This window comes from Etheostoma spectabile, chromosome 11 (genome assembly GCF_008692095.1).
Source record: "Etheostoma spectabile isolate EspeVRDwgs_2016 chromosome 11, UIUC_Espe_1.0, whole genome shotgun sequence".
Taxonomy (NCBI): domain Eukaryota; kingdom Metazoa; phylum Chordata; class Actinopteri; order Perciformes; family Percidae; genus Etheostoma; species Etheostoma spectabile.
The window spans coordinates 13940188-14000525 of record NC_045743.1 but is presented as its reverse complement, the minus strand read 5'-3'; the positions used below and the strand labels follow the sequence as shown (position 1 = coordinate 14000525).

The window sequence follows — 60338 nt, the reverse complement described above, 5'->3', positions numbered from 1 at the left end:
AAAGCAGCAAACAAAACAAACAGGATCAACGGAGATAGATTCCATCCGACCTAAAAAATAACAGCGTGTTTCTAACAGTTGCGTGACCAGAGACATAACAAATCCCGGGTTGACACACTCACCTATAGGATTGTTAGGAACACCTGTTCGATTTCTACCAGTGTTGACAATGTGACAATGACAACAAAAAGGAAAAGCAAGAGATTACCTTTGAGTACAGACAAGTACGGACAGAAGTGTCAATAAACGCTTTAAAAAATGAATTATCCAATCAAAATTGGGAAAAGATGAAGAAAACATTGATAAAAGCATATGACATATTCTTACGGGTGCATAAAGTGTTGTATGGTGAAACAAATTGTCCATTTAAACAAATAAATAGAAAACATAAATATTCAGATAGAACATGTTTAACAAAGAGATAACAAAATGCCTGCAAAAAATGTACTATATAATATACATCGTAAAAAAATCAAAGCTGTAGAAACACAGTACAAGAAATATAAGAATAAGCTAACAAATTCTGTGAGAATTTTGTAGGAAAGAATATTAGAGCCATTTTTTAGATTAATTAATTAATAAAAACAAGGTTTATGGAATATATTAAATAGTGTTATTGGTAATGGTTCTAAACAAGTTCATTATTAACATTACTTTATTAATAATGATATGATTATTGATCATATGGATGATGTAGTAAATGGCTTCAAAAATTACTTTGTAAATGTTGGACCAAAACTGGCAGAAACAATCCCGGTGACTTCTGATGAGAAGAATGATTATTTCCTTGATAATAATCCTGACTCAGTGGAAGAGAGGGAAATTATAGAGATTGTTCATGCATGTAAAAACAAAATTTCAACTGACTCTAATGATATTGACATGAGAATAGTTTTTAAAAGGAATTGAAGGAATTCCAAAACCCATAAAGCATATCTGCAACTTATCATTTCAAATTGGTAATTTCCCAAGTAAAATAAATATTGCAAAAGTCATACCGCTGTACAAACTGGAGACAAGTACCACTTCACAAATTACACGCCTGTTTCCTTGCTTCCTCAATTTTCCAAAATCTTAGAAAAACTCTTTTTTTTGGCAGGCTTAACAAATTCATCAATAAACAAATCTTACCAAATGAGAGTCAATGCGGATTCAGACCCAACAGATCTACATCTTTGAGCTGGGATCTTTATTGATGTCAAGAAAGAATTCACTATAGTAAATCATGAGAGATTAATCAGTAATTTAAATGGTATGGTATCGGAGGGGGGGAGGGGGGGGGGAGGGGGGGGGGTGTTTGAACAGGCTGAGAAGCTATCTACGTAACAGGCAACAGTTTGTGAAGAGGGTAAAAACATGTTGTCTTGTTTGGACATTACTTGCGGTGTCCCTCAGGGAGCAATGAAGGGCCAAATTCGTTTCATCCTCTACATAAATTACTTATGTAAAACATCAAAATTTCTTAAATTTGTCTTATTTGCAACATCTTTAACTTTACTTTATTTAACTTTACTTTATCTGTAACTTTAAAATTCCAGCGGTGCAAATGAATTATTATTGACTTTTGATAAAACAATCAACAGGCTCATTTCTCAGCTTGGCTACTGCTAATCAGAGTAAACCTCAAGTTCTATTCTTAACTTGTAGTTTTTCTCAATCTTTTTTGGCACATTTACTGAAACAAACTTACAACTGTCAAAACTCAAAGTACAATCCTCACAACACGTGGTACATTCAGCACATCACTCTGTGACCTGCAAAAAGCGATTATTCAATCAAAATAATTAATTCCTGTTTCAAATGTGAATAAATCCATCAATGAAGAAATCATTGTCATCGAAACAAAAGGGTCCTAGTCATTGCTTAGACCAAAACAATCAAAATTCAAAGACATCAGACATCTTGTATAAAATAATATATACTGTGTGTGTGTATGTATGTGTATGTATCTATCTATCTATCTCTCTATCTATCTATCTATCTATCTATCTATCTATCTATCTATATATATATATATATATATATATATATATATTAGATTATATATATATTATATGCAAAGACATCTTGTCAAATGACAGTGTAGTCTACTCTGAAAGTGTGATAGTTACCCACTAATGTCCATTTGCTAACACTTTATATTTAGGCAGCTGAATGTTATTGATGTCAGCCATAGCACACACTATACTTTCTCATTATATGTACACACCAGCCGACCACAAATACACAAAGGAAGCTTGAACAAAAAAAGGATGTACAACAGCAAAATTATCAGGAAATATAGTACAATATGTGCAAGAAAAAGGAAAATATGCTGCAAATGTATCAACATCATGGGTCATCCAATCTCTCCTCTCTGTCTGGCCACAACATTTTGACATCACACCTGATAACCACTTTGCAGTGCAACAAGGGAAAAACATTTTGGTATGACCTGTAACCTGCTTGAGTTGGTTGAGCACAATATCAGACTTTGGCAACTCTGCTAGTGCTAGTGTCAAAAATTACACCAACAATAAACCGTGTGTTCAAAAACTTTTCATCGACATCACAGCTGATATTCTCCATTGCAATGAGGGAAAAATGTTTGCATGACTCAGCCACCCCCAACAACAATCTGCTGTATGTCGAGTAATCACCTTTTGCAGGTCACATAGTGTGCTGAATGTACCACGTGGTGTGAGAATTGTACTTAGAGTTTTGACAATTGTAAGTTTTTTTCCAGTAAATGTGCCAAATCAAAAACTCTACTATAAAGTTGGTGTGCTGCAACAGCAGACATGCAGGCAAACTTCTGCATGTATTTATAGCTTTGGCCACTAGAGGTCGGTATCAAACCAGTGTGTAATTGTGTGAGGATTGCTTTGTGAAGTTTTTTTTTTGTTGGCAAAAAATATGTGGGGTTGTGGAGTTACAGTTTTTCTCAATCGATTTGGCACAATCGTCAAATGACTATTTATAATGACTTTAGGTCAGTTGTTCACATGACTATAGACATTTATCATCGCTTTGGCACAAAATGCAGAGTAAGCCTTGCAGATTAAAATAGTTTGCATTCAACTGCTATTGACTCATAGTAATCTTAAATGCAACTAATACACATGAGTTGTGTATATCCCTACCTGCAAAACAGAGCAACCAACAATCACAATAACCTGTCACACATATATGAGACACATACTAGTTATGTGTTGTTGTTTTTTGTAAACGTTTTCCGATGAATACATTTAGGAGAATAAAACAATTTCCTCACAATTTAGAGTAACCAAATGCAAACATGACTGGTGAGCATATCTCAGCAGATTGTTGTAGGGGGTGGCAGCGTTTTTTCCTCCTTGCACTGAAGATATGCAGGTGGGATGTTGATAAAATGCTGTTGGCTAGATAGAAACGAGAGATTGGATGAAACATGTGCTTGATAAATTTGCAGGTTTTTTTTGCAAGACCTTTTTTTCTGTAGCTTCCTGTGTATTTGTGGTTGGCTGGTGTGTACATATAATGAGAAAGTATAGTGTGCGCCATGGCTGACAATGCAGCACCCTAATTATACAATGTTAGCAAATGGACATTATGGGTAACTATCACACTTTCAGAGTAGACTACACTGTCATTTGACAATATGTCTTTGCATTTGTATATATACAGTGTGTGTGTGGTGTTGTGTGTGGTGTGTGTGTGTGTTGTGTGTGTGGTGTGTTGTGTATTATATATATAAATATATATATATATATATATATAATCTTATAGTATAAATAGCATTTCAGTATATTTATAGTATTTTTTTTCTGTACAAGTTTCCCTTTATTTAGTATTTGTGGTTGCCTGGTGTGCATATATAATGAGAAATAAATATTAGTGTGTGCCATGGCTAAAATTAATACTAAATACAATGTTACTGCAATTAGACAATTTTACATAGTGGATAACTATCACACTTTCAGAGTACACTGTCATTTGACAAGATCTCGTTGCATTTTGATTGTTTTGATGACAATGATTCATTCATTAATGGATTTATTTACATTTGAAATATGACTTATTTATTTTGATTGAGTAATCATCTTTTGCAGGTCACAGTGATGTACTGAATGTACCACGTGGTGTGAGGATTGTACTTAAAGTTTTGACATTTGTACGTTTGTTTCAGTAAATGTGCCAAATTGATAGAGAGAAACTCTTCTTGCTGGACATAGTGCTCGAGGCTGCATTAGCTGCTACTAGGATAACACACTTGAATCTTCCACTCTCAGCAGTTGAGATGCATTGTGGGCAATGTAGGCTCCAGAAAAAGAATGCATTGAATACGAAGAGGGAGATATCTCTGTTTCTGCTGCATCAATTGTAACATTTCACTGTCCATTTTGAGTCCCGGAATGTTGAAGGTGTATTTCTAAGTGTAATTCTAAATTGGTGGAGTACTCTTGTGAGTTTTTATTTCAAGGGTTGTTGTAGTCAATCAGAAAAGTCACCATTTGTGTACTTCTAGAGTATGCTGCAATTTCTACAGATGTGTGGCAGAATACAAAAACAAAGACAATCTGTTGTTTAATGCTGGTACATTTATTTATTTACATTTGTATGCTCGACTTTCATCAAGTAACAGATGTTTGTCAGGTAAACAGCATCACTACTATTGTCAGAGTAATGCACAGAATCCCTTGTTCTTGTATGATTAAAGCTTCAGTCAAATTCCTTGTATGTGCAAAAATACCTCGCCAATAAACCTGATTCTGAAGACAGTGCAAGCAATAAAGTATTGAGTTATAGTTAACATTAAGGATTGTGTGACTTGTGTTGTTCACTTATTGGCCTAGGTCCTGCTAAGCAGAATCACAATGTTGCCTTTGTGTCATTGACAATGGCTACAAAGTCATGTGTCCTGCCCATGAATGAAAAGTGTTTCCACTGGCATGCCTTAAGGTTAAAGTGGTCAGTAGACTTGACTTTGTAACGGGGTCCTTTACAAAGGGCTCCCTAAAAATCAATCAGACAGCTGCAGCTGATTCAGAACGCTGCTGCTCGAGTCCTCACTAAGACACAGACTGATCACATCACTCCAGTTCTCAAGTCTTTACAACTGGCTTCCTGTGTTCTCAAATAATTGATTCAAGTACTTTTGCTATTTATAAATCCCTTAACGGTTTAGGGCCAAATATATTTCTGATCTGCTACTACACTATGACCCCCCCAGACCTCTCAGGTCATCTGGGACAGGTCTACTTTCTGTCCCCAGAGTCAGAACTAAACAGGGAGAAGCAGCTTTCATTTCTATGCTCCACATATCCGGAATAAACTCCCAGAAACCTGCAGATCCGCTGCTACTCTCAGTTCTTTTAAATCAGGGGTCTCAAACTCAACTTACTTGGGGGCCGCTGGAAGTAGAGTCTGGGTTTGGCTGGGCCGCATCAAGTATTAAAAAAAACCCCCTCTATTTCCTCCAAACAGGGCGCGGAACTGCTGGTGATTTAAGCCCCTAGATCTGATATGGTTGGTGAATTTCACAACAACAGACATCACATTGTCAAACCTCAGACATTTGCCGCAAAGAGTACTTAGCTAGCTTGACAACCGTTACGCCGCTGTCAGGAGACTACTACGGTAGCCCATAAGTGACATGCGCAATGAGAAAAAGTTTCAGAACGCGCGGGCCGCACTAACACTTAACTTTGATGTCAAGTAGGGGGCCACAAAATATCATCCCGCGGGCCGCAATTGGCCCCCGGGCCGCGAGTTTGAGACCCATGTTTTAAATCAAGGCTGAAGACCTTCCTTTTTGATGCTGCCTTTCTTTAAATTAATGCTCATTTCTTTCTTATGCTGCACTGTAACTTTTATTCTTTTGCTTCATGTGTCCTAATGTTTCTATTTTGTTTTTAACTGTCTATTCATGTGTCTTATTGATTTTTAATGCTTATGACTTTTAACTGTTTTTACTTGTTTTATCTGTTTTAATGATTTTGTGTAAAGCACTTTGAATTGCCCTGTTGCTGAAATGTGCTATACAAATAAAGCTGCCTTGCCTTGCCAAGTGACAGCGATTATTTATTATTTAATAATAAATGCCATGTACAGGTTGACAGAACAAGCTGAACCCAAGGTATACTTACTCTGAGATTGGGATGATCAACAGCTGTTCAAGGTCATACATTTACTATTTAAGCTCAACATGCACAAGAGTTCACCTCCGAAGACAAACCACAAGGATCACCGCATTACAAACCTTAACCATTTTATTCAAACTGTACACGTACAACAGGGTTATCTCATTTAAAAAACAAGTAAAAAAAAAAAAAAGAAAAGACAAAAATGAGTATCCCCATAAATACAATATGCCTTTACAAAACAGAGTCTGTGTTTACTTGGTAGGTTGCATATCTTCCAATAAAAAAGAAAACCACACATATTCCTTCTGAAAACTTCGCACAAGACAAAAAGTCTGGTATCACTGACACTGGCAATTACGTCATACCTCATTTGGTTAAAATATGGACAAGAGATATGTGTAGTGGAGTGTTGACCTGCTTCCTAACTCAATCCTACACACTAATTGTATCCAAGGTTTGAGGTATGTGGTGCATTCACATGGGAACTGTGGCACTTCTCGTAGACAAACTGCTTTAAGAGTATACTATGAGGATTGGTACTTGGTGTATATGCTCTACTATTAGTATGTGTGGATTCAAGACACAGCTTTAGAGATTAAAATGCATTAGAACACAAGTCTTTAAGGTAATTAGTTTACCCCCATTGTTGCAGGGTGTTTCCATTCATCATTTACATGGTATGTATGTAAAGAAAATGTGCTATTTGACAAGTAACAAAAACCTTCTGGCAAACATATGCTGCCTTGCAGCTGACTCACTTAAAATAGCATGCTTTTCTGCTCAGGTTGCCCCCCCCAAGATCTCTTACCGGTTTCATTATTTAGTCAGAGAAATAAACTGTGGGTTACTCATTCAATTCTGTGTATTAGATGCAACAGAGGATTAGCAATGGGACAAAATCACTGGTTACCAATAATGAGGACACTGTTTTTCTAAACACTGTTATTCTAAATGTAGTGTTTTCTTACTTGAATGGAGTGTAAATAAATTAACAGTACTGAAAAAAAACTTTAGGGTTGGGACACTAGGCAATGTGATTGTTTAAATTTTAAGAACTTTTATTAATAAATTAGTGTCTTGTCTCAAGTGATTCTGTCCCAGATTAAACAATCCACGTCTGCTGAACACTGCACTGTCTCCACTGCTGTCTAACCAAATAAAAAAGGATTCCACAAGATGACCTTTGACCTCATTTCTGGTGTTTCAGAGATTTAAAACAAACACAAGTCCTGCTTCCAGACTCAGGGAAAATAAATGCAGTTTCTGTGTTTTTAAGGCTTCTGTAAGGTAACCTAGACACTAAAAGAATGCTGTATTAAAAACCCTAAAATGTTCAGCCTGCTTGTAAAAACCATACAACACTTCAAGTGAGGGATTAAGACAGATTCAGTTACACTGGCTAGAATACAAGCCTGAATGTGTACAGTCATCTTCATCAAGGAAAAGAATAACATCAAAAATCTATAGCAACCATGGATTAAATTTGGATCTTTGAAATGGTGCTTTGGATGTCTTAAAACCCTAGAAGTCTTTAGTCCAACAGTTGAAAGACCACACACAGAGACAACATAAGCTGGTGTGTCATTGCAGAGTAGAGCCGTTCTGTGTGTGTGTGTGTGTGTGTGTGTGTGTGTGTGTGTGTGTGTGGTGTGTGTGTGTGTGTGTGTGTGTGTGTGTGTGTGGTCTCTCTTACTGTTTAATCCTAGCCATCATGTGGTGAATCAGTCATTTTAAACACTTTTAACCTTTAGAATAGCTGTGCAACCAATACATAACTTCATTCACCTTCGGAGTGAACATTCAATACAGAAGCAAATACTCAACAGTTTGAAAAATAAAAAACATTAAGTAAAAAAAAAGAAAATGAAAAGAAGTTTTGATTTCTGGGCAGCCACTTGGCACACAATGGCGTGGAGTCACTAGTTGATGGACTTTTTCTCAGATTAAAAACAGGCGAGATTGTACTCTGCAACACATATGAAAGCATTTCGGTTTTTAGCTGAAAGCAGAGTAACCTAAAATGTACATGTATAATCCAGGGATCCATAATTAATGAATTCACAGTCAGAGGGTGTGGCGGTGGCAAGGATCAAACCATTGACCTTTTTGCTGCAGCATGGGCAGATGGCCACACTGCTTGATCCATCAGTCTTTTCTGTGATGGTGTTTTCCACTGAAAAACTCTCACCGGAGTAGACAGGAAGTACATTCAAATTGTAATAGGATATATTCAATAATATGTAGGAAGTTTCATATTAAAAGTAACCCCCTCCAGTCTGGCAGTACAGTCCAGGGACCAGTATGGCCATTCAAACCAGTTTATAATCCAAGGATGCAAAAGCCAGGAGTGTGAGCTGATAACGACAAAAAAAGGAAATATATAGAAAAATCATCCAACTTCTATTGAATATAGATTAAAGTTTGGTTGTGTGTCCAAAAGCCTGAATTGCTGTCACAACCTGAAGACAAGTGAAAAAATTGTCCAAAATAGTATTACAAAAGAAAGCTATTTGACCTCATTTCCATGGTTATTGTATCCAAAACTCCCGGGCTTTGTGCCTTTTCTTCCTCGAAACTTTACACCGTTGTCTCTCCGTGGTTACCGTTGCTAAGGCGCTTGTAGAAACTCCGCCATGATTGAAGAGTCTTGCCGGACCAAACCCAGAAACCCGAAGTGATGCCGACGATCATGGTCATCAGGTATTTTATCATGAACACGGTGAAGTCTGGAGTCATGGGGGCGAAGTTGTGAACCGGGCAGGGTACGGCGAACCGCTTACAGGTCTGCATGTGCCAGGTCCGCTGCCAGTGCTCCCTGAAGGCCTGCTCGTAGAAGTAACAGGCGATCACTATGGTGGCTGGTACCGTGTAGAGCACACTGAACACACCGATCCGCACCATCAACTTCTCCAGCTTCTCCGTCTTGGTGCCGTCGTGCTTCATGATGGTGCGGATCCGAAAGAGGGACACGAAGCCGGCCAGGAGGAAGGACGTACCGATGAACAGGTAGACGAAAAGCGGAGCCAGGACGAAACCGCGGAGGGCGTCCACGTTGAAAATCCCAACGAAACACACCCCGGTCAGGACGTCGCCATCCACCTGGCCCATGGCCAGGATGGTGATGGTTTTAATGGCCGGGACAGCCCAAGCGGCCAGGTGGAAGTACTGGGAGTTAGCTTCAATCGCCTCATGGCCCCATTTCATCCCGGCAGAGAGGAACCAAGTCAGGGACAAAATCACCCACCAGATGGAGCTGGCCATACCAAAAAAGTACAACACCATGAAGAGGATGGTGCAGCCCTCCTTTTTAGTCCCTTGAGCCACTGTCCTGTAGCCGTCATCCTTGAATTTATCCACACAAACGACTTTGTCCTCCAGGAAAAATCCAGCAGCGTAGGCTACCGCCACCATAAAGTAACACCCAGATAAGAAGATGATGGGCCTCTCGGGGTACCTGAACCGCCTCATGTCCACTAAATAGGTGAGCACTGTGAATAAGGTGCTCACACAGCACAGAATGGACCAGATTCCAACCCACAGCCGGCCGAATTTGACCTCATCCTCCCGGAAATACATGATGCCGGTGGGTTTAGTGGGCTCACATGGGGCCCCGCAGTCGTTGACCCCCATAAATCGGTAGCCCAGGTATGTAGGCACCTCCAGCTGTAGAGGGCATGAGAACTGGTGGTACTGATTGTGCTGGGGCGGGCGTTGGTTGGGTCGGCCTATGTTTGGGGGAAGGGTCACAGCATCGGGTGCATAGGGGGAAGACGAGGCCGGGCCACTGGGTTCAGACGTGTTCTGACCGACGCAGATCTCACCGGCTCCATGGACGGGAAAAGCCTCGCAGCGCAGCCGCTCCGGCCACTGGAACCCGAACTTATTCATGAGGGCTTCACATCCCTGCCGTGCACGCTCACACAGGGACCGACAAGGGGGGATGGCCTGCTCCAGCACTGTGCAGACTGGTGCATACATGGAGCAGAGGAAGAACTTTAGGTCAGCAGAACACTGGACCTTAACCAGAGGATAGAACTGGTGCACTTCTAGTCCGGCGTCCTCCTGGTTCGTGTGGCCCAGGAGGTTCGGCATGATGGTCTGGTTGTAGGCGATGTCGGTGCAAAGCGGGATAGAGATGGGTTGGCAGAACCCGTGTTCTGGGATAGAAATTCCACTATCACTGTTGTAATGTTGAGCAGAAGAGGAAGAGAAGGACAACCCGCACACCAGCCACATGATCCGCAGCAACACTGAGCCAGTGGTGGACCTGGCCGCCGCCATAGTTAAGAAGGAGGGGGGAGGGAAGGAAAAAAAAAACTTTGATCCAAGTAGGGCGACTTGAAAACTGTTTAAAAAAGCGAAGAAATCTGCATTAAGTGTCGCACCACGTTAGCTTGTAATCCGAATGCTTCGAGTTAGAAAGGCTGTAAACGTTTTCCCTCGAATTTTATGAAGTTAAATCCAAGTGAAACGTTCGTCGTGTCATGACTTCTTGGTCTTTGTAAGTGACTCCAAGCAGCCCACTCTCACTGCCGACCCGGTGAAAATACCACTTAAAGTCCCGTTTTCTTGAAGTAATGCAAACCCAAGTTATCCCACCGTGTCTAACATGTACGCGTTGTCACTTCAGCACAAAACAAAAAAAGTTTAAAGGTTAAAAAAGGCTACATTTCCATCGTTTTTTTTCGACTTGACTTCACACAGAGTGTCGGTTCGCATGCTGATCGGTTGGAAGTCCAGAGGCTCGCTCTCCTCTCACTCCGTGCAGATTCCACCGGTTTCCAGGCGCCCCCTCCATTCACGAGCCCTTCCAACAGAAAGCAGGGCGCCTTGAAACCAATGTCGCGTCTCAGCCAATCCTAGCATTTGTTTTCCTACAGGACCGTTCCTGATTGGCCTTTATTTAATATAGAAATCAAAATGTGTTACAGTAATTACATTAAACCAGAGAGTTTACAAAAATAATGGTTAGTGGAGGTGGTTTTCAAAGCAATTTGCCTGTAGTTGTTGTTTTTATAAAGCTCTTAAATTATATATATGATACATAAAATGTACAAGCCTTTTTTCTTGGATTGATGAAAAAGAAAAAAAGCATGTAAATCCCAAACCAGTATAGTGTCACCATAAGACATCTGTCACCTGTCAAATTCTTCTTGTACAATCACGTAGTCAGGTCATCTAGCCTCTAATGCCCATTATTTTATAACTAGGTTTTTCTTTCCTATTTTATCATGATTCATCTTCTACATTAAGCAATCCCTCCCTGTAGAAAATGCAGTGTTCTATGTTAACGACAGAAAGTTTACATCTGTTTGAATTTTTAAGTTTTTTTCCCCATCTACCCTATTTTAGGTTGCAGCTGTAAAGTTGAGCTCTCTCCATCTCTTCACATAATCTCTACAGTCACTCACTGTGCGTAGGACATGGAAACACATTGCAGCGCAGTGAGCGAGCCCTGAAAAAAACTAAATGGATTCCAGCTTCTTAACCACTCGACCACGGCAAGCACCGCAAGAACCTGTTGCTGTTTTCTGCTTAAAGGGTTTCATTGCAAACAATCAGATGCAGCTCCTGAACTGATCTGTATCATTGTGGGAATTAACAGCACCAACAGTCAAGGCAGCAGTAAATTGGATTGACAGCATGATCGATCTGCCCACAGGCGACCAAGTGTGGGAGGTGTAGGGGGTTCTTGTTGGCCTTGCTGCATTTGGTGTGTTACCCTGAGTGGGATAATAGAGGGTGGGGGTAGGTCGGGGTGGGGGAAGGGACAGGAAGAAGAAAGAGAAGGAGCGAGGGCAGGAAGAGAAGCTGAACCAAAAGGAAAAGTCAGTAGAGTTCCCAGCTGTAAACTGGCCTATAAAAAAAGACAAGTTAGATTGAAATAGGCCAGTAGGCCAATTTGGATTTCTGACCCCCCCACACAGTGGTATTCATCTGAAAACAAATTCAGGCAAAATGTCATTCCTAGACCTAAATAATCTTTGCGCTGCCTTTGATACGGTTGACTAAAAAAAGTGGGTTGGAATTTCCTAAGATGGTCCTCCATGACAGGGACCACTTTGTCTGATTCAGCAACTACAGTTCCATACAGACTCTCTTCACAAGTAGATTAAACAAACAAGAGACTGAAGTTACGGGCCAGGCAGCTAAACAATAAGATGAAACCCTGCAGCAATAAGCTGAGGGGAGCTGCAGATTGCAAGCAACCACTTTTACATTAAACATTGTTTTCAACTTTGTTAATATGAAAATATTGATTATAGCTGCTTTAACTTCCTTTAAAAGATTAAAAACATGCATGCTCTCCGCTGCCTTTGGCTAAATCTTAAAGGGGCTGTACTCAAAATACAAAAAAACCCAGTGGGCTGGGATTGTGTGCACACAGCTCTCACAGCCTGTTCCCCAAAACATGAAATACCTATGTTTCTTCACAGCCACATGCACTAACATGCACGCGTGGATCGGCTATCAAAACAAAGAACAGAGAAGCTTAGATTACAACACACACAGAGGGAGTGTGATTTCATTCTCTGCTCAGGATGCCACTACTCCACTATATCTCTACAAAGCAAATATTTGTTTGCTGCTATATTAATGTTCTAAATGTATACAGCCCCTTTAGGTACTCACCATTATCTGCCTTGCACTTAAATGAATTCCCTTCTTTTATTTATCTTTGGAGAAAAAAAATGTTTATAATCTTTATATTTGATCTTTTACTAGATCATTTTGGAGGAAATTTTGTAATGCTACCTGGAACCATATTCAATAAAACGGTACATAACAACCTCAAGGGGCCAGTTTAAAAATGCGGACAGCTACAGGTATGCTAAGAAAAAGCATCATGATACACAAATACTGTATATGCACTGAATGACAAACATGCACACACACACACACACATACACACAATAGCTGGGAGTCAAAGATAGCTCAATAATAAATCTGAGCAATAAATCAAATTTGCTGGCCACTGCTTTTGATAAGGTGATTGGTTTCACTGATTAGGTTAAGCCTCGGTATGTAGAGCTGATGGGCAGCTTTGCCTTAATTAAAGACTTCAGCTATTAAAGCTATGGGTTAGAATGTTAGTACACTGATTTCCCAGGAGGCTATTGGACAAATCACCATCTAAATGTCACAGCACGCAAAACCAGTGATGTTAGACACTAAGGATGAATGAAATCAACTGTTTATTTGCTGTTTTTTAATATGTGCATGTGTAGGTACTAGAGATGGTCCGATACCATTTTTTGCTTCCCAATACCGATTCCGATACCTGAAATTGCATATCGGCCGAGACCAGTGTGTTATATGTTTTATTATGTTTTAACAGCTGTGTACTACTATCCCTGTATGGATGTGATATGATTTTTATCTTTGTTGTTCAGCCTGGCTCAGGTTGAACTTTTTGTGAAACATGAACAAACACAAACAATGAACGCCACAGAACTTTCTTTCATTATGCAGTTTGACAGACAGTCATAACGGGAAAAGAACATAAATAAACTACTTTAACGTAGATTTTCTTTAGGGCTTTATTACGTGGTACCGGATCGGTGCATAAACTCTGGTACTTCCTGATACCAATACCAGCGTTTTATGCAGGTACAGCCATGACAAATTCAGGTCAATCTCATATTAATTTCCTTCCTTAATGACCTAAATAAATACAGGTTCTTATGAAGAATCCTGCAGTAAGGTTAAGCAGTAAACAATTGTAACTATCACATGACAATAATCATGATGTCAAAATAGGTCTAACAAAAATATGGAAACAGTATAACCAGAAATATGTGTATGCTACTATACTTAGATAAGTGGTTAAATTAATAAGGATGTTTTTCTGTAGAAATAACAAATTATAATGTGGAGCTTCAGGATTTTGGTTAAAGATTACAGGCCACTAATTGGTGACCACTAACTTGGAGAATAATTGATGATAATATGGGATTGTCATGCAAATAGCCCACCATACCCACACAGACAAAAACACGTAAACACATACACTGTTCAAATTTACAGTTAATAGTGGAGGCCAGATGATGGTGTTAAAAAGGGCTGAAATTACTTTGGTCTCTCCCTTGCTGCCACACACACACACACACACACAAGTGTGTCTCACTATCTTTGTGGGGACCAGCCATTGACATAATGCATTCCCTAGCCCCTTACCCTAACCTTAACCATCAAACCAAAATGTCTAACCTTAACCCCCCCCCCACACCCTAACCAGAACCTAATTCTAACCCTGATCCTAAAACCAAGTTTTATTCCTCAAACAGCCCTTTAAAGTTGTGGGGACCAGCATTTTGTCCCCACAAAGCTGTCGGGACCCCATAAGTATACTGTATTCCCAGTTTTTGGTCCCCACAAATGTAGTTAAACAAAGTACACAAACACACACTTGTTTCTCCCCGTGGTGTAAAACACAGCAGTCACAGCCACAACAGGTCAAATGGACGCACTTCATCGTTTCTAACTGTAGCCGTTTGTTTGTGTGTGTGCGTATTTATGTGGATAGTGTCTGCAATGGTCAAGCACATGTGGCCAGCCCAGCAGGTCAGCAGGTTTCCAGACAGTCAATCACTGTTTGGACTGCGGTCTGCTGTAGCTGGACATCTGCTGGGGGGGGGGGGTTGTTACACAAACAACAACTAGACTTACATTAGACCAAGGTGGAATAAACGAATAAACAAAACAAAAAAGATTTATATGCTTTGGACTGTGCTTGCTCAGTTCAAGGATAGCCAGAAGCGTGACCGCCGTGCAAAGTATGTGAGCTACCGTGTGAAACCCAATACTGAACAACTATTTAGATGTGGAGTTGAGGAGGAAAAACAAGACTTTATGTTTGGTCTGAGGAGGTTTTCAAATTTGAGGACAGCTTACAGAACATGTTGGCTGACCAAGTTGGTCTAACCAAGTATTTTTGAGGATTGAGCTAAAACATTTTAATGCACCATGTCAGTTTATGTTCATGCTTCAGTTCATATGTGTGTGATTATGAGATGATTTTTAGTTTAAGTTATATGAATTTGTAATCATTATTTTTGGACTGGCATTTGAAAATGTGACTACATTCTGGGTCTTGTTTACAGTATATGGTGGCTCTTGTAAACCCATGCGGCCTGGGCATATGTGCATGAGACAACAACAAAACTTCATCATCAATTATCTATTCATACATTGATTTATATGAAAAGTGTGCAGGACTGGTGCAGATACTTTAACAAAAAGTCTTTTAACATTTTTCAGGTCTAGTGCGCCCTATTTTACAAGAAAAAACATTGTGCCTTATGCAGTTTTTTTTAAAACTATTTACTGTTTTGGGTGACCTCTAGCTAACCCAGTTGAGTGTGCAACCCATGCAGGCTGATATGAGTCCTTGGCAGCGGCTAGGGTTCAAATCCGACACACGGCCCTTTCCTGTCTTCAAGCTAGCTTGTCAATTAAAGGCCGTAAAAAGCCCCAAAAATAATCTTAAAAAAAACAAACAACGTACTGTTTTGAATTGTCTGCTGTACATTGCCCCACAAAAAGGATGTAAGGTTGAACATTTTGAATGCTTACTTTGACCTTTTCTGCTTTAAGTCTGGTTATGTGGGTTAAAATCAGCTATAATGAACACTTTTATAATAACAGTGGTTCACATGACTACTTGTATGTGAAAGGTGTTGTTCGCAGTAAGAAACTCACAGAGAATTTTTATCAGTTATATGGAGCTATAAAGCAACTTTGAGCTCATTGTTTAGCTGTCCGGCCCACAGCTTTACTGTTTTGGTTTATTCCCACTGCTCTCATAGTGTTGTTTTCAGCCACAGCAGGCAAATAGTTTCAGTAAGAAAGCTCAGATGAAGACACTACATGTTTCATGTTCTGCACCAAACAGCAGGCAGACAAAGTTTGGGACTAGTTGGTGAACATAGTGGTTTATTTACCAAATAAAGAACAAGATATTACCCTCAGGAAATGAATGGGAGAAAAACAGAGCTAAAAGAAGAGGAAATTAATTGGGTTTGCATTCGTGGACACAGACACAATTCACACAAATTAATGCTAAGTGCGTCCATATCCGCTGGATTTGTAAATAGGTAACTGCTTGCCAATAAGTATGCCACATCAACTTGAAAGGTGGTGTGTTGTGTTTACAGACATAAGGTAAAGCAGGTTTAATCCAAAAATAAATGTACTGCTACTCCCCATCCAAAAACTCAAGGTTAATAGAAAGAGTACTGCTATCAAGATGAGACAAGCAGGTAGTCATGGCAACAACAATGGAGGAAAGCAGAAATAGAACAGTCAACTGAAACGTGCTGAAACATAGTAGAAAAGGGAATCTGATTGGTTTAGGATGATTGAGTTATGCCAGTTACTTCAGGATAGATGGCAGCACATCAGGATGAGTGACGGGTGTTGAATATGGAAGCCAGCTGTAAAAGGTGCAACATACAAAGCAGAAAATATCTATTCTATTTAGGATTTGTTTTTTAATTAAGCTGTCTCCTGCCTGGTTTCCTTATGGTGTGTGTGTGTACTTCTCAGTTATATATATATATATATATATATATATATATATATATATATATAATATATATATATATATATATATATATATATATATAGTATGTATGTATGTATATAGTATGTATGTATATGTATGTATGTATGTATAGTAATAGTATGTATGTATATATATATGTATGTAGTATGTATGTATGTATGTATGTATGTATGTATGTATATAGTATGTATGTATATATATATATATATATATTGTATAGTATATAGTATGTATGTATATATAGCGTTATAGAAGTATGTGTGGAACACCCGTTGGATGGGGGAGGGGAGATCGACCTTAAGAAGTCAGCAGAGAGAGAGAGGAATGCAGGCAGCTGGTTTGTGTCTGTCAGTGCAACACAGAGAGCCTACAGTACTAGACTACTCACACACACACACACACACACACACACACCACACACACACACACACACACACACACACACACACACACACACACACACAGAGTGATGAAAGAACGATTTATTTGGACCAACAGAGTGTGTGTTCCGTCCAGTGGCGGGCAGCAGGAAGCTCACTGGCTGACATCTAAATACTTGGACAAAAATTCCATACGAGAGTGTGACCAAAAAAGTCCATGCAGTAAACTACACACAAACTGTTGTTAAAAATACAGTCAAAGTTAGCATGGTCTGGGTGTAGGTCAGTCATGTTGTATTTATGCTCCTGGCAGAGATCTATGGACTGAACTATTGCTGCAGACTAATGGTGGGGAACACACACATCCAGTGGAGTCAAAAAAATGTTTACGCTAAGACGGTGACGGTTTTTCATTGTTTGTGCTTTGTACTTGCATTTGAATTGAAACAAGGACTGTGGGGGTTTTAAATTAAATTTATTATGGACATTGTTTGGGATTCATTTACTTTTTCATTTACCTCAAAAATATTTCAGTAATGTCATTTCTTGTTACTTATACAGCAATATTGATATGTCTGTGATCCATTAATATTAGCCCGGCGCTATAGGCAATAAACACTATATCCAAATATATAAACAAAAGCCTGAGAGTCTACATCTTTGCAAGCAGCACTGTGAAGCTGTGCTTTGAGCTAAATGCTAATGTCAACATGCTAGTATGCTCAATGACAATGTTTACATGCTGATGTTAAGCAGCATGGCTAAAAAAACTTAAGATGATCTATCTATCTATATATCCATCTATGTGTCACTAAATGCAGCAGCAGAGATCTTGACCAAGGAAACGGAGGGTATGTCCCAGTGGCTTAAAGATAACCATTTGACACTGATCTATGTGCTTCTCTATTAGAGGGAAAGCCAAGTGTACTATCAAAATAGACCGAGACGCCATCGAGGAAGTCAAGGAATTTAAATTTTTAGGTGTCATTTTGGATTTTCAACTCAAATTTAATAAACATGTTTACAAACTTTGTAATACTGTCTGGACAAACTTGAACTGCTTTAAACCTGTCAAGGCAGCTTTACTGTTTTTTCATGCTATGATACTCTCTCACTTATCTTACCGTGTTACTGTATGGGGCCAAGCATCCCAGACAACAGTCAAATCCATCATATCCTTATACAAACAAGCACTGAAAACAACGGATCAGAAACCAACAATGTGGCACCGCTGTCTGATAATACAGAAATATAAGCTTCTCCATTTTTATAGCTTTATTAAGTTTTCTTTTCTTACAGTTATAAATGCGTTGGCCAATCATGTTTTCTCAGTGATAGGGACACAATTTTGGAATGATTTACCAACCGAAATAAAAACACAAACTGAACTGAAAATATTTAATAGAAAGGTGAAACACTGGCTTAAAGAAAACCAAAAACACAACCACTGAATCAGTTGTTGTGTTGTTGTATTGTCTGTGCAAGAGGCCTGGCTGTTTGCGCATGGCTGCCAGGGTTCATCCCAGGGTCTATGAACCTTTGGCAGCCCAGGCCCCTCACTATCGGGGTGGGTATAGGTGAGCGGGTACGAGCAGCTGGGTGCTTGGGGTTTGTGCTGTTAAGTGATGTGTTGGTTTGTGTAATGTGGTCTTAACTTTGTGAAATGTTTATATATTAGTAGTTCATTAAAAAAATGATGTTTGGATTATTTATTTTTTAGAAAGGCCTGACCAGGGACTGGAGTTGCAAATTAGCCTATTGGCTAGAAACCTTTTATGCAACACATCTACATATATTGTTATGGCCTTGACTGTAATAATTATGTATGTAATAATGTGCGCTGCATTGTCCTTGATAAATAAATTGATATTGATAAATCAAATTGTTGAGGGGTTCATATGAGAAAACGGCTCAAGATGACCTTTTTGGCCTTCCCCACAGGCATTGTGTTTGGTAAGTGTCCTGAATGGCAGAGAGCTCCCTGCCAGTTGTCTGGTTCACTGTTCTAACCAATCTCTGGAGGGCCTTGTGGTTGTGAGATGAGAGCTGCCAAACCACACATGCAAACAGTCACAATGCTCTCAATGCTCCGTAAGGGTTTGTGAGCACTGGATAACTTCTTAAGTCTCCTACAAAAGAAGAAGTGGGAAGTTCAAAACACCATTTCCGTGTGAACAGTCCATTCAAGGTAAACTAGAAATGTGACCCTCTCACTCAACTTTGACTTCCTGTCTGTAAGCTGACTCTTCGCCATTGGTGATTAGGCCTATGATGCTTTGTGTCATCTGCAAATTTTCTAATAATGGATCATCAGTGCATTGAGAGATAGTTGGGAATAATCAGGTCACGCAGCAGAGGGCTGAGGACGCTGCCCTGGTGGACACCAGTGCTTAGGCTCAATGAGGAGGAGGTGGGGTTGCAAATTCTCACCACCTCATAGGCCTAATCGTGAGAGAGAACCAGCTGCAGAATGAGGTGTCAAGTCCCGGGTCCATGTCACCAGAGCTTTATGCAGTGGATTGCACTCCACTAGAAAAGTGGATTCTACCACTGCATGTTTTTTTGTTAGGTAATTTTTAGGTGCAGCACCCAAGCCATTTTGGGCAGCACCTAAGCCAAAAGAATGTTAAATCAATGTGAGCATCAAAACTAACTAAAATACTGTCCTCAGATTTAAGGGTTGTAGTCTGCCCCCAGTGAACTTCCTTGACTTTAAGCTGTTTGATTTTGATTTTAATCTGCTCTAGCTTTTCCAACGTTTTAGACACAATGTCAAACTGCTTCTTCTTTTCATAAGTTGAAATCCCTTTTCTTATGAGACAAACCCCAAATCCTCTGCCAAATATGTGCACCTAGAGTTTTTATAAAACTAGGGAAAACAATGGAATGTCATTAATGCCCTTTGTAACGGAGTCACTGTTACATATTGATTTTGACATCAGATGAGTCTGTCAGTCTGTAGTCTCAAGTAACAAGTGTGTGGTCACTCAACACTGGACAGTTATGTAGAACTGGTTTGTCCTGTTTGAGTCTTTTCTTGTATGAAGAAAGCAGGAGAATAGTGAGTGAATAGATATGATCAGCTTTCCCAAAGGCCAGGCAGGGGAAGCTCATATAACAGTGGTCCAATGAGAATAACCTCTACTAGGCATGTTAACATGCTGGTAATATTTTGACAGAACCTTTTTTATGGTGGTGCTGTTGAAACTGAAAGCTGCTTAAGCATGGACATTCTAAAAACCACTGATAATATCATTCAGTTCATCCATGGCGTTAGCTTTTTCTGCTTGTTGTGGAATGTAAACAACAGTTTGAGTAACTACCTTGTTCTCTGTCCACACAAGTGCTTAGGCTCCATATAAGAAAGGATCTCCATCCATGTTAACGAGCCTGACAACTCATATCATAATCATTCACATGCACTGGACATGCACATGCCAGTGTAGACAGGAAGCAGATTTTATAACACTACTCTGTGGTTGAAAATCATGGATGTATAAGTTGAAAATACTTAATTGAGGGATTTGGATTGACGACAAGGTGGAACTGTAAGGTGAAAAGTATGTAAGCCTACCTAACCGATAAGACAGCTGTGCGTCCAGTCTACAATGCAACCCCGGAGTTTTCTTAAACTTTCCAAATGTCTCCATTTTAGGGGCTCAGAAAAGTCGGAGTAGTGTTTACACAAGGCCTAAACTAAGCAAAAGATATGCGTTCTTAAACAAAAATGCATCTCAAGTTATGAAAGACCCTTCTACCCCCACTGAGAGCTTGTGTGATGCAAATATTGCTACATAGAAGGTCCTCCTGTTATTAACCATCTAATAAGAGTTATGTCGCTTGTTCAATTCCTCTACTTCTTGTCCAGGGACAGAGAATTTGCCAGAATGATACTTGGAGGAGAGGGTTTAAAGTCATTTTTCTGAGTTCTCGAAAACAAACAAATGGAAATGTGTGGTTGGTGCTCATAGTGAAATTGGTAATACGAAAGTACGTAGTGATGTTTGTTGATCATATTGTATTTGCACATGTGCGTCACTTAAAGTAAACAGAACAAATACAAAAACATGGTTAGCACTGCAACAATTCTAATATAATGGGGTATATGACCCCTCAGATAGACTTGGTTTAACAGACTTAAGCAACACAGTAAATTTCTTCTGTTATTTCCTTGACTAAACACAATAGTCTTTTACTTCCCCTCCCCCACAGTGAGAGCACACACACACACACACACACACACACCACACACACACACACACACAAACACACACACACACACACACACACACACACACACAAAGCAGTCTTGGAGGTGATGTGCTAATTGATGCAAAGTAATGGAGGAGGTGAAACCACAATGCCTGCTCCACTAAGCTTTACATAGAGCTCTCTTTGCTTGCATGGCTTGTATTCAGTGAACCTTATGTATTTTGATGGGTGTGTTTTTGATTGAGAATCGATCAAGAGATTGGAATAAAGAAAACTGAGGAGAGGAGGAAGAAGAAGATTAAGAATAGGTGCAGGGGAAGGAAGAGGACTAAGAGGGGGGGAGGCCTCCTGCGGTTTTGAGGTCAAACACACAGCTGTGGTCATCACCTTTCACTGCAGGACACACACACACACCCTACACACACAGTGATCATCACCCTCTGTGGGAGTTTGACATGAGCCAGATGGTCAGCGCTCTCTCTTTTTATGACTTTTTTTCTGTCATGTCCCCAAGCTAGTGTTTTTCACACCTAAAAACCTAGGTTCGAATACACTCTCCAGAGTAGATACGTTTCAAAACACTAGTCTAGCATTGTAGTGTGAATGAGGCAAACAATGCCAAGTCAATGATGTATCAATAACATGCCTTCAAAGCCTCCAACTCTCTGTAATTGTTCATTGTGAATGCTGATGGAGATCACACAGTGTAGGTTTGTGATTAACCTATCTCTAAAGTTATGCTGTAAAAACTTTAAAATGGTCTCAGTGGTGGAGCATTTCCAAAAAGATAACAGATTTGGCTAGATTGGCTTTTCCATGTCTTAAAATTAGGACATAGAAAAACTATGAGGGAGCAACATGTGGTTTATTGAGATCTACAGTTTGATCCTTTAATATTCTTTTCACATTTGTGCGTAAACAATGACCACTATGCAGAGTTGTATATATTCTGTTTAACATACATTTTACAATGAATGTTTTAGTCCTCAGCGGGTTGAGTTTGTATATTGGGATGATGCAGATGTCCATGGTGGTTAATGCCCTTCTCTTCACTTCCCCTGTCCAGACAAAAAAAGGGACCAGTTGATCTTGTTTTTTTTTTTCTTGATCCAAGTTCCAAAACTTTGCACTGCACCATTGTCCTAATCCCTACCCGTGGCCTGTAATCATTAAATCACCTGCATGTAATGTAATCTGAAAACTACTGACCTGGTTAAAAAAAACAATGCAAGTGATCTCAGCTGGTATTCTGTCTATAATGGAGTGCAATGGAAATTTCTAAGTGACCCCAAACCTTTGACTGGTCGTGTACATCCAAACCCACGTATACAACTCTTTCCAGATAATGCTAAATAAATTAACACATGTGATCTCCTTTACCTTTTTAAGAGTTATCTCCCGCCGCTGTCTAACTTTACAGATTTAGGTTTAAAACAATGAAGATATATCTGCTATTAACATTTGTCAAAATATGTTATATACTGTACATCCTGCATAGATACAGTGGACATACAGTGTCTGGTTTTATGCTAATAATTAATATTGTTTAGGATAATGTGAATATTTTTAAATTAACTAAACTAAATTCCTTTAGTTTATATTAAATTAATTTAGTGCATCTGGTCTAGAGATTTAATGCATGTAAATGTTGTTCCCCAGAAGGTTAAACTTCCTCCATCCAAGGGAGCAAGCTTGTGTGTGTGTGTGTGTGTGTGTGTGTGTGTGTGTGTGTGTGTTTGTGTGTGCGTGAAGATCATGCCAAATTACCCTGTGCCTAAAATGTTTTTATCAGACTCCAAACATGTGTTTCCAATGTTCTTTAAATATGCTGTCTACACACACACACACACACACACACACACACACACACACACACACACACACACACACACACACACACACACACACACACACACACACACACACAGTACTCCCAGTGCCAGATAGTTAAAATTAAACCCCTCCCTTGTTGTCTAAAACAAAGTTAATGTTTCTTTCTTTGGCATCAGACTGTACGTGAATAAAACACTGATAAAGACAGTAATGCAAAGCTGACTGGATTTATCTGTTGACAACACACCAGTACACCAGTAAATTCTGTTTAATCTAAAGAGAGAGAATGTCAAAAATTGCAATTATGGCTTATCTTTGTGTATGTAATTAACTACTTTGTAATTCAACAACTCTCAGGAATCTCAAGATCATTCTAATATTAACTAAGATTAGTTTTTCAAAGGGAATCACAAGATCATCAGTACAGGATGCTAAGTCATAAGTCATTTTTGATGCTTTGAAGTTTTTCATGCTTTTAAAGGAAACAGTTGTCACTGAATGTGACCAGGATTTGCAGAAACAAACAAATATCAATTACAATTGGAATACATGTTTATTACAAATCTGGATTATTTGTCTGTACAGTTGCACACATTATAAGGCAAAGTTTAAAGTGCTCTGGTGTGTGTTACCTACTCCTCTGCTCCTCACGGCATTGTGGCCAATTAAACCACTCTCTCAGGCTTGCTGTGTCTCTGTGGCCTGGCTGCAACCCTGTATTTCTCTCTCTCTCTCTCTCCTCTCTCTCTCTCTCTCAAAACTCTCTCACACACCACACACACACACACACACACACACACACACACACACACACACACACACACACACACACACACACACACCACACTCACACACGTAAATCCATGTTGTGTTGCTTCCAGCAGCAGTAGAAGTTTATGAGGGTTTGGACAGGGAACTACTGGCTGCTCAGGTCACGACATGGGTTTATTGTGTGTGTGTGTGTGTGTGTGTGTGTGTGTGTGTGTGTGTGTGTGTGTGTGTGTGCGCATGAGCATGCGTGCAACGTTACTGTTACATAGAAATACAATTGAAAACACAATACAATAACCCAATATGATGCTAATGGTTTGAAAATAGAACATGAACAACAATGACATCAACAGTATGTCTCTTTAGAGCTGAACTCCACAACACTAAGATGTTTGTGTGGTGAAAACTGAATATTAGATTAGGCAGAAAAAGGAACACATGCTGCATGTCTTGTGTTCAGCTCTAAGAAGGCAAAAATGTAGACACTTTTTCTCTGGATTCCCTGCCCTTGTTCCCTTTTTCATTTTTTTCCGCCTGTTTTACTGCAGGCAGTAAAAGTCGGAGCCAAAACCTGCTGGACACTTTTATATAGAAAACACTAAAACGGCAAACAAGAGCTGATCACGAACATGGGTGAAAAGAAAGGAAAGGGGAAAAAAAGGATATAGTGAAAGATATAAATATATGTATACATATGTATATACACTACCGGTCAAAAGTTTGGGGTCACTTAGAAATTTCCGAAGCACTCCATTGTAGACAGAATACCAGCTGAGATCAGTTACATTGATTTGTATAACCAAGGCAGCAGATTTCAGATTACATCATGTGCTTACATGATTGCAAAAGGGTTCTGCAATGTTTTGCTAGTTAGTTTTTTAAAATGATATCAGATTAGTGAACAGAATGTGCCTCTGGAACATTGGATGATTTGTTGCTAATAATGGGCAATGTAGATATTGCATTAAAGATCAGCCACCCACTCAGATCAGCTGGTATTCTGTCTATAATGGAGTGATACGGAAATTTGTAAGTGACCCAAACCTTTGACAGGTAGTATATATATATACAGTATACATAGACACATACAGTATACATAGACACACTATGAGTATCTATTAATGTAATTGTACAGTGTATGATGTGGGAGTGAGAAGGGGAGTAAAATTGTAGATAACATGATGAGACACGTGGCTCGATAGCCTAACAAACTGTGGTTCAGCTTAGAGAGTCCAGAACTCCATCACTGAAAAATTGTAGATTGCCAAGGGTTTCGGAACTACAACATACGGTAATATCAATTGAGGACTGATTGTTTTACATCTGTGATGTGACTCACCTTGTCACGGTTAAGAAGGACCACTGCTGTGATGACCTCTGATACTCCAACTGGGTCTTCTGCAAAAAAGAACCGCAGAAGCATGTTTTAGTTAAATACTTTTATACTTAATATGTTATAGTCACTCTTAGACCAAAAAAAATCCCTTTTTGAGCATTGGTGGTGTGTGAGTCAGCTGTTATGAAATCACACTAAAATGTAGGGGAGCAAATGAGCAGATGTTCTACTTACCTTTAGGTATTTCTCCAGAAGCTGACTCACTGAACCTGACACCAGATCCATGGAAAACCTTTTGTAGTCATTTTCTGTCAAGGACTGCACACCATCTCTACATAATAAAAGGACAATTAGAATAAAAACAGAACTTAAAACAAGGTGTCCTGCTTTAGAAACTTTGTACAACAACTGAACAGTATCACATGAAAAATGTAACCTTTGAAATAACATGTTATGCAAAAAATTCCTTTGTTATCTTATGTTGTATGTATCCAAGAACATGTTTCACAGGCTTACTTTGTACAGGCTACATTTTAAACTCTTGTAAGTGTAACAACTGGGCAACAACCTGAGCAGGTGTAGCCAATGCTGCTTTTGCAGACCTCTGCTGTTCCAACATCCAGCTAGGGTGACCTGACGTCCCCAATAAATTCAGGCCAGTCCTGAAATCCAGATTCTTGCCCTAATTGTCCCAAAAGTTAGAGCAGTCTCAAGAGCAGACTCTCGAGTAGTTATAGTCTAATAGAACATTACAAACTGTTCATGGTGATTGAGTCTTCCTGCAGCCAGTTCCCGTCAGCTGCTACAGGCAGCTAGGCACGGATTTGAATATATACGCATTGCTATTTTTCATTCATTCATTGGAGGCTCAGGCTGGTGTCCTGGGACCCGATGAACTAGTAACTAAAAAGCAAAAATGTCTCTGCAGGTACCGGGAGGACTGGGTAGGGAAATACCTTTGGATTGCTGCAGTTTTACGTGATGCAAACAAAGCGTTTTGCAATGTGTAGGAAGGAGTTTGGTATTTCACACGGGGGGGGGGGGGGGGGGGAGTCAGACGGCAGGCTGCATGCTAGCAGCAAACTATATAGAAGTTAGTAATAGTAGCCTAGTAACAAATAACACAACTGTACAGACCAACACTTTGGTCTCATCCTTCTTTAAGCGGGAGGATGACTCCATGTATAATACAATAGCTGCTGCTGAGCTGATTTTTTGTATTTGTATTTTCGGGTTTACATGACAGTTGAATACTTGAATAAAAATAATAAATCATTATGAATGAACACCCATGAACACCCTCCCCGTCCCGTCCTGTTCCGGATTTTACCCATTCTCATCTGGTCACCCTACATACAGCTGAAAACCCATCCTGCTCTCACATACTGTATATTCACACACAGTGTGAGGCAGTCGTGAATTACATGGAGTTAAACTAGTAGTTTAACATTTTGCAACTACATTCATATTTGCATAATGATTCAAGTAGTTAAATGACTTGGTTGCCATTTTAACTATTGAAACAAGAAACAAATAAAAGGAAATTAATATTTTATTTTTTTATTTTACCATATTGCTTCTCTACGGTAATTGAACCCCCTTTGACCTTTCCCCCCCCCCCCCCCCCCATCCTGACCCCTGTGAAGGCATGCCAGGCAATGTAATAATCAGACAGTGACTTTAGTTTAGGACAGATTTGGTTCTTAGGAACTATAGTTTTTAATATTTAGAATCTGTATTTGTAAAACTAAACTTGACTATATTAGATGTCAATTATCGACGAAGGCTATTTATTAACAAATGTACAGAGAAGTTGCTGCATGCCATTTTAGAAGTTATAGTAGCTGGCTAGCTAGATAATCCTGCTTGGTGTAAGGCAGCTGTCTGGCTGATGAACATTGTAAACAAAACCAAAGCTGACATTCCTTGCACTTTCCCATAACTAGTTGGGTATTTTTTTTTCTGTATGTGTATAACCTGTTAACAAGTGGGCACTTTTTGCAATAAATTCAGTTGAGTGGTATTTTTTTGCTGGCATTTGTGACTTTTTGTTCTGTTTCATGCATGTACATTGTCAATTTGATCATATTTTTTACAAAGTAGTTTGACCTTAGATGTGCCTATTGTCTTACTGTAAAACGGAACATAATGGATAATTATTTTATATTTACATGTAGTTTTAAGAAGTACATTTTGAGTATTACAGTGGATATTGTTAAATATTTAGTACGATAAAAACTGTTTTGGCTTTAAGTATCACATAAAAAAACAGCTATAACTATTCCAGTTTGCTTACATTGCTAGCTTGGTAGATTGCTGTTACAAACAAACAAAAGAGTATGTAACCGACTTGTGGTTTTGTTTTAAACCTAGTGTATTCATGAACTCATCTTTTATCCAATACTTACATTATTCTAGAACGTGCAAATGTTGTCAGATGCCGTTCAAAGAATGTACGGATAAGTGTAACGTTAGGCCTACGTGACTGGCAGCCAGACTACTGTCTGGAAATGTAAGCGAGTGGAACGTCCTTGCGTCATTTACACACCGCAGCAACAGGTGTGGCACCGCCGCAGTGTTTGTCCCTGCCCGGCTGCCATCGGAGAGGTGGCTTCTGTCAACAACACAGAACTGTCAGACAACTTCTGCTTTCACTGCGCAGCACTGATTGGAATAAATCAGTGTTTCTGCCGTGACAGCTACAGACAGTTATCCGGACTCATTCACACATCTCCGCAATTTTCTCCCGAGTTAAACCTGGCAGTTGGTAAGATTCGTTAACGTTAGCTTCTGTAGCAGCGGTAGCATTAGCTAAGCTAACCAACTTCGGTAGCTAGCTTTACCTCACTTATTTTAATAATAAACTACCTTCGTGTTTTATTTAGGAGGGGGAAGTTAATTTCGCTGTATGTTAAATATTGACGAATGTATCATTGGCAAGACATGACAGTCTCTATTTTCACTCGGTGACATAACCTGCTGTTAATTAGCTAACGTTAATCTCTGTGTAAATCAATAGGGAACTTTAGCTGTTAACCTTAGAGTAATTATTAGTTCTGTGTTGATGTGATGTGTTTTTCCAATGATACGGGGTAATATAATGTGTTAACGTTATTGCTTTTAATGTAAAGCACGTAGCTAAGGAGCAGGGAGAAACAATAACAGAACACTCAACTAGTTTTACTGGATAATGAGTTGTGACTTGTCAGCAGAATCCAGTAAAGAGCTAAATAAACCACTCCTCCTGCTCCCATTACAAACTAGCTAGCTAGCACATGACGGAAATCAATATCACACAAGTTAACTCATGAATTTGAAATGAACGTTAGATATAAATAATCTTAAATCAAGGTCTCTGAGCAAACTGATGAAGACTGTATGGCGCAAAACCTCTTAAAAAGATATAGACCTCGAGTCTTATTTTGTGAAACAAGATTATTAAATGTTGTTTGCAATATACAGGATGGGCATTAATGTATCAATAATAGGGTGACTAAATATTCACTCTGATGGATTACCAATGTCAAGCAACTTTTAGAATTCTCTGTTGATTTCCTTAGAACACTAAAATGAAACATGCTTATCCCCTCTTGACAGTCAATTGCATTTGTAACTGCAAACCTAATGAAGAATATTCTTCTTCTTATTATTATTATAACATTGCACATGCCTCACTTTAAAAATACTGTATATATTTTAATCTTTCTTTTTACAAATAGGTGTTTAAGAAAGAACAAGCACTTGAAGCCAGATGAATCAAAGAGGTATCGAAACAGTACAGAGGATTATTCGTGCTCCTGTAAACTGGTTTATTGTTGAGGGTGACCAAAAGTCAAGAGCTATGGAAAAATGTTACTAAAGATGCCTTCACTGTCCTGTGGAATGGAGAGTTGGAAGTGATGGAGAACAGAGAGGAGAGGTAACGCACACACAGACACACACACACACACACACACACACACACACACACACACAACACACACACACACACACACACACACACACATATTAGTGCAGTCCCTGTCCTCATTATCTTTCCCGATCAACCTCCACTGGAAAATGTTGAATATTAAAGCAAGATGCCCGTAACAATTACACATGTAACTGTAAACCATGAATAATAATGTTGACAATAACAATTACTATTTTTATTTGGTGGGGGGGGAAACCAGTCAGTATCTGGTGGTATGGTTAGGGTTAGGGTTCATCCATAAAGAGAACACCTCTCCCAAGTGCCGGACATCATTGAATGTTAGCATCTGCCCACTCAAGTCGGTTACGATGACAAACTGCAGTCAGGTCGAGAGAGAGATATGAACCCTAACCATAACATCCGATACTGACTGTGCTTTTGTGTATATAGAAAGTCTTAGCTCTTTGAGTTAAGCTCATGAAAAATGGGGGCAAAAATAAAAGTGTTGCATTTATAATTTTGTTCAGTGTAGCAACTTTAATACCATTAGTTCAGTTCAAAGTGCTTTACAAATGACAAACTAATTAAAGACAGTTAAATATGATTCCCATGTCAAAAGAATATCAACCAGAATATCATATAATATATCTTTGTCCAGTTGAGTATAAGTGAGTCACTTAAAGATGTTCTCCCTCAAAACATAACTGCATGTCAGGACCTGCAGGTGCTGAACAAACAAGTACCAGTTGACAGAGAAATGAGTGGGAATTTAATCCAACTTTAAGAGACTGTTTGTGTCACTAAACCACAATACATTTATACATTTACAATCTCAGGTGGTTTTTGTAACCGGATGGTGGTTGCCAAGTTTACACTGTATTCAGCTGGTTTGGGTTTGGACATAATGGATTTAGCCTAGCCTTTTAGTTCAGGTTATGTCTAAATGTAAGGCCCATTTCAGGCCAATGTTATTGATTCATTTGCATGCATTATTGCAGCCCTGCAGATGAGCCAGCTCCCACTCCTCCAGAGCAAGGACTGCTCCACATCTGGCAGTCAGCGGGGCCCAGTGCGCAACTCTGTCCAGAGAGAGTGCTCCTGTCCAGGCCTGTCCTGCAGGCCACCTTGGGAGAACACCATGGACTCCTGCTGACACAGGGTAGTGGAGTGTGTGTTTGTGTATGTGGGGAAAGCAGTCCTGTGCAATGATTCAATGCTATTACACGCATTATGTTGATATGATGTTGTCCCATCAGTATTGGAAAGGGATACTTTTTTTCTGTGTGTATTTGTATCCGAGGATTGTAAGAAAGTTCCTGCTCTGAACTCGGCTATGGTTAAATTATTACATCTTCAACAATAATATTCCTTCCATACATTTTTAAACAACTAAATGTTTATACCCTAAGCTACTAATTCTAATAGATAGATAGATAGATAGATAGAGAGATAGAGGTACTTTATTCGTCCTCTTGGTGAAATTTGGGTTAATAGGCATCTTTAAGTCAGAATTGCTAGTTTCCACTCACTTATCACTGTCTTCAAGGTGGACAGGTCTATTCTTTCGGAGAACTTTTGTGGAGGGATCTGAGCATCCCGGTGTCTGCTCCGGTGCTGGAGGTCTCTCTGCTGGGGAAGACGGTGGTCCGTGTGGCTGCTGGTGGTTTCCACTGCGGTGCGCTGAGCGAGCAGGGCAATGTCTACATGTGGGGGGAGAACACTGCAGGACAGTGTGGTCTGACCGAGAGGGGCACAATCACAAACATCACAGGTTGGTCAACACCTTACTTTCTAACTTCTGTACGTCTTTTCTTCCCTCATTCCAGTGATTCTTTGTCCATCCTACCCACTGCTTGCCCAGACTTACTTTTTTCTTCTGTCATTGCAATTCAGTCATTTGGTATTTATCAATTAATACATTATGTCAGGCAAACTATGTAAAAAAACAACTCCTGTGTCAGTTCCAGAGCCTTGCCAAGTCACAGTGGTGGACAGTGAGGTTGTTCCTCCAGCAGTGGTTCGGGTGTTGGATCTGGCTCTCGGACGGGAGCACAGCTTGGCTTTGTCGGCCCAGAAAGAGGTGTGGGCGTGGGGCAGCGGCTGCCAGCTTGGCTTGGTCACCAACAACTTCCCTGTTTGGAGACCACAGAAGGTCATTTGATTTAAAGCTCATTGAATTTCATCATTCAAAATTCAGTCAGAATGAAAACCATTGACTCAACCAATGTTTATATTTGTACTGATTGGTGGAGAATCAATGACGTATTGGTAAATGTTTGCACTTGACAAAACTGTATTTAAATTTCATTATTTAATTTAACACATTTGTATTATTTCTGTCTCTGGCACAGGTGGAGCACTTGGCAGGCAGACATGTCATTCAGGTAGTTTCTCTTCCTGAAATATTCATTGCCATATTTAAATTATAAAGAATACTATGTTCTGTTTCTACAAATACCATGTCTATTTATTTCCCACAGGTGTCTTGTGGTGCCTACCACAGCCTGGCCCTGGTTCGCAGTTTACCTCCACAGAATAGCCAGAATCCAACCAAGTCAACTGAGAAGAGGGAGCGGGGTCGGTCGCCTCACTACGCAGTGACAGAAAGGGAGGAGCCGTTAGCAGTTGATGCTGGTCACTACTGTCCGCTGGGGGTGGAGCTGAATGAAGTCATGACAGGCGAGGTAACTGTACTTCAAAAATAGAGAAATTTAATAAGAGAATATGTATGGGCAGACCTAATATATTGTTGTACCTGAAAGATATAAAATTACAAAATCTAGACACTGTAAAAAATGATTAAGGTTAGAGAATAAAAATAACTTTTCAAAATGTATGCATGGATATATTTTATAGGTTGGATGCAATTTTCCTGTCAACGGTGTAATGTATAGTTATAAAGTCAATAATTTATGGAACGTTTTTATGAATTGTTAGAAAATTTTAATCATTAAATTGTTTTTTATGAAAACTAAATGACAAGTGTGAATATATATATATATATATATATATATATATATATATATGATAATGATAGATAGTAGATAGATAGATAAAAATTAGATAGATAGATAGATAAATAGAAAGATTAGTTTTGTGTTGCTTGAGTCTGGAATAGAAGATTTTATATCCTGTACCAGAAATGTTTTCAATAAATGTAAGTATCTATGCTCATTTTAGAGGTTCAACTATTTTAGACCCTGCTTGGTTTGCATTCCCAGACCTCTCCCAGAACAAGAGGACCCAGACGAAGGTTACAATCTCGGGGACGGTCAGCTGGAAGCAGCCCTGGCTCTGCAGCCGGTTCATGTCCATTTTCTGAAAATGGAAAATCTAACACTAAACAGTACGGTATTGGATAACTTATGGGTCTCTTTGTTATGCCTACATTTTTACGTTTTAGCATTTCAACTTTTTGTATTTCAGTTTTTCTCTGCTCTCTTTCCCGTTCTTTCATTACAAAACTTCAGGAAAAATCTTTCAGTTGGGCAAACTCACCCTCTCACTGACACAGATGGCAGCCCCAAGTCTCATTTGCTGTCAGGCTGGGAAGCCAATAAGAACTCTGCTTTCCCTGACGAGCTAGAGCTTCAGAATCTCCTTCAGAAACTCTCTAGTCACTCATTTGAGATGCGCCACACCACCGGGCCGGGAGATACCGACTCACTGAGCAGTTACACTTCAGGTTGGTAATTCAGTTTTGTTCCATATGTCTTTGTTTTGAGGTTGGTTTATTTCTTAATTTCTTCATAGTTGTTTGCCCCTCATTCTATTTTCTTTGTCCTAAAAAGTTTTTATTCCTTCTCTCCAGATGACAGCTGTGTTTCCTCAACTCCTTCCACGGATCTGTTGACTTCCAGTTACAAAGATGACTCGCCAATCAAGAGTCAAAACAACAAGTAAGACCAAATTTACTTTAGTCGAGAATGTGGCACTTTGGTTAAGAATTTGAGGCAGTTCATCAGTGTTTTCAATAATCAGAAAAAAGTAATGTTGAGAATTTTTCACTCCAGAAAGAACATTTTTAGTGCTATTTTTGTGGATCTTCATTTTATGCAAGTGATTCCTCTTCACCTTTGTTTAAACACTGTGATAAATAACAAAAAGTCAAGCTTAACTTTAGAATATTAACCCAGATAAACACTTAAATCTCAACTATGCAGCAGTATCTCCACATACCAACAGACAGTCACCTGCAGTGTATTTGCGTTCCTATGCTAACAGTGGCGTGGCCGTGCCGTACTCCTCCTCCCCAGTGTGTTTGGAAGAAGTTCGGCTTTGTCTGGAGGCGGAGAAGCAGACACTGCAGGGGCAGAAAAGCTCCAGTCTCACAAATATAAACCAGAAGGGCAGAGCAGCAACAAACAGGAGACGCTCCCTGCCTGGAATACCCACCCGTGGTAAGAATGGTAGGGTGAGAACAACTTGACAGCACGTTTGGGAAATATTTACTTTCTTGCCAAGAGTTAGATAAGAAGATTGATGTCCTAGGCGCCCAGATAGCTCAGTTGATAGAGTGGGCGCTTATATATAGAGGTTTACTCCTTGATGCAGCAAGCCCCGGTTTGGCTCCAACCTGCGGCCCTTTGCTGCATGTCTTTCCCACTCTCTCTCCTCTTTCCCTTCTTCAGCTGTCCTGTCATTAAAGGCTTAAAATGCCTGAAAAATAATCTTAAAAAGAAGATTGATGTCCTGGGCTCTAAAGGTTTGGTTATACTTACGCTCAACATCGAGGCATGGGCCTCCATAGATGGCCCGTGTGCTATAAGCATGCAGGAAGATGATCATTCGTCAATTCGTTGATCGTGACAGTATTCTCCGAAACATCAGAGGGCGTACAAACAAGCTAATCTGTGAATAAGATATAAGTAGTGGAGAAGAAGAAAGCAGAAGTTAAGGAAAGCAGGCTGCCTGGCAACCATAGTAAACCATGGATGTATTTAGAGAACTAGTAAACACACACAAAATACATCCACAATTTTTTTTTGTGATCAAATGTTTTTTTATTTATAAATATAAACAAATTAAGAAAAATCACAAACAAAAAACACATCCATTATTAACACAGACATACCACCAAACATAATACATTTATCTACTCTAATTATTACCATGACTGTTGTTTATCTCCGAATTGAAACTACTGTCTGCCTGTAACACTTGAAAAAACTCTTTCCATTAAGCCATTTCTTTTTAGCTTTGACATAGAGATTTCCCATGTTTTTCCACTCTCTCCTGTAAAATGCTTCTTCTTTTCCCGGTGTGGTGTTTCTCTCTGACCACGTATTTAAGGCTGTTTGACTCCCTGTGGTCTTTACATAAAGAATCAAACGAATGTTTGTACAGGCGAACATGCTCGGCCAGTCTTCCCAGCCGACCATGTTGTACTGAAAGTGCACAGAGTTACAGAAATTCAGAGGTGGACGACCATGTGGCGCAACAAATTGCGCAGCCTTCACGCTGAAAACGACAGCCGTAGTTTTATGGCTTGCACACCTCACTCCGGGAACACCGCTGCAACCATAAACCTGGCTTGAAGATGGAACCAGGTCGCCATTAGCTTAGCTCAGCATAAAGACTGGAAGAGGCTGTTCACCAAGAAATATTTAGCCATGAGCTAATGAACATGCTTTAGCTAGCTTTAGAGTTGCTGGTGGTAGTATTTTATTTTTTACTCTAGATAAGCTAAGCTAACTGTCTGCTGGTTCAGGCTTCATATTAAGTATGCAGATAATACGATTTGAATGTTCAACCACAGACATAAATACACATTTACATAAATACACAAATGATCTGGTACCAATAAAGTAAACAATATCCGCAAAAATCACTGAAATGGGTTACTCTGTGAAGTTACAGCTTGGCTAACAAGGAACAAGAATATATGTTTTTATCTCCAATGGAAACACACAATACAATTTCTGCCTGTGTTTGCCTTTGACACACTGAACAATAATGGGTATTCCTGGATCTGATACACAGCTCAGATCAACTAATATGGAAGTCAAGATTACAACATACACGTGCTCACAGAACAAAGGTATCATTATCTTGAGATAACATATTTGCTTTCTTGAGATAACATAATAATTAACTATTATAAGATAAAAATGACCACAAATAAAAATGAGAAAGTCCCTTAGTCACAATATACTGCCTATAGAATGTATGAAGTACATTCATAGTGCCACAAAAGACATGGTTTGACTTTTAGGGAAATTGTGATTAGCAACTGCTGCAGACTAACTTCTTGTTTTCTGGTTTGCCCAGAGTTTCATAGTGTCAGAATGAAAGTCCCTCATCCTTCAACACAGATCTTAAAACCATCCCTCATATAGACTTTATTAGAGCTTTATGTATTTATTAGATATTGGATAGCAGTCAACTTGTGTTAGCCTGTGTGGCTAAACAACTACATGATCTTCTACACAACTCATCTCTTGCTGGGATTTCTTGCCTTGTGCCTGCTTACCTCACCTTGACAGATTCACACAGCTCACTGCTAGCTTTTCTAAGGACACATGGTTTTACAAGTTTGTTCCAGGGGAGCTCATTAGGTTATTAAAAATGTTGATTTAGGCGGGTGAGAAAATTGTATATGAACTCTTGTGCACATTGTTTGTGGAGATGAGGCAACACAGACCAGCTACAGACTTATGTTATACTTGGTATATGTGACACTTACTGTATGTAGATTTTTGTTCATATCTTATATTTCCTTCGTCATGTTGTAGTTTGAGAAACATCATCGACTGTCTCTGTTTGTAGTGGCTGTTGTTACGTATGATCGATGAAGGGTTTTTGCAGTCTTGACAGATGCTCAAATGTTCAGTTGGTTGAAAAAACACTGTTACCAGGACTCTACTTTACTATTAGATCATGTATTTTTATTTCAGGGTCTCCACGGCAACTGCGGTCTTGTGCCTGCAGGCCATCCTCTGCTGGTTGGTCCCAGGTTGCTGCGGCTGAGGAGGCTGGAGATGGGCTGCCGTCTCTGGAGACAGAAGTGTGGAGCTGGGGCCGCGGGTCTGAGGGGCAACTGGGCCACGGAGATCAGCTTGCTAGGTGTGGACACACAAGTACACACATTTGCTTGTAGTATATCCCCACTTATAATAGATACAATACTTATAATAGATTCTTATACATTAACATAAAGAATTTGTCACAAACAGTCAGTGTAACAGTTTGTCCTGCAACAGATTTGGAGGTTCAGTTTTCACTGGCTCTGTGTGAACACACCATGCCGTTATAGCCCTGTTAACAAATGTTAGCAAGTGTCTTTGCTGGTTTAAGACCAACGCAATTTTCAATTTTCATAGATATTTAAAATAGCAAATGAACCAGCGCCCATCTGTGTGCCCATGGGCGTGCTAGTCTTACAGTGAGCTGTGTTCAGGCGCATTATTGGCCTATTGCTAACTTGAGACAGTGGGAAGTGATCACACCATTGACCCACAAAAACCTGGTCTGAAGTATATAGCGCAGCATTTCATGGTTATTTTAACAGTGCATTAGTAAAATGCGCTTGGCTTGTGGACAGCGTGCACACACTATACTTGTTACACGCAAAGGGACGCGCAGCAGCACACAAACATGCAAACGATTTAAAAATAAAAATACCCGCCATCATAACTGCAATGCGCTACATACAAACGATCCTGGCTTTTAAAGGGAATCGAAAATGACACTCTGATTGGTTTACTGCAAGTTACACCCCCAAAACACCTATGATTAATGAAGACACTAAGTACAACCCTTTTGAACCATCCGCCTGGCGCACAGGCCCTTTTTTTCAGTAGTGGATTCATACGCGCCACAAACGCACCAGGTGCTTCACGCCCTGAGCTTAAATTGTTAAAATATGGTCCCTTTGGGTAAATTACTTAATAAGCACAAGTCAATGAGTATAACGTCTTTAACACGTTTTTAAATTATTTCTCAAAAGCATCAAATTACACACCTTTTGTATTTGTTATGAACTGATTACGCTGTAAATGTGTGATAGTACTTACTTTACATGGGACAAGATAAGCAAATAAATTCTGTGAAATGCACTTACTTTAAAAGTCACAGCGAAATTAAATAAAAACAAGACTAGACTCATACTGTAACTCTTATACAATGTCTACACAATCTGTGTAATATGAGCAGCATGTTAGCACAGTCAGATAGTCACTGTAGTAGTATGTAAAACGTGCGAAGACTTGGAGTGTAAAAATACGTTGGGTTTTGTAAATAGGTGTAAATAGTGCTAGTGAAATTCAAGCTGTTATGAGGCCTGTGCAGACATGCGTGTTAGATAAAAACACAGCTAAAACGCCTCCAATGTATACAAGCTGTTACAGTGTGTGTTTGTTTGTCCAGACTCCAGCCTCTGTGTATCAAGTCTTTGACAGGGGAGGAGGTGATCAAAGTCGCCACAGGGTCACACCATTCCCTGGCTCTCACTGCTCACTGCCAGGTAACACAGCGCATACGCACATGTAATTGTACGTTTGCATGAGGACTCTCATTGACATAATATTCTCCTTGGCCTCTGATACTATTCCTTAACCATCACAAGTACATGACTTATCCTAAGTAACCTAAGTCTAACCTTAAAGTTCAAATCAAGTCTGATACAATGCTTTAGAGAAATGACAAGGACTAGTCATTGTCAAGGTCTAAAAGTGAAATTGGTCCTCACAAAGTACAAGAGCACACACATTTTACACCAAGTAAGGTATCTTGTGTTTTTCAGGTGTACTCATGGGGCAGCAACATGTGTGGACAGCTCGGTCACGTCAACAGTCCTGTCACTGTACCTCAACAGGCAAAGGTAGAGCAGTCAGTCATGTCACTTCTTTCATTCATTCAGTGATTAACTAATTTACAGTATTTCACATGTTTAGTCATATAGTGATTTATTTCTGTAAATGCTTATTTCTTTTTCTCATTTCTTTTTTTATTCACTGACAAACATTCAGTTATTCACACAATCAATTCATCAGTCAGTATTATTGAAAATTATAAACGGGCATCCAGATAGCGCAGTGGTCTGTGCGGATGCCCATGTATAGAGGCTTGCCCCTCGACGCAGCGGGCCCGGGTTCGAGTCCGGCCTGTGGCCCCTTTGCTGCATGTTGCTCCCCCCCTCTCTCTCTCCCCCCTTTACATATCTGTCCTGTCTAAAAATAAAGGGAATAAAACCCCGAAAAAATAACTTAAAAAAAAAAAGAAAATTAAAAACGAACGTATCATTAGAGGGATGTCGTTTGTACTGTAAAACATACTCAAGGACATACAGTATGAATGCAAATGAGCTGAAATGACAGATAGTGTGAAGAAAATAACACTGTGTACCAGGTAACATGTAAAAAAGTATACATAAGTTATCATATTATAGTCACACTTACAAATCAGTAAACAAACTAATAGCATTCTTGGTTTTGTCCCTGGCTGGCCACCGTAGCTGTCTGATGGTCTTCGGGTTTGGGACGTGTCAGCCGGTCAGAGCCACTCCCTCCTCCTGGCTGATGGAGACTGTGTCCAGCCGGTCCTGTTGTACTGTGGCCAACAGCAGGAGCCAACGTCAGCGCCGAGTCCAAGGTCCCACCAGAGTCAAAGTTCATGTCAGAGGTCCCCCAACAGAGCGGAGAGTTATACAGTCAGACCCACCCTGCTGCCCTTCTGCATGGAGGTTTGTTGGTCCTTAACACAACGGTTTGTGGTTTATTACTCATATTTCAGTATAGTTACAGTACAAAGAAGTATCCTGATGAAGTTATATTTGTGGTATTGACCGAAATCTTTAAACAGAAAACAGATACATACACCACACAGAGACGTAATCAATCACAGCTGCCAATTTGAAATCTGGTGGACATATGTGGAACAAAGGGAGGAAGTCATGAGAAAGCTGAGAGACATGACAAAACATTAGAAGCAACAGCGAGAAACCGCAAAATACTGGAATCCTGCTGTTAATGTATGACTAACAAGTATTTCTTCTGTGTGTAGATGGGTTACATCAGCACTGTGTGCAGCGGCGGTCAGAGCTGTGCGGTGCTGGCAGACCAGAACGTCATGGGTTTTATCTCAGCAATCCATGAGCTGGCCTCCAGAGAAAGACAGTTTTACTGCTGGTCAAGCACCGTCATGGAGCGCCTCCTCACACCACTACGCAACAGAGGTGAGAGCGTCTCTGTACTGGCTCCATCGTTGTTGAACTGCTGTCATGCGTCTACTCTGCATTTCCTTCTCTGACCCTCTTACTATTGGGGATTTTGAATATGTGAATTTAAATATTCCTCTTAAATGTAAATCAACTTTTTTGTGTTTGTGTGTTCTCCTGCACAGAGATTGTGAGTCCGTCGTTAGGTGAGCCGTGCACTCATCTCTTCTTCTCTGTCTGTGAGAGTTTTGTTCGTCTGAGCGTCCTGATCGGTCGACACTCCACGTCACTCAGCTACTTCCTGCATGATGTGCAGGGCTGTGATGTCACTTCCCTTCCCCTGCTGACACATGCTGAGCACTTTATGGACATATATAAAGAGTAAGGTTCAGCTGTTTTTGTCTCAGCACACAAAAAGCCCATACTGTATATTTATTAATAGAGACATTCTCATACGTTTTATAGCAAATATACCTATGCATGTCTTCAGCTTGTTGTGTATTTCTTGGCGTTTTAGTCACAGTTTAACCCTTTTAATGTTCCTCTCATTTACTTTGTGTTTCAGCCCATTTTATTTTTTGTAGTTCCAGTAAAGAACCTGTAATAAACTCTTATTTAACACCAAGAAATGATTTGACATATGCTTTAAGAGTTAAAAATTACAGTAAATACCAGCTTATATTATTTGTCTGAATGTTAAAGGTCCACGTCTGTAACAAAAGACCCCACATAACAATATATGTATTGTCAATGAATCCATAAATCTGTTTGAATACAAAGCTTTCTGAATGAATTATTATTGTCCAGACTGTAGCCAAACTGTAAACCAATAAACGGACAGAGGGGTACAAGTTTTTTTTTTTTACCCAGGACCTACTAGTACATTTGACTAGAGGTCTGCCGATATGGGTTTTTCTCTGGCCGATGCCAATCTTTAAAAGTCAGGGTCAGCCGATAAATGCTGCTGACGTGTTCTTCTTTTTAAAACTGTACTTGAAAAATTAAAATTAAAAAAATTAAAATTCAACACTAATAATTAAGATACACAAATTTCTCAACAAAAACATTTATTGAACACTTCATCAATCTGCACTTGTGTACTTAAATTAAAAGTGTATAATGTAAAAACGTATTTTGTATAAATAATGTATATAAAATACATCATATATTGGCGCCTGCCTATTAATCGGCTTGATATACTCGGATATTGGACGATGCCGATTATGTAAAAAAAAAAAAATGACGACCTTTACATTTGACATTTTTATATTGTATCCAGCATGTGAATTCAAGGAAAAACCCAAATTAATATCTCTCCCTCTCTCTGTTGCTGTCTCTCTAGGTATTGTTCGTCAGTAGGTGACTTCCACGTGATGGGCGGATTCCGATCACTCCATAAACTCTCACTGTAAGCTCCTTTTTGTTTTTTCTTTGTTTTCGCTTGAGGAGTCCTGCTAACCTCACTTGGCTTTGCCCCAGTGTTAGCAGAGAAAACATTCTGATGATCATTCTCGCTAAATAGCTAAAGTGATTTGTATCTTTTACCCAAAACAAACCACAAACTTAAAACACAGGAAGGGATCCTGTGCAGAGTTGCCAAACAGAACATTTTTAGAAAAGCAAATGGATTTTCTCCCATCAACTGAAAACGGACATATTTAGATTTAAAATACTGAAGATAATTGAGTCTTGAGTGGTGTCTCTTTGTCTCTCTGTGTATTTCTGTCCAGTGAGTGTTTAGGCTCTCAGCAGACCATGCTCGCTCAGCTGTGTGTATCAGACCAGTCTGTCAGTGGTGATGTTGATCTGGGTTCCTTGTTGTACTGGCCTCTGCAGCAACTCCACCAGTATAGCCGAGTCCTGCTCAAACTGGCGGCCTGTTACGATGTGGTGAGGAGGAAGCTCTCTCTTTGTTCTGTTTTTTACTCAAACACTTTTGCTCTTCTCTTTTTCCTTTCACTTCCACCTTTTCCAAATGTGTTTATTTCCCATGAGTAACTTTGGAAATACCGTAACTTATGACTGATATTGCATTAGCTTCAATATAAGATACTCCCCATTTTGCAACACCTGTTCATAGATATAGTAAGAATGGTTAAAAAACAAGCTTTGAGTGAGATGCTGTAGCTTAAATAATAGAACAAAACCTCATATATGAAATTAAGTTATTTAGCAGTAAACAAAATACATTTAAAATGACAAACTGAAGCTTAGCAGTCTGTTAATTCCATGTTCAACATGTGAAGAGAACAAGCCTTTACTACTGAATTGAGAAGTTTGAATTTCTTAAACTTTTTACTGGTAATAGACATTCCTTCATTGTTTCCTTAACATAATTATATATAATTACTCTCCTGTCAAGCTCATGAGAGTGGTTATTTTATGAGCAGTGTTACATACGTATTTGCTGTTATCATAATAATAGATTTTGAGAATGTTGCAGTCTTGGCAGAAGTTAATGCTTTCTTGTGTTCTTTGTTGTTATTTTTGATGAAGTCGGTCCTCATCATATTTATACAGTGTAGTAGAAAATATTCCACTGTATTTTGCATTTTGTGGGCAGAATTAAAATGTCCAAATTTGTAACAGTGGCCAGGCAGTCTGCTAGGATGTAATGGTAATGGAGGTATACTTTCTGTAAGAGCCGGTCATTTGTATGTTCTAAAATTTAAATTTAAAATTTAACCTCTCTTCATTTCTCTCCCACGTAGTTAACTACAGAGTATCAGTCCCTTCATCAGGGCTGTGGCCAGTATGACTCCCTGTCTTTGTCCTTGTTGAGGAAGAAGAAGGAGGCTGAAACCACCTTCCTCTTCTGGAAGACCCACTCTGGAAAAACTACTGTGAGTACCACTCTGTGTTAAGTTATTAGACTTGCTATCATTCTTCCTGATTATATTGTTTGGGTGAGAAAACGTTGAGAGAGATTTTACATTGCCTAACTACGATACACAGAAGACAAAGAGAGTATGCTCTTCAAAATAATATCTCTGAGAAATGATAGAGTATGGTGGGAAATTATTGAGTTTGGCGGTGCCACAGTAGGTTGTGGCTGCATCGGCTCACAACGAAAACAACAAGAACACCTCTGAACCCAAGGGGATTACTAAAAGGCGCCTAGTTGATGATTGACAAAGTCGGATGTTAATGCGGACGATAATCAGAGCTGGAACACTTGATCCGAGCAGCATAAACAAACTGAATGATTTTGAACCCGGCGTGACCAGCTCTACGCCAGCACCTTTCTCTAACACTACCCGGAAAAGACGATGCTGGCGGCGGAGTACGAGCAAGCAGAAACGGGGTTGCTGTGGCGGAGCCTGCGCCAGGCTGAGAGCAAATCCCTGTAGGACGCCGTTACCATCGTTACCATCTGGTAGCAAATGTCCGCTCACTGGAAAATGAAATAGATTATCTCCGGTTGGATTTAACATCATTGCAGCAGGTGAGAGACTGCTGTGCACTAGTCCTTACAGAGACCTGGCTGAATGAGTCTGTCACAGACAAGGCTATTACTTTTGCGGGACTGACCGCCTTCCGGGCTGACAGGTCCAGGACTCTCAGTGGCAAAACTCACGGGGGTGGAGTCTGCATAAATATTAACAACAGATGGTGCACGAATGTTAACAGGTCTTTCTCAAACTGTTCCCCAGACATTGAGGTCCTGGCTGTTAAATGCCGCCCTTACTATCTTCCGAGGGAATGCTCTGTTATTTTCATCCTTGCAGTATACATTCCTCCTGACGCAGACACAAAAATAGCCATGGACGTTCTTTGTCAACGCATCAATGAACTGCAAACCACATACACGGAGGGTGCATTCATTGTTGCTAGGGATTTCAACCAGGGGAACATTTGAAAGTTCTCCCCCACTTTTTCCAGCATGTGGATTTTGCGACAAGAGATGAAAATACACTAGACCATGTGTACACTAACATCAAGACTGTGTTCAAAGCAGCGCCCCGCCCCCATCTGGGATCATCAGACCACATTGCTGTCTAATACCAACATTTAGGCCTCTGCTTACCAGAACCAAGGCCTCCACAAAGCAGTTAAGGGTCTGGCCGCAGGGAGCCACGATGGTATTACAAGGCTGCTTTGAAAGTACAGACTGGTCAGTGTTTAGAGAGGCGGCTACTAATAGCCAGTGCACAGACATCAATAAGTATGCGGATTTTGTATCCAGTTACATCTATAAATGCATGGAGGATGTCTGTGTCACTAAAACATCACAGTCAGAGGTGCTGAGCCTTGACCCGGAGGATGTCCAAAACCCTGAGGAAAATTAACCCCAGCAAAGCTGCAGGCCCGGACAGATTACCGGGCCAAGTGTTAAAGCAGTGTGCAGAACAACTCAGTCAGGTCCTTAAAGACATTTTTAACACCTCTTTGTGTCAAGCCTACTATAAAACCTCAGCTATCACCCCTGTGCCAAAAAAATCCTCCATTACCTGTTTAAAGGACTACTGCCCAATAGCACTAACCCCTCTAATAATGAAGTTCTTTGAAAGACTGGTCAAGGAACACATTACCTCCATCTTTCCCGCATCCTTATACACACTTCAATTTGCTTAGCGCTCAAACCGCTTAACAGAGGATGCAATAGCTACTGCAGTACACCTGAGCCTGGAACACCTGGAGGGAAGGAATATGTGGGTCTGAATACTGTTCATTGATTTCAGTTCGGCATTTAACACCATAATCCCGCAGCATCTGGTTAACAAACTGGCCCCACTGGGGATGAATACACACCTTCAGAACTGGATTCTTGATTTCCTGAGTAACAGGCCTCAGGTTGTACAAGTGGGGGCTAACTGTTTATCCACCACTTTATTGAGTTCCGGCTCACTCCAGGGGTGCGTCTTGAGCCTTCTGCTATACACCCTTGTGACCCATGACTGCTGTGCAAAACTCAACACCAATCACATTATTAAATATGCTGATGACAACAGTTGTGGGTCTCATCCAGGGCAGTGACGACAGCAATTAGATTAGATAGATTACACTTTATTCATCCCACAACGGGGAAATTTTGTTGTTACAGCAGCAGCATTTTTTCAATAACAGCACACAAGAAATACATGAAAACAATAGACAATGATAATATGGTAGACTGAGTAAGTAAAATGGCGTCAAATAAAGGTATTTTAAGGTGCGGTTGCCATGATACAAGAAACAATATTGCAGTGTAAGTGACCTTAAAATTAAATTGGATGTGTTATCAGAGTAATAAAGCAAGAGTCGGTAGCACAATTTAAATTATATTAACCTGTGACCATAAATATTGAAAAGTAAGTACTTACCTGTAAGTAATTACAGGGAGGAGGTGAAACTCCGCACAGAATGGTGCCAAAACTTGATCCTGAATGTTGAGAAAACCAAAGAGTTGGTGATCGACTTCAGAAGAAACAGGCCTAAACACATACCAGTCCACATTAACAGCGCCGCGGTTGAGACTGTGGAGGTTTCTAGGGGTTCACATGTCTAACCACCTGACCTGGTCCTTGCATACCTCCTCCCTCATTAAAAAAGCCAACCAATGCCTGACTTTCTTAAGGAAACTGAAAAAGGCCCATCTCAACCTAACAGTCCTCACCACCTTCTACAGGGGAACTACTGAGAGTGTGCTAACAAGCAACATCTCCCTCTGGCATGAGAGCAGCAGTGCATCAGAGAAAAAAGCCCTGAGGAGGGTGGTGAGGTCAGCTGAGAGAATCATTGGGGTAACGCTGCCACCTATTGAGGACCTGGCCAAACAACGTGGCCTTTCAAGGGCAAATAAAAATCATCAAGGACTCTACACACCCCTGCCACAGTTTGTTCTCTCTCCTGCCCTCAGGTAGGCGGTATCGGAGCCTGAGGAGTAGGTCTATGCGGTTCCGCAACAGTTTTTTCCCGACTGCAATCAGACTGTTGAACAGCACCATACTGTGAACTGAGACAAGATGGAATATACAGCATGTGTGCATATGATATATATGTATGGGTATGTGTGGGATATGCTTATATACATGTGTATCTCCACATTTCTTATATTTTCAAATGTTAGCTATCTCATTTATATATCGTATTTTAACATTATTTATAATTGCATTTTTTAGCTGCTGATTGGTTTCTATGTTTGTTTTTATGGTGGTCCGATGCAACGTAATTTCGTTCTACACTGCACTTCCCAAAGTGTTTTTGGAATGACGAGAAATAATCTTGAATCTTGAGATCCTAAACCACTAAACTGTACTTGTGACATTTATTTCACTACCCATCATTAAGGCTGTTCCTGCTCACAGGATACAGGAATATTTTAATTTAGCAAACAGTGCTGTCTGTTTGCTCCATTTAAATTGGTTATTATTCACAAAGAGAGCTTTTTGACCTTGGCAGGGGGCGCTTGGGTAATTGCACCTTCTCCAATACGAGCTTTACCACTCAAGTTTTCTAGGTTACCTGATAGTTGAGGTTAAGTCAGGGGTAAGGCCGTGGTTAGGGTAACCCAAACACAAGTTCAAACTTACCAAAATGGGAGGATTGCAGCTGACAGCAGTGTTTTCTACAGTTGTACTGAAAGTCCCATGGTGGCAATTCATAAATGTAGCATATCCATCTACTCTAAAGTGTAAGACCGTTGTCTTTAACAGTTTGTCATATTCCAACAACCATACGTGCATTTAATAATGCTGCTAAAGTATAATTCCCACCACTAATCCAAGTCAATAGGGCTATGTGCAATTTTTAAATGTGGATGCCTGTATGGGTGTCTCATATGTGTTTTGAGCATTCATATGTATGCACTAGTAGCATTCTTTATTTATGTACTTAGTTAGGCATATATTACCTCATAGATGGTTGGCACTTGACAAGGACTCCACTTAATTCTGTTGTATCTGTTACAATGACAATAAAGATAAGCTCTTCTATTCTAACCAGCAAATATACATATGTGTTTGTTCACCAGGAGGTCCTGCGTCTCCCACAGCGTCGTGTGGTGTGTGAAAGCAGCAACCGATCTCTGACTCTGCAGAATGCTGGGCGGTTCTCCAACCACTGGTTCATATTATTCAATGACACACTGGTGCACACACAGGTACGCACACGTGCAAACACAGTATATCAGTACAAAAAATATGCAAATTATATTATTTTTCTCCTACTTTTAGGTAGTTCAAATCCTTGACGGACACCAGTTTTTTCTTTACAGACAGAAGTTATAAGATGGGGGGGCGACCTCTAGCTCACCCGTTAAGAGCGTGCACCCCATGTAGGCTGATGCCTTTGCAGCATGTCACCCCCCACCTCTCTCCCACCTTTCTTGTCTATCCACTATCACTCTGAAATAATGGGAAAAAGTCCCCCAAAAATAATCTTTAAAAAAAGAAGTTATAAGAACTTTATAAATTAACTTGTCTTACGGTGAACAACAACAGCCACTTTTTTATACATCAGGGAAAGAGTCTTTGTTAGTCTCATTCACATCAGACAAAGCTTCTACTGGATCTGTCCTCCTGTAGTTTCTTGACATCTACCATGTTTTGTAATAAAGTTTATATTTGTATATTGTATCTTTTATTTACCCAGGCTGCCATTCCTTCTCAGAGCCTTGTAAGTATATCTGGCACCAGTTGGCACCAAACTTGACCTCCAACCAGTTTAACCACCCTGATCTTAGCACTGAGGCAGCATGGGCGGGTCGGCTTCTCTTCAGTGCTTACACTCTGACAGGTTCACAAGGGATTAGTAAGAAAATAAATACAGAAGCAAAGGTTAACTCAGGACTTATTGTAACGTTTAGAGATTGTTCATGCAAAACCCTATATATTCTTCAGTTGCTAGTTTAGTAGGCACATCCAGTTTAAACGTATGTAGTTAAAATCATATAGATTATAATGTTGTTGTTTTTCATTTTTCAAGTCTAACCCCAATAAAAGTAGACTAACTGAATTATTATTGGTCTTTGTAATATTGCACACCTTAGCATTGCAAAGGTTCCGTGTTAGTATTTATTTAGTGCATGTTGTCCTGATGTCTGTCTACCCAACAGGCTGCTGTGTGTGTTGAGTTGGGTTTAGACGTGTTTGCAACCGTAACATTAATCAGTTAGTGCTGAAAATGGATGAGGTCATAGTTGTCGTAGCTCTTGTTGGTGAAAGGACACAACTCAAAGCTGCATAGCTTTCAAAAGTATCTGATCCGAGACACCACATCAGCAGCAACAAGTGTTGTGACGTGTTTGTCATTGATTAGATGACAACATACGGTATTTACTGTTGACTTGTCCTGTGTGTCTCTCCCTCTCTACTTTGTGTTTGTTTCAGTATAAAATAGTTTGGTACTGAATCCTGGCTAATAGTTTGGCCTCCTATCATTTTCTTTGGTTGGTGTATTAACCTATTGGTGTGAAACCTGTACCGTTTCTCTCTCTGTGGTTTTGGGTTGATGTCCTATGTGTGTGTGTATGTGTGTTGTGTAGTAGACCTTTGACATGGTGTTAATCTTGTATTGCACATGGATACACATCATGCCTAGTACATTTAATAGTTGAGCTTTGTTAAATTAAACTGGTCGAAGTTATACTGCAAGCATAAATAAATCACACATGCGTAGTATTGTTGCTAAGCATTCTCTAAAGCATAAAGGCTGGGACAAACAATATGCTTTTGTTCCAATTTGATTAATCACGATACACGTGTGCAGATTCAATTTATTGCAATTTGATAGTATTGAGTATAGTGATTTTCTTTTCCTTCTTTATCAAAAACTAAAATTTGTTTAGGGGGATCATAGGTAAAAAAAAAATTAGATTAAGCATACTGTAGGTTTTTAGATTCACTACCTTATTTTTGTTCCAGTTTATAGGGAAAAAAACATCAGAGACTTGAAACATACTTGAGATAAGACAAACAATCGACAAAACCTAATAAAGGCTTTGTTAAATATTTGTTTTTTAAATTTGGTTTAGTTTTTTCACAAGAGGTATGTGGACCCATTGATGAAATACTATGAAAGTAGAAAACACCATTGAGGAAACTATTGACAAGTGACTTTTGCAAAAGAATTAGGTCGTGGTGTTACCGTACACTGATATCTAAGTCAACATTTCTTACATGCAGACACTAGCAATACTGAAATTACATTTGTGATATTTTGTATAACTTCTCTTATACACAAGAATTTTAAAAACTGCAGTGAGATATGTAAAGAGGCAAATACATATGGGTAATTTCTCTCTCACACACACAATCTGGATTTGGTGAATTCTGTAAACATTGATTTGGTAGTCTCAGATAATGTGAGAAGTATCAATGTCCCACAACTGCAGAAAGATGGTGATAAAATACCTGAACCGCTGCTGTGTCTTTCTCTGCAGTTCTCCACACATCACGTATACCCTCTGACCTGTCTGTGGGCAAAACCACTTACCGAAGACAGCAGCGGACTGTGAGTTTTTAAGAAAAATGTTTAATCCAGACTTAATAACAAAGCTAACATGACTAATGCTAATAAAAAGTGATATATGTGGAGCGAGCGCCAATATGTGGAGGTTTTCTCCTCGACACAGTGGGCCCGGGTTCGACTCTGACCTGGGTCCCTTTGCTGCATGTCCTTCCCCCTCTCTCCTCTTTCATCTATTCAGCTGTCCTGTCAAGCCAAAAAGTGCCACAACAAAATCTTTAAAAAAAAAGAAAATTCAGTGAGCCATCAGTGTTCATGATGATAAATTATGGACATAAGACATGTCATCCACCCCAATATGTACAGTAATGTTACCCTACAGCTTCAGCCTTGTTTGCTGATACCACAAATATGGACACAGTGTGATGTCACCCAGGTCTGAAAAGATTATGGATTATAAATTACTACCACAAAAATCACTATTAAATCATTTGTTTGCCCATGGATGGTGCTGAAGCAGGTCAAGGTAGCAGCAAACATTATGGCTGTCATTTAAAGAAACAGCTTCCCTTTGAACTGTAATATAAATGAAATGGAACCATTTTCCCAGAGACACATATTGGAGGAAGTGAAATGACTTTTCTTCATTCACTTTTTATTGACTCAAATCTTTGGATCCAGCATCTAGTGGCTAATAGATGAACTGCTTTTTAAGGCACTTCAGTGCTGGTGAACATTAAGCCTCGGTGGTTGCTTGCTGTTCGGCTGATATCTGGGTATATCTCTGGAACTACATCGTACATAGCGGTGTCACAGATAGAAAAATGGTTAGTCATTCATTCATTAAACGTTTTATACAGATCAAGTTTATTATTGTCCTTGTTTTGTGTGTCTTCAGCTATGCAATTAAAATTACATGTCCAGAGGAGAGTTTCACCCTGGTGGCTTCGACACCACAAGAAAAGGTACATTTATGGTTAATACACTTACTACTTACTTATTGCAGCTTGGTTTGTTATTCAAGAAGTTTTATGCATATTATTATTTGCAAATATTGCCGCAAATGTATGACAAAAATGTAAATAATTAAGGTTGCTTTAATTTAGAATGTTATTTCGGTTTTTTTTATATTAAGAAGTATTATGACATTTTGCAATACCTATTGACAATGTCTTGAATCTCTTGGCATGATTAATGCAACAGCAAGAAAGTGGCACGTTTTTATTCAATGTATTGGACCACTTACAGCTTTTCATGTTTTGGCCATCCGTTGCAAGCATCAAATACAAATATCTGACACTAAAAAACAACTTTCCAAATATGCTGATAAATACTTGTGTTTTTTATAGATAGATAGATAGATACTTTATTAGTTTGAATCAGGAGACACTCAAATTTCTGTCAATGCATATTGCGTAATGATTATGTCTTATGACGTCATCTTTAATTCTGCATTCTCTACTTTTGTTCTCTCTCTCTCCAGAACAAGTGGCTACGGTCTATTAACCAGGCGGTGGATCAGGTGCTGAGTGGTGCAAGTCAGGGGTCGTCACCAGGGATGACAGCAATGTCTCGCACTGCCTCTTACACGTTCACCGGAGAAGGCCGGTTTAAAGACGCCCAATACAACGGGAGCTGGCTGGCAGGACGAGTTAATGGCAGGTCTGTGTTGTGTGTGTGTGTGTGTGTGTGGAATAATGTTTGCATTTAAGTGTGTCCATGAAATGTATTTCATTGATTTTGTATTTGTTTTTTTGGCAGCCCACTATAAACTCTTGGATATGGTTTCAGGATAACAACATTGACATTAGTTTAGCCCATAAATTTCAAATCGTTAGTTGTAGAAACCAATGTGGCGAAGAGGAACAGAGTAAAAGTAAATGAATGAATCAAAGTATTAGCAGGGAGTGAGTGAAGTCAGCATTGACTGTGAAAAACAATTTCCAGCACTGTTGAATGCAGACCTTGTTAGAATGAAGGCTAAAGTCTTCCTATGGTAGCTAATTAAATGGTTTCAGAGTGTAAAAATGGCTTTGTGCAAATAGTTGGATAGTTACATGTACAGGTATTTGCCTCTGCAGAGGCACCATGAAGTGGCCAGATGGACGGATCTACAACGGGAACTTTAAGAAAGGGCAGGAGGATGGGTAAGTACGTTCACCTGGTGTAGTACTAAAGAGATGGTTAACGTGTAAAGTTGTTAATTTCCAACATGACACATCTCTCTACCTTCAAGGGAGATCTGTAATCAGAAGTCAAAGTATTGAATTGGTTGTTTTTAGTTCTGTTTTAAACATCCAGTATGGCAAGGCAAGCTAAGGCAAGGCAGCTTTATTTGTATAGCACATTTCAGCAACAGGGCAATTCAAAGTATGCCTAAAAGCTTACTGGATTTAAAAAAAAAAGAAGTAAAAGCTGGTGGCTTTACTATTTATATATTTATATTTATATCTGTGCAATTAAGTAGAAAAGATTAAACTGTTGTCTCAACAGTTTGTACAATTGTTCTTTCTCATGTTTAGCTATGGAGAGTGTATAATACCTAACAAAGTATTGAAAAAGCCAGACACCTACCAAGGACACTGGAGAGATGGCAAGATCCATGGTTTCGGCAAGTACAAGTTAGTACACTGTTTTCTACTGACCTTTTAGTAAAGTAGAGTGTAGCATAGGACAAATGACCTGTATATAAGTTGTACATAACCGAGTCACAGACAGATCAAGTCACTCATGTCTTGGGCATCATGGCTGACTCTCACACCCACAACCCTGTCAGTCATAATGCCTTGCTCTGCACATGAACATACAGAGAGCCACTAGCTGTGTGTGTATTCATGTCTCTGTGGGTTTTACCTGCTGTAGGTATGCCAGTGGTGAGGTGTACGAGGGCTGTTTCTGTGATGGGCACCGGCATGGTTATGGCATGCTGAGCTCCGGAAGGCTGACCAAGAACTCCTCCAGCGTTTTCATTGGCCAGTGGGTCCACGACAAGAAGACGGGATATGGAGTCTACGATGACATCACAAGGTCTGATTAATGGTTTGGCTTATACCCAAAAACAGCTCCAGTAGGAGAGAAAATATCGGCTTATAAAGGAAGAATAAATGACTAGATCATTTAAGGAGAACATCTACATTTTTGTAATATAAGCTGAAAAATGTAGTATTTGGCAAATGCATAATAGGCACAGTTTGTTTTTAGCAGCGTACATTTGTTTTCTGCAAACAGGCATTTTCCTTTCTATACTTGATTTTACTTTAAGTTAATTTAAATGTTGTACAGTAAGATGACAAACTGTCACTAGTGACTGCTCCCATTTGCTCTCCCCAGAGGTGAGAAGTACATGGGACTGTGGTTGGACGAGCAGCGGCATGGCAGCGCTGTGGTTGTCACCCAGTGTGGTGTGTACTATGAAGGGACCTTCAGAGACAACAAGATGAGTGTAAGTTCACCCTAAAATATGTACTTCATCATTCTAGCATGTACAGTTAATGGCTGGATTAAAGAGATTCAACTGCACAACTGTCTTGCATCAGTGTGCTTTGACAAGGTCTGCATGAGTTTTCCACTTTAAGGAGATATCGATTTTTGTGCCAAGGAATTTGAAAGACATTTGCCTGAGGAGCTTTAAACCTGGATTACCAAGTAGATTTTGGGCCAGTAAATAGTGCTTATGATATAAAATTTGTAAAAATTCATTCTATTCTAAGCTACAAACCTATTGAATATATCAAGAGATAAAAGTTGGTGGATGACAGGAACTTATATGCAGATGCTCTGATATGTAGTGTCACTTAAAGATGGTGCCACTTTGTTTTCTCATAATCAACTGTAGGTACCTAATGACTTCAGGCAATGATAAGATGAAACCTTTTGTAAATAAAATACTTTGAATGTGTAATTGTTATTTGTTGTTTGATGTTTTGTATCAGGGTCCAGGTTTGTTGATGTCAGATGACGACACCGTTTTACATGGGGAGTTTTCTGATGACTGGACTGTCAACGGGAAGGTAGAAAGCTCCACATCTCCTTTTGATCCCTCTGTTCTGTCTGCCTGTTTGCTATGCTCTCTATCAAACGGGTATCTTCGTAATGTAACTGGGTCTTCTTGTTTCGGACTACATTTTGAAAATGAGTTACTCGTGTTTTCGTACTTAATTTCATCTTAAAATCTCACGGTTGTTAATACCAAATAGTTCCATGATACTAGCAAAAAGCCCTTGTCAGTCACAAAAATAAACGCCCAATACAACTGTAAGACGATAATTTCATTTCTAATTCATTTCTAACTCCCTTCCCTTTTTCTTCAGGGTGTTTTATTCCAGGCTAATGGTGACTGTCTGCAGGGCCTGTTCAGTGGAGAGTGGACCACAGGGCTGAAGGTGGTTGGAACTTACACCAAACTAGCTGCAGATGAACCAGAAAACAAAGAGAGAAACAGCCTGCTGTGAGTATGACTTTGTACTCTTTAAAAACATGTAATTATCCTGTGTCCTGAAATGCCATGCGACTGCACTTATGTTGAGCAGCTAGTCCAGAAGTCTGCAGGTGTGTATTTATGTCCAGGTGTGTTAATCTATCGTGAATATTATTGTGAGGCTGATAGTTGTTAGTGGAAATGGGGTATGTAAGTCTAAGACAGTTTTGTATCATCTTGTGGTCATGTTGTGTTTATATGTGTGTATGTGCAGCAAGCTGGGTCAGTACATGGTGCCTGCAGGTCAGAGGTGGCTCTGTGTGTTTGATGAATGTTGGAGTCGACTGGGCTGTGATGCTCCTGGGAGAGGAGAGAGGTCTGTGGCCTGGGACAACATTGCTGTTACCATAACAACTGCACGACGACAAAGGTATATCCAGCAGCACACGCACACACACAGAGAAACAAATGTAAATGGAATCATACCTTTTTCAGATATGCCGCTGTCATAGATGAGAACATATCTGTGTGTGTGTGTGTGTGTGTGTGTGTGTGTGTGTGTGTGTGTGTGTGTGTAGCCCAGATCTCAGTAGGTCTCAGCGTAAAGTATTGGAGTGTTTGGAGTGCATTCCTCAGCACGGAGAACCGGTGACCACCGCAAACTATGACAACATACGAAGATACCTCATCAAGGTAAAAGTGTGTGCACAGACTGATACAACACAAATTAGCCATAACATGAGGTGCTTTTGCTGTTTTGTCAATCCTTATTGTTATAATCTTATAAACAAAATATTTCAAGTACCTTTAAGTATAACTTAATACAATTAACCAGCACCATAAACTACTTTAATCAACACCTAAAAGAGTCTTAACATTATGAAGGTCTGATTTATTGCAGCACTGTTGTTTTTGACTGCATTACAGTGCTACACTAATAAACTGGCAAGTGAAGAATCTATTAGGCTTATGTCTATGTGAATGGGTGAAGAGGGAACATCTGTAAGAAGTACACATTTTTGCAGATGTACCTGATGTTCAAAGTACTTTAAGAAGGGCAGGTACTGCCTTAGTCTCCAACTGAATTTGTCTGTGTAATACTTGTGCGGTGTGCGTGTGTGTGTGTGTGTTGTGTGTGTGTGTCAGGCGTGTGAGACCCCTCATCACCCTCTGGGCTGGCTGGTGGAGACGTTGGTGACGGCCTACAGGATGACTTACGTCGGCGTAGGATCCAACCGCAGGCTGCTCAACCAGGCCGTCCAGGAGGTTCTGGCCTACCTTACGCATTTCTACAGCATTGTCAGGTAGATTCAAGTTCTCTTTTGATTGCCTCTCCCTAGACGTGTATCTAGTGTACATATTCAATTTTACTATATAACATAAATTGTGGCCTGCAGGTTTCTGTTTTCGGGATTACCAGATGATGGCGGCATCATCCCTGAGCCCCCTGCCTCTCCATCTCGAAGCAGACACAGCTCTAAAATAGCAGAGCAAAAGTGAGTGTAAACACACACAAACTCAGTCAGAAGGCTCATTGTTGAAACAATAAGTTTGTCAGCTTATCCACCTCATAGCTGTTGAAATACACAGGTTGTACTGTACGTAGAGCCTTCATCTCCCTTTCTCTTCTCCTCTCCCTCCACCTTTTCCTCCAGCAGTGTTGTGGTGGTGAGTTGCTCGTCTCTGCTCCTCCCACAGCTGCTTCCTCGACTCTACCCTCCTCTCTTTACCCTGTACTGCCTGCAGGAGGAGCAGAAGGAGGCCCAGTACTGGGAGCGCATCCTCCGACTCAACAAACAGCCCGACCAGTCACTGCTCAGCTTCCTTGGAGTGCAGGAGTGAGTGTGTAGAATCAAAAAACACACAGAGACCCACACATTTGTTTGTACACCCACTCGTTCTGTCTCTTTAAATATCTTTACTATTCTGTCCACCTCTAATGCTACAAGCTGCATGCTTACTTTTTGTTTCTCCTGTAGGAAGTTCTGGCCCGTGTGGATGTCAATTCTGGGAGAGAAAAAGCAGGTCAGATACTAAATGTACTAATTTCTCCTCATGGACCTTTTCTCAATTCCTGCACTCCATTTCCTCCACCAGCTTTAACCCCCATCATCACTCACACACAATCATCACTCACACACATAAGGGATGACCTGTGATCCTACCATAAGGGTAAAGTATCACACTTTACCCTTATGTTAGGATCACAGGTCATTTTTCACGTTGCATTTTTTGTTTTGTCCTCTATAACTATTTTTTTTTTACTTTTTTCACAGATTGTGTCCAGCAGTAAAGATGCGTGCTTTGTTTTTGCTGTAGAGACACTCCAACAAATCAGGTAGTGTTTTCATAAAGTGTTTATGTGTTTATGGTGTTTTTATATTTTCTCCCAGACCATGTACCGCTCCTAGAAAACTCTAAAAGTGAAAGTCTTAGATGACAGTTGGGCATGGTACAGTTTAGTTACCACATTAAATCGGTTTGCAGTGATTTGGCGTATCTTTTGATGTGCGCCAGGGGGTACATGGTGCTTCTTTAAAGCTTTTGGGGCAGAAACTTTTTTGGAAATGTAAGAAGTTGGATTATTGGGGCACAAGACAGTTTGCATGACATTTTAAACAGTTATTTTTTGGGGGGGAATACTTGAATTTTACACTCATTGTTGTGATCACAAGATTGCAAGCTGATGGAGGGACTGAAGAGTTTCACTCTGCCACAAGTCCCATTTTAAAAGTTTTACCACCAGTACTAAAAAAACAGCAAACCCCATCTCTTTACCTAATGCGACAAGGCTGTGACATTTTTTCTATAACAGTTCAACTTAGGACATAAAGAAAATCTGCAAAAAATGCATTATTATGTGTACATAAATAAAGAATGTATGTCTCCCGACACATGCAGCACCACCTTCACTCCGTCAGACAAACTCCTCGTCATCCAGAAGACATTTGAGGAACTGACCCAGGAAGTAAAACCTATGCTAAATAGCAACTTCCTGTGGTGCATGGATGACCTGCTCCCTCTCTTCCTCTATGTTGTGCTCAGGGCAAGGTGCACAATTCAGTTTTATTTTATTAATAGTATCAAATAATAACAAGAGTTATCTCAAGACACTTCAATGATAGAGTAGGTCTAGACCACACGATAATTAACAAAGACCCAACAATTCTAATAATTCTCACAGTGCACAGTGTTACCACACACACACACACACCACACACACACACACACACACACACACCACAAACCAGAGTTTGTTTGATTAGTGTATACTGTCATTCAGTTATTACTCTGTATACAGCTAATGTATTAGCTCATGTAATGTACAATTAGCTCATTTGTAGCAGGCACTGCAGGCAGGTGACTGAACATGTTGTTTCTGCTGCCCTGCTCTCCAGGATCAGGAACCTGGGAGCAGAGATCAGTCTGATAGAAGATTTAATGGATCCCAACGTTCAGCACGGAGAGATGGGACTGATGTTCACCACACTGAAGGTTAGACCACCCAGACCACACACAACACACACACACACACACACACACACACACACACACACACACACACACACCACACACACCACACACACACACACAGATAATGCCTCATGGTTAAAAATGTGTTCATTAAGTAAAATAAGACATTTACAGGTGCTTCTTTGTTCCTATAATATATATTCAACATCAGTCGTCAGTCCTTCTTGAGTTAATCATAAATTAAATGACTCTGCTGCAGGCCTGCTACATCCAGATCCAGCATGAGTCGGCTATGTAGGAGCAGAAAGCAAGATACCACACAGTCAACAAACAGCAATACATGCACTGCCGGAAGAGGCTCAGTGCTTAGCACATAGAAGCTGCCAGAACAAAACGAGTCAACCCACCAGTGTTCTACTGGATGCCGCTGGGAAGCCGTCACACATGGAGGGAAGGGAGAGTGTCACCCTTTCTGTCAAACACCTGTCACCTTGTTACTGTTGATCTTTTCAGTATGTTACAGCACACCAAAGCTCTCTCCTTTTTTATCATAGACAGTTTTCACAGGAAAGTAACAAGTCGCCCTCTTCTGAACATGTTAGGTAACTGCATTAGTGTCTACATAACATTTGGTAATATTTCATTACATTAGATTTTTGGTTATAATACATGAGCTCAGTTTCAACAATAAGAATTTTGTTGAAACACCAGTGCAGTTTTCATTTTCACTATTTTTATTTGACAGTTTTTCCCTAAAGGGTGATTGATTAGAATATACAGTAAGGTCCCTGTGAGGTGTTGGACTGTATATTACTCCAGACAAAGGGAACTTACTAACCACATCACTGATGAAGTCAGTGAACGTAACGGGTTATTAACTGGAAATCTAAATAATAATGTAGATATTGTTTTAAAGGCAAGGTACTTTTCAAAGGGAATGTCAATGTTTTAAAGTTGTGATTTTCCCGCGTTTAATTAACAGTAAATCTCCAGCCACAGTAAAATTCACAGTATTTGATACTTAATTATATATCAAATATCACAAGCTAATGAAACCTGCAGTACAGTTACCTACTGCATATGGTAACTGCAGTTCATTTAACTTTGAGCAGTTGAGACAGCTACAGGAGACACCGATGGTGTCAATACAGCAAGGTCAGGGTCAGTCTGAAAAGCAGACCGGGTGAAGGGTTCTTTTTTTTTTAACAGAATACAACTCAAAATTCGCATAGTTTTTTGCATGAAAACAGTAAAACAGCTTAAGGCACTTAATGTCTGTTTTTCCATTTCTTCCTCAGAAGCCAAACCAAAATCACCAGCTCGGAAATCTTAACTCCTCATGTAACAGTATGTTTCTGCAAATCAGGTGCAAATTGTCTTCCTTTGTTTGCATATAAATCTAAAATCTCATCTCACTTCCCAAACAACTGTAGTACCTTTTGAATGCAAGAGAGGTCAACATCACACTAAACAGACTTTCAGTTTCTTGAGACAGTTTAAATTATTTTTAGTTTTTGAACACTTGTACTGTCCTGTAATACAACCCCAACGTTTGCATGCTCCTGTATGTTGAAACTAACCATGAAGTAGTGTGTCTCAGGTCTGAAATTCAGATATTCTCAACTAGTATACAATAAGCTGACCGGTAGGGCAATAACTTGTCACTACAGAGGGAAGGATTTTCTACTTAAGATAAGTAAAAAGGGAACACTGATTAGCTAAGCATTAAGGAAACGTTCATTGTTTTGTGTACATCTTAAATAGTTTGTCAGTGGTTTGTCAGTGTTAGTGGATACACATACGGGTGGGGGGGGGGGGGGGGGGGGGGGGGGGGGTGAGCATGTATGAACAAGTCTGACAAGGGACACTTGTCATGTTGCACTGACAGCTTTTTAGTTTAGTTTAGCAAACAGCCAGGAGAGTGTTTGAAGGCAGATTATGTTCACTTTGTCGTGCAATAGTTTTGGCCAAGTTACCTAAAAAACATATATATTTATAGAAATATACATAGAAATATTCCAGGATTGTTCCCTGTCTCCATAAAGGACACTCTGTTTTGTGTCATGTTAGTTTGTGAGAAGAATTTGTCGAAAACCTTTTCTGTTTTTTTTCTTTTCTGTTTTTTTTCTTTTCTTTTTTTTAATTAAATTTGGTGAAAGGTTGAGCCCAAAAAAGTGACGTCTACTGTGTGAATCCACTAAAGGATTAATTCACATTGTAAAATGGGGCCTTTACTAAAATGAAAGAAATATGGCATATATGTATGCCATAATTGTCTATCGCTGGGTGTTTTAATACAGCTAATTAACTAGTCTGCCAAACCCATCAAGGTCCTTAAAACTTTCTTTTACTGTCAGTTTGTTCTTTGAATCCATCTGTGAGTTATTAATGACCGTGTTCAAAATTATAATTCTCTGTTTTCTTTTTAAAATGCTCCTTGTTATAAAAGTAAAAAGTTTATAAATACAATCTGGCATGACAAACTGACTTTTTTAAAGAACCTGGGGAACCTTTAAATCACTCAAGAAATATTACTCATTAATTTATTAGTAGATTAAATTATGTATCAGAGATATAATAAAAGTATAAATCATATATCGGAGAATTTCCCACAACCATGGCTTATTATTAAAGAATCTCCACGGAGTCAAACTTTTAAAAATCCACTGAGAACCATGAGGATTTCTGCCGTCATGTTACTGACTTGATTAACTGAGCTCGTTTTAATGTTGTCAGGAATAAATGTCAGTCAGATTGAACTGCAGTATTCAACAATAAATAAAAAACTTGCCAAAATGGTAGAGAAGCAGGTGTTTCATTAGATTTGATTCAAAATCATTTTATCACTTTCAGCGTTGCCGAAATGTGTTTGTACTGTAATTTTTGTCACTGAAGTTTTTTTTTTTTTGCAGAATGCAGACACCTATGTGCTGGGACAGTTTTTTTCTTCTTTTGGTTATTAAAACGACTGCAGTTTTGTGTAATACAGATGTTGCAACTAAGGATGGATGAGACAAAAGCATTCAGCTGGTCTCCATAGATACCAGGTTAAAGGATAGACAGATGTTTTGCATGTCTTAGCCCAATATCAACATATCACCTCCAATTTTCAGTACTGCCAACCATCACGTACAACATTCCATTATGGTATGTTATTGTACTGAAATGAACCTGATCTAACGATTTAGAAACTGTAATAGAAGTAATATAAAGTGCACATTGTTTCCATTTTATGGGCTCAAACATGTAAAACATGGTCTTTTGTAAAAACCTACATTTCTTGGTGGTATCACACTATGAGGTACCTGGCTGAATGTATGCCTTGAGTTTATTATTTTTCTAACAGTATATTTTTGTAACTTCATACATTTGTAGAAAGAGATGATCAGGGGAACTGATTGCAAAATGTTAATTAATTTAGTGGAAACAATGCAGTGAGAAATGAAAAGTGTTTACCATATAAATAAATGTGGTATCATTCTGGAAATGTCTCTTGATGAATATTATTTTTCTTTGTTTCTTTTAGCAGTTTTTTATCCTTAAAGGTGCCCTGCCACACGTATTTCATTATTTTGTGGTAATGTCTGAAGTTCTTCCATGGACTCTGTAACATGTTTTGTGGAAGAAATGCCTTGGTTACCTTGTTTCAAGCCATTCTAGTGTGGTATAGAAAGCCTGCTAGAAGACTGTTCCATTTGTGCCAGTTCTCATTAATATTCAATGAGCTAAGCTGCTTCACTCTGATTGGCTAACAGTGAGCCAATGAGAGCCTGGCTATCAGCATCCTT

General features: G+C 39.6%; 2 protein-coding genes across 6 annotated transcripts; one reads left to right on the top strand and one right to left on the bottom strand.

The window, feature by feature from the left end:
* Positions 1–6529: 6529 nt before the first annotated feature.
* Positions 6530–10825, bottom strand: LOC116698117 (frizzled-7). Its single transcript, XM_032529887.1, has one exon. It carries the CDS (start codon positions 10383–10385, stop codon positions 8682–8684), a length of 1704 nt encoding a protein of 567 aa, XP_032385778.1. The 5' UTR covers positions 10386–10825; the 3' UTR covers positions 6530–8681.
* A 16904-nt stretch (positions 10826–27729) lies between these two features.
* On the top strand, positions 27730–60033 carry LOC116697989 (alsin). Of its 5 annotated transcripts, none has more exons than XM_032529668.1 (41): positions 27730–27970; positions 28923–29122; positions 30115–30275; positions 30663–30887; positions 31078–31268; positions 31468–31500; positions 31597–31800; positions 32338–32462; positions 32587–32801; positions 32928–33015; positions 33341–33516; positions 36013–36181; positions 37484–37580; positions 37860–37937; positions 38571–38798; positions 39119–39290; positions 39458–39653; positions 40615–40680; positions 41003–41162; positions 41984–42115; positions 46225–46353; positions 46845–46868; positions 48634–48704; positions 49558–49624; positions 50143–50321; positions 50741–50806; positions 51182–51280; positions 51522–51686; positions 51990–52101; positions 52592–52669; positions 52970–53106; positions 53354–53506; positions 53655–53769; positions 54223–54380; positions 54474–54572; positions 54732–54914; positions 55056–55101; positions 55353–55414; positions 55978–56127; positions 56475–56571; positions 56810–60033. In XM_032529668.1, the coding sequence occupies exons 2-41, from the start codon at positions 29103–29105 to the stop codon at positions 56846–56848; spliced, it is 4965 nt and encodes a 1654-aa protein (XP_032385559.1). In that variant the 5' UTR covers positions 27730–27970; positions 28923–29102; the 3' UTR covers positions 56849–60033. The 5 variants fall into 5 exon arrangements, with proteins under 5 accessions (XP_032385559.1, XP_032385558.1, XP_032385557.1 ...); XM_032529667.1 differs by having other exon boundaries at positions 53351–53506; positions 54735–54914; XM_032529666.1 differs by having other exon boundaries at positions 53351–53506.
* The last annotated feature ends 305 nt before the right edge of the window (positions 60034–60338 follow it).

What these genes read in the sequence shown, in the direction of transcription:
- LOC116698117 (XM_032529887.1), bottom strand. Translation starts at nt 10,385, where the DNA reads ATGGCGGCGGCCAGGTCCACCACTGGCTCAGTGTTGCTGCGGATCATG.
- LOC116697989 (XM_032529666.1), top strand. Translation starts at nt 29,103, where the DNA reads ATGGAGAACAGAGAGGAGAG. An exon ending in TTCTGGGAGAGAAAAAGCAG is followed by an intron (nt 55,102 to 55,352) that starts GTCAGATACTAA and finishes CTTTTTTCACAG; the next exon opens with ATTGTGTCCAGCAGTAAAGA. An exon ending in GAGACACTCCAACAAATCAG is followed by an intron (nt 55,415 to 55,977) that starts GTAGTGTTTTCA and finishes CGACACATGCAG; the next exon opens with CACCACCTTCACTCCGTCAG.